General features: G+C 42.3%; 2 protein-coding genes and 1 pseudogene across 2 annotated transcripts; 1 reads left to right on the plus strand and 2 right to left on the minus strand.

Annotated features, from left to right (window-relative positions):
• Positions 1 to 5,590: 5,590 nt before the first annotated feature.
• On the minus strand, positions 5,591 to 11,772 carry LOC125389987 (lysozyme C-1-like). The gene is made up of 4 exons (XM_087901928.1): positions 11,637 to 11,772; positions 9,832 to 9,996; positions 6,693 to 6,768; positions 5,591 to 6,223 (listed from the first exon to the last, which is right to left on the minus strand). Exons 1-4 carry the CDS (start codon positions 11,770 to 11,772, stop codon positions 6,157 to 6,159), a joined length of 444 nt encoding a protein of 147 aa, XP_087758054.1. The 3' UTR covers positions 5,591 to 6,156.
• A 26,041-nt stretch (positions 11,773 to 37,813) lies between these two features.
• LOC125389830 (lysozyme C-1-like) lies at positions 37,814 to 45,774 on the minus strand. The gene is made up of 4 exons (XM_048418508.3): positions 45,639 to 45,774; positions 43,835 to 43,999; positions 38,741 to 38,816; positions 37,814 to 38,272 (listed from the first exon to the last, which is right to left on the minus strand). The coding sequence occupies exons 1-4, from the start codon at positions 45,772 to 45,774 to the stop codon at positions 38,206 to 38,208; spliced, it is 444 nt and encodes a 147-aa protein (XP_048274465.3). The 3' UTR covers positions 37,814 to 38,205.
• A 9,467-nt stretch (positions 45,775 to 55,241) lies between these two features.
• LOC148117760 (lysozyme C-2-like) overlaps positions 55,242 to 72,089 on the plus strand; it is a 44,421-nt pseudogene continuing 27,573 nt past the window's right edge.

Below are 72,089 nucleotides of genomic sequence, written 5' to 3' on the forward strand. Positions count from 1 at the left end.
ATCCCACCGATGGCCATACCACCCTGAACGCGCCCGATCGCGTCTGATCTCGGAAGCTAAGCAGGGTCGGGCCTGGTTAGTACTTGGATGGGAAATCAAAACAACTTTGAGATACCATCTTACTCCTGTCAGAATAGCTAAAATCAAAAACACCAATAATAGCCTATGCTGGAGAGGATGTGGAGTGAGGGGAACACTCATTCATTGTTGGTGGGAAGGCAAACTTGTGCAGCCACTGTGGAAATCAGTGTGGTGGTTTCTCAGGAAACTGGGAGACAACCTCCATCAGGACCCAGCAATTCCACTCTTGGGAATATACCCAAGAGATGCCCTATCATACTACAAAAGCATTGTTCAACTATGTTCATAGCTGAACTATTTGTAATAGCCAGAACCTGGAAACAACCTAGGTGCCCCTCAATAGAAGAATGGTTAAAGAAGGTGTGGAACATATACACACTAGAGTTTTACTCAGCGGTAAAAAAACATGACATCTTGAATTTTGCATGCAAATGGATGGAAATAGAAAACGCTTTACTGAGTGAGGTAAGCTAGACCCAAAAAGAGGAATATGGTATGTACTCACTCATAAGTGGATTCTAGCCTTAATTAAAGGTCTTTGAGCCTATAATTTGTGATGCTAGAGAAGATAAATAAGAAGGTGAACCTGAAGAAAATCGTATAGTTATCCTCCTAGATATTGGAATTAGACAAGATTGCCAGGCAAACTTGGGTGCACAGGGCATGGGGGTGGAAGTAAGGGGAGATGGTTGGAGAGAAGGGAGAGGGGAAGGATTGGGGTTGGCTTGGGGGAATGGAATGGGGGGAGGGAGGAAGGATGGATGTGGGAGCACGGAGGTGTGTATCTCAACTAAGGGAGCCATTTTGGGGTTTGCAAGAGACTTGATTCTGCAGGGGTTCCCAGGCCCAAGGAGAGATTATTCCCTGGGCAGCAGAGGAGAAGGTGCCTGAACCGGCCTTAGCCCATAACCATACTGATGAATATTTTGCATATCACCATAGAACTTTCATCTGGCGATGGATGGAGATAGAGACAGAGACACACATTGGAACACTGGACTTAACTCCCTAGGTCCAAATGAGAAGCAGATGGAGGGAGACTGTGAGCAAGGAAGGCAGGATCGGAGAAAACCTTCATCCAACGATGGATGGAGATGGAGACAGAGACCCACATTGGAGCACTGGACTGAGTCCCCAAGGTCCAAATGAGGAGCAGAAGGAGGGAGAACATGAAAAAGGAAGTCTGGACAGCAAGGGGTGCGTTCACCCACTGATACAAGGGGACTGGTCTGGTGGGAGCTCACCAGGGCCAACTGGACTGGGATTGAATGAGCGTGTGATCAAACTGGATTCTCTGAATGTCCCTGACATCGGGGCTGACTGGGAGGCCATTGACAATGGCGCTGGGTCTTGTTTCGTCTGCATGTGCTGGCTTTCTGGGATCCTGGTCTGTTTGGATACTCACCTTCCTGGACCTGGAGGGAGGGGGGAACTTGAACTTCCAGCAGGACAGGAGGTCCTGACTGCTCTTGGGACTGGAGAGGGAGGAGGGAAGGGAGTGGGGGGAGTGGGAGGGTATTGGGAGGAGGGAAAGAACTTGGACTTCCCACGAGGCAGGAAGCCCTGACTGCTCTTGGGACTGGAGAGGGAGGAGGCCAGGAAATGGGGGGAATGGGAGAGTATTGAGAGGAGGGGAGGAAGTGAAAATTTTTTATAAATAAATGAATAAATAAATTAAAAAAAACATTTAGCATATGTTCCTTGCTTAATATTCTTTATGCTGGATATACAATTATACTTGATATCTGTTCCCAGTATATACAGTTTTGTATTGGGTTTGGAACTCTCTTATTTAAACAAAAAGGGGAGGTACTGCGGGAGCACATTCTACTCCTTCAGCCAATAGCCTTAAGTTACCAGTCCACTGGGGTGTGGTCTCTTATTGTAAAAAGCAGCAGGAACCATGTGCTCTCTCTTACTTCCGGCTCTTGTTCCAGCAGCTAGACTCTCTGTTTCCTGTTTGTGACAAGAGCACTGTTGTTTGGGACAACGATCTGTAAGTTTTTCCCCTCAAATAAATAACCTTTTTATTATCCATGATTCTTAACTGATGTGGTATTGTTTTACAGCTTCAGTGAGTGGAATATACCATGATTGGCATGGACAAGGTGATCTTGAGAACTTTCTGAGTGAGTTCAGCTGCTGTTTGAGAGATCTCTAGAGACAGAGCTTGGCCAAAGAAATGGTGGCTGTCCCACAAACCCTGAGGGAGAACAGTCCATGTAAGCTGTCTGAAAGACAGGGAGTCAGGGACAAAAAGGAAGTAGGAGTCAGGGTGTAAAGGGACTGTAAAGAAGGCATCTTTTAGGTCTAGAACAGTAAAGTAGGAGGTGGTAGGAGGGATGTTAGACAGGAGAATATATGGGTTGTTAACCAGAGGGTGAACAGGAATAACTGCCTCATTTATGAGGCAGAGGTCTTGAACCAAGCAGTAAGTGCCAAAAGGCTTGTTCATGGAAAGAATTGGAGTGTTGCAGGGTGAGTAATAGGACTTAGAAGTCCTTGAGATAGGAGACAAGTGATAATAGGATGGATTAAAGGGAAGAATACAGGGAAGACACAGAAGCCCTAACATCTACAAGTTTCCCAAAGAAATAGATGTTCTAAGACACATGGCTTTACTCTCAGAAACGAGGCCATAACTCACTCATAATGGGTGGGCATTAGGGTTGTACCTGCTTGCAGAGGCAGAGAAGAGATGGACTATTTACTTTACACTGTTCTTACAGCTAAAGAGAGATGGAGATCCAATCTGCAGAGAAGGGTTACAGAGGCCACATTAAAAGCAGATAGTACAAGAGATTTATTGGGGGAGGGAAGACTCAAAGAGTGAAATGCCGTGTGGATAGGGGACATGAGAGGTGCAGACAGATAGACAGACAGAGAGAACAGGGGAAAGATAAGAGGAAAAACACAGAAAAGAAACAATGACAAGGTATGAGACACAACTGTGCCTGGTGTCCACTTTTAAAGAGCATACATGTCACATAGCTGACAGAGGAAAGGCACCTGGAGACAAGTGATGATGGAACTGCTCTGGTGGGAGAGGCAGGCTGCAGCCCAAATGGAAACTAACAGTCCCGTAGAGTCACATGTTTGAATGCATCTCCTAAAGGCAGTGGTACCATTAGGAGGTGTGTCCTTGTTAGAGGAGTGTGTCACTATGGGAATACACTTAGAGGTCTCCTATGCTCAAGCTACACTCAGTGTGAAACAGTTTACTTCCTATTGCCTGTGGATCAAGACATAGAGCTCTCAGCTCCTTCTCCAGCACCATGTCTGCCTGCATGCCACCACGTCCAGCCATGATGATAATGGAATAAACCTCTAAAACTGTAAGCCAGCCCCAATTAAGTTTTTTTCTGTATAGGAGGATCCTTGGTCTTGATGTCAGCAATAGAACACTAACTGAGACAGGAGGTGGGAATATAGCAGATGATCATGTAAAAGATCTTTCACACTCATGTCCTGTACTAGTAGGAACAGAAGATGAGCTTGTTGGAGGACTTTGTCTGTTTTTAGGATAACAGGTCCCTGGGGTATTAGGTACCATGATAGATGTGATATAGCAAAGAGAACAAACAGTTTAGAGAATGGAGTGAGCTGGAATTCCAAATGCGCATGGAGACATCACCTTTAACAGGAGCCAAAGCTCTTCAATAAAGCCAGAAAGAAAATAGCAGCAGCCCAGGGAGGATGTCAATAGTTTTGGTGACTTGGAGGAGAGAAATTTGTATGGCATTGCTTCTTTCATTTCAGTGTATGAGGTCCTAGGTTTCTTTAAACTTACTTAGCATTCCACAGTTTTATGCATACATACAATGTACTTTGTTCTTGTTCCTCCCCAAATTCTACTCCTATCCCTTTTCTCTTCCCACTGAGCTCCTTCTGAGCATGCCCTCTTCTCACTTAAGGACTTCTGAGTATGTGTGCTTGTAGCATAAGTGAGTGTTGCTTGCATTTCCTTGGGTGAGTGTTAATCTCTTGAGCAAGGGAGAGTGACTAAATCTCTGAGGAATGGAACTCATCTCTGCCTCTCACCCTCAGCAACCACTAACTGTTGATAGCTACTCTGGTGGCTGGAGGTGGCTGGGGGAGCTCATACACTCCTCCCTCACTTAGATTGAGATGCTAATGGGACCAGTCCTGGGCAGAAAGCCACTGCTGCTGTGAATTTATTGGTTCAACAGCCCTGTTATATCCAGAAGGAAGGATTTCTTAGCACCACTTCCCATCCTCTTTATAATACAAACACTTCAAATGCTTTGGAAAAACAAAGTATTTCATGGAATACAACATGGTCTGGAGTTAGACCCATATGGCTATTAACTGAATGGATATTAAATACCTTGGATAAGCTTAAAACAAGAACAAAGTAAAAGATAAGTTTCTAAAGAGATGCCATAAACAGTTTGTTAAAGGATGAAGTGATATACTATATGTAACTGCAACAAGGTAACTAATTTTCCTTCTTTACTTAAATCACATTTCTGGGTCCCTCACAACAGTCTGCACTGGCTATGGCATGAGAGGTGTCGTTTACAGTGAAGGTGAAAGACAAGAGTGGGGGACAAAAGGGACGGCCACAGAATTTTTCAGATCTAGCCAGCTTTATTCTGTGAGACCGAGGGGAAATTACTTAGAAAGTATTTCCTGAGAGTGCATGTAAGATGTCTGCTCTTGCACAGGTCCCAGGTTCCCTCTGAACACAGCACAGTTTACACTCATCTGTTCCACATTCAAAGGGGATCTGGTGCCCTCTTCTGGCTATCAGGGCACTGATGCATGTGGTGCATAAATAGGGGGGGAGACATTCAAACCCATAGAACAAAATGAAAAAAAAAAACCTGTACCTTTTGAGGCTTAAAATAAAGAATTTAAAAATAAACTATGATGTTTCTCATGCACTTTAAAATGCCTCCAAAATGCTAGAACAGCACACAGGGAATGGCTGTCACTATCAATGTCTTCATGTCTGCATGGCTGGAACATGTCATGTTGTGGGAATAACTGTGTCAAAAGTTTATTAGGGACAAGGGAGAGTGGTCTGTTTACTTTTGAATATTACACCAGCAATATTCAGCGGGTTGCATGTAGATTAGAGTGTAGGCACAGAATATGTATAGATGAGGTTTAGCCAATGGCTATGTGTAGGTTAGGATGTAGGGTCTGGTTAAATGTAGGTGAGTATGTACGCCGTATTAAGAATACCTAATTTATTTTTCCAAAAGGTAAATAATTTTTTCCCCAGAGACAACATATGGTAGTAAGCACAAACAAGATTTGCATCAAAAATCATTTAATGATATTTGAAGTTTTTCACAATGCATTTAGATATGCTGATACAACTCATCTGTCTCAGAGTTAGTTAATATGCATGAAGCGACATGAAGAAAGTTAAGAGTTAGCACAGTCACCCATCTCTCTGGAATATGTCCTGATCAGCGTGTGAGCATTCTCCTAAGGATTAAAACAGCCTGACTATGGGTTAAGGATTTATATTGTAAGTGGTATAAATTGAACAGTTCTCTACTTTTTGAAAAGGTCACACATTTCATGACAACATGTTTCTAAGCTGAGGCAGTCTCAGATCTACAAACTGCTCATTCTCTTCCCTTAAAACCAAACGTGCCCCACACAGCAGTGTTTTGTCTAAGTGCTGGAGCCACACACAAGGTCCTGTAGCTCACACAGCTGCCATTTTACCCAGTATCAAATTATCTCCTTAAGAACTTGTTGTCTGTATATCCAACAAGGGGGAGATGGAGAGTAATTGTGATAGAACGTAATGTGAATGATATCATAGGTGAAGAATTTACAGGTGTGTGTGATGACAAACTGTTTGGTCACTGTTACCAGCATCTGTTGCATCAGCAAACCAAAAAATGGAGGATTTTCATAAAACAATGAGCAGGTAAGGTAGCAGTCAGCCACTTAGGAAACAGTCTCCATTTTGCTTCTGGTTCTGGTTTACCCTGATTGTTTGAAGGGAAAACCAAGGAAGTGTGACCTTTCCCATGACTACTTCTAGAGCGAGAAAGAGACAGAATGAGCTGAACTGGAAACGCACAGCGGTTAGACTCCACAGCCCGCGACATACTGGCTGAGATCTCGGTTTTGACAGTGGGTTTTCCATGCCACCCTGTGAAGAAAATGAGTTGGGAGAAATGGTTAAGTTCCCCTCCTCTGTCACACAAGTACTCTAACCTTGAGGAGAAACAGCGTACCAGTGACACTAATGCTGATTGTTTCTGGGCCATGATCTAGTGCGAAACAAAGCTATAGCTGCAGGCAGAAGCGACTACTGATGATGGAGCTCTGTCTGCAGGGAGGTTTATTCCTCCTGAACTTGAGCAGAGCACAGGATGCTCACTGTCAATGGGACGTCTCAGGAACAGAACAGTTAGCTCACTCTACATATAGTCTGGATATTTGAAAAGGAAGTATTTATGCATGGAATTCTCAGAATTCAGAGAAATTCCCTAAAACTAACGATGTAGAGAAAGGCCCCAGCTGTGCCTGCAGAGATCAGAATGACACTTGAGCCTGAGAAAGACTCACTGCATAAAACAAAAGAACCAGCAGTTTCTTCTTCCTAAGTTCCGACATACCATGCTTTAACACCTTGTTGACTCGCAACTGTCTTTGCACATTTGATGGCTTGAGTGATGTCATCCTGGAGCAAAACTGAAAGACAGGGGTGAGGAATGACAAGGATGGTTAGAGAACCCATTTAGTTCCGATCCAGGCAGCTTTCTTCTGTGACAGTGAGCAGTGAATACAAGAAATTTCTTCACAACTGTCCATGCATCTGTGATTATTGGAAAGAGTCCACTTGACATGGTATAAGTCATTTTATTTCTCATTTATGATGAAAATGGGGTTGGTATATACTTGACTGGTAGAGTGTTTTTAGAATTACAGCAGTGATAAAAGGTAGAGAACACACTGAAGTAATGAGGAGTCCCTGGTGGCTGTGTGACTGTCAGCTACCATGAAGGAAGTTCCTCTTGCTTCTCACACTGGAAATTAGAACATGCTAATAACTGTCACCTGGGTCTACCATTGGAAAATTCATCCTAAGAAAACAGATACTGCACCGATGGCTCAGTGGCTAAGAACATTTAGATGGTCTTCCAGGTGACTTAATTCCCGGAACCCACATGGCAGCTCTTTAGTGTCCGTAATACCTGTTCCACAAGATGGAAAACCTCTTCTGACTTCCATAGGTACCAGGCACACAACTGGTGCACAATCCTATATGCTTGCAAAACACCCACACACATAAAGATAAATGAAAACTTTAAGAATGAAAACAATACACAAGTCTTGAATGGATAAAGCTCTTCCTAGCAATTTATAACAGTAAAATAAACAGAGCCAGGTGCTCTGACACTCAAGACCTGAGGCTGTAGAGATAACTCAGGCTCAAGAGCACTGGGTAAGCCCCAGGATCTTGAGTTCCATTCCCAGCAAACATATGGAGTCTCATAACCATCTATGATAAGATCCTCTGACCTCTTCTGGAATGCAGGGAGAACACTGTAACCATAATAAATAAACACTTTTTTTAAAAAAAAATTCTATACATGTGTGGTGTTTTCAACATAGAGAATATTGCTACTGCAAATTTATTCTCTTTTTAATATTCAGGTCAATACTTGTTACTATTAACATCTCTTGAACCTATGCAAGTATAATTTGTGTAAAAATAGGAATTCTTTACATGTTTCTCTGTGAGTACATATGTACGTTATATATCTCTACATGAATCCACAGAATAGATGTACAGTCTAGAAGAGTATTTTCCAATGGTTTCAACATATATAAACTCTCTAGGCAGTCAAACTGGGTGTGATATTCCTCTATCCTTGTATATTCTAAACCCTTTCAATGTCTGCAGATCTGCAAAATGCTTTTGCAGATAGGCTAAGGAGATAAAAAAAATATTCCACCATCTATTTCTCTTGAAATTTTAACAACCAAATTTAGCAGAGTAGAAATTAATAGTTCACTGTTTAGTGCTTGGCTAAAATGTGTCAAGTCTTGGGCTCACTTCCCACACTGAATAGATAGAACAACATTGACTGATTAAATTCTTGCACGGAAATTACATATTACTTTCACCATGGTATGAATTCAAGGTCTTCCATCCAAAACCTCCATTCTGATACGAACCCTGTGTGCTCCGTTTCTTGTTGAAAACAAGTTTCTTCTTAAATACATAAATCTGTTATTTTATTTGATGAGATGATGTCCATCTGGGAGTGAATAGTTTGAATATGCTAACTAAAGAGTTTTAAAACTAAACTTGAAATAAGTAATTCACTCTAAGATCTCTCAACATGAAGAGCACATCAATACATACACAGAGGAGCCAGCTGGACAAAATTCCAGGACTCCATAGTACCCTGTCTTATGATCTTTATTATAGTAATATATTCATTTCTATATGCAAGGAGTCCTTATAATAAAATCCATTAGGTAAAAAGGACCATACAACAATATCTGTAACTAGCCATAAATAAACTGTTAGAATGGAAATCTTCAGAACAGAACACAAATAAGGCCACTTACAATTACTTGATATATATATATATATATATATCAGAAACATTCATTCATGTTATAAAATGACAATTTGTTACAAATACTTACGTTTATTAATTTTAATTATGTTTATGAGTAAGTGCGTCTGAGTACATGTTTAATGAAATGTCAAGTTTTAATGATACCATCTCTTTATTTTTATATTTTCTACTACTTTAACATGTGTGTCTCTGTGTCTGTTGGTATGTGCACCCGTAAACCTGTACATGTGTCTATTATTATGTAGAATTCAGAGGACAGGTACAAGGCCTGTTCCTTAGAAGCAGTCCTCATTGTTTCTGAGATAAGGTCTACCATTGGAGCTGGCTTATAGATTAGGCTATGCTGGTTGACCAGTGAGGTCCATGGACTTGCCTGTCTCAGACTCTGCAGACATGGTCTAACAAATGCACGAAACTCAGAAAAAAAAAATGATATCTTGAAATTTGCAGACAAATGGGTGAATCTAGGAAACACCATATTGAGTGAGGTAACCAAGACCCAGAAAGGCAAATATCATATATACTTATTCGTAAGTGACTTATAGAAATAAAGCAAAAAAAAAACGCTACAATTCACAACCCCAGAGAACCTAGGTAATAAAGAGGACCCTGAGAGAGACATACATGAATCTACATGTATCTAATAAGAAGAAGAAAAAGCCAAGATCTCCTGAGTAAATTGGGAGCATGAGGATAATCGGAGATGGAAGAAGGAGAGTGGAGAGGGAGGGACAGATCGTAGAAAATTAATAGTTCAATAAAATCAATTAAAAATGAAAATACAATGATTTTATTACAAAAAAAAACAAACGCTTTCCACCAAATTTTTATGTGGATGCCTTGGATCAAACTTCGGCTTAGGGACTCCTGTCTAAGCTGCCTTCCCAGGCACTATTTGGTTTTTAATTTGGGGATTTTGGAAGTGGAACCCAGGACCCTCTGATTGGTAGGTAGGGCATTCTATCAGCACACTATGTCCTAAGCCTAATGTCTTCCTTGGCGTATTTTGATGTGGATGACAATGACTTTCTAACAGTCAAGACAGTCTGCCCAGGTTCTTGATGTTTGCTTCAGTGTTGTCTCCTGCACAGAATCTCTGCTCTCAAACCTAGGAGCAGGTGACTTGTTTGCTATCTGAACTAATCCTTCCATGTCTTACCGCTGCAGGATATTCCACAGGTGTTCACTGCATTCGGGGTTTTGCCATCATTGCACCAGTATTTGCTATTGATCTGAAATATCCCGTAGTCGGTGCTTTTGGGTCCAGAGTTGTAGTTTGTAGCCTTTGTGTTAAAGCTGCTCTCATGTTGAGCCAAACACACCCCTAGAAAAAAAAGAAGATTCATCAATAGCAGCAAGAGCAAATGATTTATACTGGATACCAAAATTAGTTTATTGTTCTTGCTGTCTTTTACAAATGATTTATTTGTAATTACAAACATACGATTAGAATATAAAATATGATGCAAGTTCAAGCCAGGCCTGGCTGTGTTCCTCAGAGTAGTCCCTGGTCTCAGTGATCCTCCTGCCTCTACCTTTCAACTAGGTAGAACTGCTGTCCCTACCAGCCAATGAAAATTTTCAAATGCTCCAAACAGAATCTATTTGAAAACAAATCGATTTGCACTGAGAATAAACAAGATAAGGTCATTTCAAAATATTCAAATATATGAAACAGACACAGTGGTACTCAATTATATTCTCAGCAGTGGTTAGGTAGAGGCTGGTGAATCAGTATGGGTTTGAGACAGCCTGGTTTATATAGCGAGTTCCAGGCCAAACAGTGCTATAGAATGAAATCATTCCCCCTGCTCTTCAAAATAAAATAGCTCTTTCTTCCACTGTTTCTCCCTCTTCCATCTATCCTCGAAACCCCTCTGCCTGAAATAGAATCATAGAGTAATTAGGCAAATTTGATAAATTAATCGCAAATACATATGGTAATAGAAGATTTCCTATGAGAAAACTAAGGATTTCCTAAGATAATGCTTTAATAACCAAAGGGAATTTGCATGTTAACTTAGAATTCTTTTTTTTCTTCTGTGGCACTAAGTATCCTACTTTTGCAGGAGATTGAACATGCAATCTCCTGTCTCAGCGTTCCATTGTTTGAATTCCATGAGTGTGTAGCACCACAAATGGCTGGTGAGAATATTGAAAGCAAGACCATTAGAATAGGAAAAGCTATTCTACAATCCAGTCAAGTTCATCAGTTAACCCATACATCTAACCACACATCCATCCAAACATTCATCCATACACCCATCCATTCATTCAATCAATCATCCGTAGGTCCACCCATTCATCCACACATGCGTCTCTCGGCTTATTTGTTCATGGACAATTAGTCATTGAGTAGTAATGGTCTTAATCTAATCTGAAAACCACACTAGTTATAATGTGATAGTAGGAGTAAGCCATGAGCAACTGTTATTCATCCATGTCTTCCACTGTGTAGAATGAAAGGCCATCGCAGAGTGAAGAAACACACTAAATCATTACACCCACAGTCTCAGATATCATTTAAGCAGCATCTAGGGGAAATCAGATCCCTCTGCCCTGCAGAGGAAGTTCAAAAAGCTTGAAAACATTTCTCTAAAACTCTCCATAGCATAGTGAAAGAAATGAAGACAGATGCCAGTCACTCCAGCTCTGAGAACTCAAGCTCTGAGCCCTCCTTGTTTTCTCAGCCCCCTGTGGACTTTCCAGTCTGAACCAACCTGAAAACCCAGTGACACTCTAAGGGCGCCTCTGGTTCTTTTGTCTTAGCCTGGCACAGATGTCCCTCCCATGCTCTCCTCACCCCAGTACCTGTGATGATAAAGAGAAATGCTGATGTTTTCAATCAAACCAAGTCAAACACACAGGAATCCCACAAGCTTATTGACTCTGGGTCCTGTTCTGCTCACTTATTGCTTTCTTATACCTGTTCTGTAAGGGCTGCTTGTCTAAGAAGAGACTTACAGTCTGCCAGGCTGATTCCCTTGTAGCCATCCAAGCCATTTTCTTTCAAAAGTTTGGCTAACTCGCAGCGTGTATAGACCTTCGCATGGACGGTAGCAGAGAGCAAGAGGAACCCTAGGGCTAGGAGAGCCTTCATTTTGCCTGGGAATCAACTCCGCAGCTGCCTGGAGCACACCAACACCAGTATTTAAGCACCTTTTAACTCCCATCATCCTCTAGTGGTTTGGGGGATCTTCCATGTGAACTTTGTACCAAGCAGGAAGTTCTTATTGATCCATAAACTTGAAAATATTTTTTTTATTTTCTCCCAGTGTTTGAACAGAGATGTTCTGTTCTATAGACAGTGATGAAATGAGACCGTGTAAAGACTTTGCTCACAGAGAACCAGATTGCAATCCTCCTAAACATGAAGCCCATATTATTTTATCTTGAATATGATCAATATAGAGAGAAAAGCGGTTATGTTTTACTGCTTAAAAAAGGTGTGGCTATAAATCATACGTATATTAAAATGTAATTGTTTTTTGTGTATTTACCATTTTGTATTGTCTTTTTCACCTCAAACTCTCTCACATAGACCTGCCCACATAAGTAATCTCTTAGTATTTTTGGTTATATGTCTTTGCTTAGTCAGTTTCCTTTTGTAGACTTCTAGATTGCATTATACATTTTATATTGTTGCAAACCAGTGTCCTGGTTTTTTTCGGTGAAAAGGTCTCACTGTGCAACCCTGACTGGTTTGTAAATTGTTATTAGAGTACAGTGTACTTGAACTGTTCTTCCTCCTGTGTGCTGGGGTTAAACATATGGGCAACCATGAAGAGCAATCAGATATTTTTTATTCGTTTTGAATAAAAGGATTTATTCAAGTCCTTTCTGAGCATAAGCAAAAGAATGGAAAACCAATATACTGGTCATCATTTGACATAAGAAACAGTGTCTTTAAAGCCCTGCAAACTTTCTGTCCACACCCTGAATGACAGTTTAATACAGAGCTGCGATCATCGAGCCTCGTTGTCACATTTCCTCGGACCTTCACATTCCAAATAAAGACACAATTTACAACATTGTGAAAGTGGATCAGGATGGGAACAGAACTCCGTGCAGTGAGGTGTATCAGCAGGAAGATGTTGAGGAAGATGTCTAAGGCAATGCAGGTGTCTGGGAAGAAAATGCAGTTGGAGAAAACTGCACCACAAACTGATGACCCAAACTAGAGTAGGATCTAGACTCTTACCCTAGAGATAATGGGGAAATATTCGTGAATATTTAACTGCACTTTTGGGCAGTAGAATACTTACCTAGTGTGCGCAAAACGTTGGAATGCATCCTTAACCCCATAAACCTAGGAATGGTGCTGCAAGCCTATAATTTCGGCACTCAAGAGGTAGAGAAGTAGGAGGACCAGAAGGTTCAAGGTCATTGTTGGATAAGTACCCAGTTTAAAATCTGCTGTCTGAGATTCCGTGTCCCTCTGCCTTCTCAGTTCAAAATTAGGGCTGGGCTGATGGCTCAGCAGGTAAACTGCTCTCTGTGCAAACATGGAGGATCACAGGTTATTACCCAGAACCCATGTACAATGCCTGGTGACACGGTGCTCAGCCTGAAATCCCAGCATATGGTGTGTGGAGACCTAGATTCCTAGAGTAAGCTGGCCAGTGGGACAATCCAAAATGGTGAGGTCCTTGATCAGTGAGAGACCCTGCCTCAAAGTGTAATGTGGAGAGCAACTAAGAAAGATACTGAATGTCAGCCTTGGCCTCCACAATAGAGCCTTTGTGAATGTGTGCAGATGACCTAGGTTAGGGTTGCTGCATTAGCGTGGGAGAGTGTTCCTCACTTGATCAAGAGCAATTTCTAGTGGTTACACCACTGAGGAAGGTTACTCCTTTCCCACTCTGTTCAGCAACCATTTCCTCTTGATAGCTCCTCTGGGAGGGATGAGGTCTCATACACCCCTCCCTCAGTGACTGGGTTCTGGGCCAAGATCTAGCGTGAAACACGGGCTGTTTATAATCTAAGGCTTGGGGGTACCTCCCTCACAGGATTATGACATGTTTGCCTCCCATAAATGCTTCCACTCATTCTGTAGAGCTCACCACACCATGAATTGTGTTCCAGTCAGCGTGATGAACTTTCCCATAACTGTTGTGAGGACAAGGAGGATGGCGTGTGCCTTGGTCCTCCCTCAACCCAGAGTCTGGTTAAAAGGCATGCCTAGCTCAGTGTAGCTGCTAGTTAAATACTTTAGACACTATATTTACCCCTAGCGGGCTGGGCATAGTCATACCAGTCCAATCAGGTAAGAGAATCAAAAGATAACTGTGCTTTAAGAATCAGAATCGGACAACAGGCATCAGCATCACTGGACAGGAGGCTTCAAAACTCTTACTGGATCTCCTGGCTTATACCTATGGCTGTTCCTTTAATATACATTTTGAGAAGGAAACAGCAGAAGTGCAGCCCCAGGGAGGATGGGTGCAGGCAGCCCCAGGAGCAGAGTTCCCTCAGGTGCCAGGGGCAAATGCACAGCAGAGGCCAACTAGGCTGTTGCTGCTTAGGCTGCATCATCAATCACGGCTTTGTTACAGTAACCTTTAGTTGGGTTCTGTTTGTTTTGTTTGTTAGAAACTGGCACAATGGTGGCAGTGTGGCAGAAATAGCACTGTTTACTCAGACCTCTGGAATATATTGAGCTGTCATTTCTGTCAGCGTTAAACTGTTTCCTGATGCAAGGGGCAACGGAGGTCAGACTGTAGCTTTGATTAAACGTAGGTGATGTCCAGAGATGGGATTGTGTCTGGAGACTTGGAAAGGAAATTTACTGCCTTCTTTTGCCTAATTTTCACTGAGCAGGAGTTTCAACTCAGAGGCATTGATTATTTAAAGGCCAGAAGTTGATCATCAATCTTCATATCAAATACACTGGTTTTGACTTTCACACACCCAAATTCTGGGCTAGTGTGGCAGATGTTCTACACCACGAAGTCTGCATCACCACCCAACCGGTATGGACCGTGACTCCATACCTTCCACGAGCTGGATAATGTCCTAGGGGTTAAAACACAAGACGCACACACAGATACAGAGTTCGAGTCATTCTTCAGGGAGAGAATACCCGTTTATTCAAACTTAATCCAGGGTTAAATACTTTGGCCCCAGAAGTGGAGAACCTCCTCCCAGCCAGGTGTGAGATCATGGTGTTGAGCACCTGGCGCCGAATGGCAGGAGCTTCCAGGCAGGGGGTACCGAGCTGGGAACCCTGACAGACAGATAGGTGGAGATTCAGGGTGCCTCTGAGAACCCTCCTTAGCAGGTGAAATTACCATACCAAAGACGGAAACAAGGTTCTGAACTAATCCCCTCCAGCTGGCAGAAGATGCTAGGCTGGTTAGCATAAACAGATCTCGCATCCTGTGCTTGGCCTCGAGGAACAGGGAAGACAGGGCCTTATATGTCCCCCTTTTATATAAAATATGATGAATAGGGCCTGTCTTAGGTGGCATGGCAACAGACAGACCCCTTATCTGTCATTGGAGGGTGCTCAGGTCCAACACAATCCTGTCTTAGGTTGGGGAAAGCCTGCCAGAAACCTTCCTCGTCATAGACTCACTAGTCAATATCATTGAGTTCAGCCAGATTTATGCTGAAAGATACTCCTAGGCGAATGCCAAAAGGACTTGATCTGAGTAGTCACTGACTCCGGCATCATGAAGGTCACGCTCCAGTGTGTATAAGCATTCCTAAAGGATATTGTGCCCGCACAATCCCTGAAAAGTCTGCTCAGAATAGAGCCCCTTGAGTAGGGCTACAGCGCTGGTGAATAGAGCCTCTGGAATAACTAGCCAGATTAAATGACAGGCAATTAGTAAATCTTGTATTATGGGGTTCAAGAAAAAACAGCAAAAGCATTTTTTGTGACCAGCAGGGAGGGGTCAAAAACCCATACCCAGTCCATAAAGATTAACTTCAGTATCCAATTGTAAATTTAGCTCAATTTGAAAGATCATGGTATTTTAGTCTGTGTTGAGAAGTTACTCATAGCACCCAGAATCAGCTGACAGGATAAGAAAAAAGAAAGGAAAAACTGGTAGTCGTCTTTGGCACCGCAGCAATGACAAACAGATCAAGGGTAGAGAGTTGGAAAGGGGAAAATCCAGGCACTGGATCGCTTCTCAGGAATTCGCCAGCTCCTCAGCAGACATCTCAGACAACTCCACAGCCGAGGCTTTGTCCTCAGGCCTCTGGACAGATGAATCCACAGCCATGTACAGCACAGCGCAGCAGCGGTCAGCATTCCTCGGAGAGACATAAACAAACTCCTCTCCCAAATTAATACTCAAGAGTAATAAAAAAAACTCAGGTTAAAATTTAATACAGCCAGCGCTGGTGTAGGCTGTTCTTGAACTTAGAGACCTGTAGGTCTCTGCTCCAGAAAGTAAATCTTACTTGCCTGTGCCACCGCAGCAGGCCTTTGAATTGGGCTGAATGGCCAACCCCAAAAATCAACTCCTAGAACCAGCTCCGCCTGGAACTTTTCCAGGGACAGAAAATAATTATCTGATCCAGTATGTGAGCACTCACACAACTGGATAGAATTATCCAAATTGTCATTTTTATGGGGGCACATCGTCTTCCGCCAAAATTTAGAGAAATAATTAATAGGATCTGTAGAACTGAGACGCTTCCATATAGCAAAGAACAGTCAACAAGACATATCAGGCTATAGAATTGGAAATTCTTCACCAGTCATCAATCCACTTTAAAAAACATAAGGACTCTAGAAATTAGTCCTCCAAAGAACAATTAATCAAATAAAAATATATGTAATAGACCTAAACTGAAAACTCTCAATAGATGAACTTAAAATGACTGAAAGACATTTAAAAAATGCTCAAATATAACATCCTTAACCGTTGGACAAAAGTAAATCAAAATAACACTTGAGACTCCATCTTATCCCTATAACATGACCAAGATCAAATACTGCTCATAACTTATACTTAAGAGAAGCTATACCTCTCTTGGCCTATATACAAGAGATGCTCAACCATGTCACAATGACATGTGTTTAACCAGGTTTATAGCAGAATTACTTTATTATATATAGAATCTGAAAACAGCTTAAATGTATTTTTATACATCTGATAAATGAGATAGCCATAAATATTATAAAATATCTTTGAGTAACTCTAATTATACAAATTGAAAAACCTGTATAATAAGAACTTTAAACCTTTTAAGAAATTTAAGCCATCAGACAATGGAAAGATCTCCTGTTCTTCTTGTAAAGACAGTATCAATACAGCCAAATTGACAATATTATTGAAAATAATCTATCAATTTAATGTAAGCACCCATTAAATTTATAACAAAAATTTTAGACGTTTTAAGAAAAACAATCCTCGACCTTATGAAAAAAGACAAAACTCAGGATAGCCTAAGCAATCTTAAAACCCTGTGTAAATTAAGAAACTTTTGAATCCATTATAATCTTTGACTTTAAACTTTACTACAGAGCTACAGTACTGAAATCAATTTATCAAAGATATGAATTTATCTGCCTATAAACAGCAGTCTTATGGCAAAGAAGCAAAATTGTGAAATGAGAAAAAAGAATTTTTAACCTGTTTATCTTTAGAGCTCTCTTAATCCAAAACTGTCCTTTCCCCTTCAGCTGAAGCCATGCTGCACAGCAGGGGGCAGGACACAGGCCCACTCCATCTGTAGACTGCCTCCTCAGCTCTGGAGGACAGATCTTTAACTATCCTTTTGTACCGCCAAGGCCTGGCCCTCGCCTCTGGGTCTCTGGGACTCCTTGAGTTGTCAGCCACGGTTGTGCAGCCTGCCAGAGCCCTGCTCTCTTGCTCCTATGCCTGGAGCACTCTTAAAAATGTGTGAACAACCTTTCTTTAAAAGGAAAAAGCACCAAATCTCAAAAATAGATGGTTGTGAGCCGGCCGTGTGGTTGTCAGGAATTGAACTCACGAGCAGGCAATGCTTTTAACCTCTGAGCCATCTCCTCAGCCTACTGTTAGGCAGAGATTTTTTGAGCTAGCAGTTGCAGCGCTGAAGGCCCTGCCTCCGCCGCCTGCTCAATAGCTTTAGAACAATTGCGGCCGCGCTTTTGTCTTTTGGAACTTGTTGCTAGCTGTAGGCTGTTGTGTTTGTCTCTGTTGCCCAGGATATGGGCAACTTCGCCACCGGCACTCCTGCCCAGCACGACGCGGCTCCCCAGCTATGGTGCGCCTGGGATGTGGTGCACGCCTTTTTCCTGTTGGCCTAGCCACTTGTTGTAGGCCACTTTGGGGCCTGCGCTCTCCTGTGTGAGTTCCCCGGGCCTGCATTACAGGATACTCATCTCCCTGTTCAGTACGTGGCCCCGCCCCAGGGGCCCTATGTGTTCCACAGCTGCGCCAGTTTCCCGGTCCCACGCTCTGCGCACCTTGAGGCCTGTTTGTAACTCTAGCTATGGCGAAAACTTTTGGCCCTGTCCCAGGGGCACTGCGTTCTTGCGGGTGGTCCCTGTGGCCCACCGCTAGCAGCTGCCTTAGGGCGTGGGATCCATCGCAGGACACGCGGCCCCACCTGCTGTGCTCCGGGCAGGCCTCCCGCCTGCACTCGCTCGCTCGTCTGCCTGCCTGCCCCCGTGGGGCTCTCCGTGTCTGTGCATCGTGGCCCATGGCTCCCGGAGGGGCAATTTTAGTTTGCACCCGGGCCTGTGTGCTCCGGCCATGCTGCTGCTATCTCAGCCACGGTGAGGACCCACTGGCGGTCCCGTAACCCGCACCCAAACATGCATGGGAGCTTTCTTAATCCCCACGAAAGACAGGCTCTGTGAAGCCGCTCTTTTGTTTCTTAAAAACTCTCAATAGAACTTATAAATATACTTTTTGAATCTCCTCTCAGGCCGAGGCCCGCACTTTCATGGTCCATCGGCCATTCACTAGCGCACCAGTATGCTGGGCCCTGTTGCCTTGGGAACAGACTCCCGTCGGGCGCTAGCTGAGCAGGGCCTGTTCTCTTTAGTAAAATTTAAAGTTCCCTGCATGTGAGAGCCAGGAACTGAGCTCTTAAAAAAATTAGGCAGTTGCTACCAACATAAAAGAAAACTGTCTAAGGAATTCTCGGGTGGTCTACAAACTTAATTATTGGTGCCCATTTCTCTCCAAAAGACCCAACCATATCCGTTTACCGGCCTTTACCCTGGAGCAGAAGTTTTTCGCACCCAAATGCGCCAAACCAGGCCAATTCACCCATTGTACTCATATAGCTGGCCAGCCTTTCCGTGGGTGACCCAATGGACTTTTTTTTTAAACCTTTCCAAAAACTCGGAGCTGGCTTTGCAGACAAGAGTTCTTCGGTTGTAGCTGCTTTCGATCCCAGCGGTGCCTGCATTTGTGGCAAATGTTCCACGCCACGGAGTCTGCATCACCACCCAACCGGTATGGACCACGACTCCATACCTTCCACGAGCTGGATAATGTCCTAGGGGTTAAAACACAAGACGCACACATAGATACAGAGTTCGAGTCATTCTCCAGGGAGAGAATGCCCGTTTATTCAAACTTAATCCAGTGTTAAATACCTGGCCCCAGAAGTGGAGAACCTCCTCCCAGCCAGGTGAGATCACGGTGTTGAGAGCCTGGCGCTGAGTGGCAGAAGCTTCCAGGCAAGGGGTACCAAGCTGGGAACCCTGACAGACAGATAGGTGGAGATTCAGGGTGCCTGTGAGAATGCTCCTTAGCAGGTGAAATTACCATACCAAAGACGGAAACAAGGTTCTGAACTAATCCCCTCAGGCTGGCAGAGAAAGCTAGGCTGGTTAGCATAAACAGTTCTCTCATCCTGTGCTTGGCCTCGAGGAACAGGGAAGACAGGGCCTTATAGCTAGCAACCCAGGCATTACAGGGACCACCAAAATACCACTTCTGGGTTAGAGGTAAGACGTCCTGCTTGCACTCACAAGAAGTCACCTGACCCAGGAGGCAACAAAAAGGGGAGGTGCTGCGGGAGCACATTCTACTCCTTCAGCCTAAAGATACCAGTCCACTGAGGTGTGGTCTCTTATATTTTAAAAAACAGCAGGAACCATGCGCTCTTTCTTGCTTCTGGCTCCAGTTCCAGCAGCTAGACTCTCTGTTTCCTGTTTGTGACAAGAGCACTGTTGTTTGGGACGGCGATCTGTAAGTTTTTCCCCTCAAATAAATGACCTTTTGTATTATCCATAATTCTTAACTGGTGTGGGATTGTTTTGCAGCTTCAGTGAGTGGAATATACCATGGTTGGCATGGACAAGGTGATCTTGAGAACTTTCTGAGTGAATTCAGCTGCTGTTTGAGAGATCTCTAGAGACAGAGCTTGGCCAAAGAAATGGTGGCTGTCCCACAAACCCTGAGGGAGAACAGTCCATGTAAGCTGTCTGAAAGACAGGGAGTCAGGGACAAAAAGGAAGTAGGAGTCAGGGTGTAAAGGGACTGTAAAGAAGGCATCTTTTAGGTCTAGAACAGTAAAGTAGGAGGTGGTAGGAGGGATGTTAGACAGGAGATTATATGGGTTGTTAACCAGAGGGTGAACAGGAATAACTGCCTCATTTATGAGGCAGAGGTCTTGAACCAAGCAGTAAGCGCCAGAAGGCTTGTTCATGGAAAGAATTGGAGTGTTGCAGGGTGAGTAATAGGACTTAGAAGTCCTTCAGATAGGAGACAGGTGATAAAAGGATGGATTAAAGGGACGAATAGAGGGAACACACGGAAGCCCTAACATCTACAAGTTTCCCAAGGAAATAGATGTTCTAAGACACATGGCTTTACTCTCAGAAACGAGGCCATAACTCACTCATAATGGGTGGGCATTAGGGTTGTACCTGCTTGCAGAGGCAGAGAAGAGATGGACTACTTACTTTACACTGTTCTTACAGCTAAAGAGAGATGGAGATCCAAACTGCAGAGAAGGGTTACAGAGGCCACATTAAAAGCAGATAGTATAAGATATTTATTGGGGGAGGGAAGACTCAAAGAGTGAAATGCTGTGTGGATAGGGGACATGAGAGGTGCAGACAGATAGACAGACAGAGAGAACAGGGGAAAGATAAGAGGAAAAACACAGAAAAGAAACAATGCAAGGTATGAGATACAACTGTGTCTGGTGGCCACTTTTAAAGAGCATACATGTCACATAGCTGACAGAGGAAAGGCACCTGGAGACAAGTGATGATGGAACTGCTCTGGTGGGAGAGGCAGGCAACAGCCCAAATGGAAACTAACAGTCCCGTAGAGTCACATGTTTGAATGCATCTCCTAAAGGCAGTGGTACCATTAGGAGGTGTGTCCTTGTTAGAGGATTATGTCACTATGGGGATAGACTTAGAGGTCTCCTATGCTCAAGCTACACCCAGTGTGCAACAGTTTACTTCCTGTTGCCTGTGGATCAAGACATAGAGCTCTCAGCTCCTTCTCCAGCACCATGTCTGCCTGCATGCCACCACGTCCAGCCATGATGATAAAGGAATAAACCTCTAAAATTGTAAGCCAGCCCCAATTAAGTTTTTTTCTGTATAAGAGGATCCCTGGGCTCTCCCGAATCCTGTCCCAGCCTGTAGAGGACCGTAACCACATTCGCCATTCCAAGATGGCGCTGACATCCGGTTCCCCCGCCCGGTGAACAGGATAATGCGCATGTGTTGGTAAATTTCCAACGCTGTAGTCCCTGCCTCTCCCGAGGCGTCATCTGGGATGATGGGCAGCTGACCAATCTGAGAGTGACACGTCCGAGGCGGGGACTGTTTCCTATAAAAGGGCTGGGTTCGCCTCGCTCTGGGTCTCCGCCATGTTGGCTTATGCCCTAGCTCTCAAGATGCATTAAAAAGCTGTTCTGCAGAAGGATCCTACGTGCCCCGCGTCGTTCTTGCTGGCGAGACAGTAGCGCGGGACATCTGGTGCCGAATCCCTCGGGACGCTGAGGGACCCTGACAACTGCTCGCACTGCCGGAGACCCCTTGGACACAAGGAGGATTCAGAACTGCAGGTCTGTATACTCAGAGAGATATGGCTTTTCCTGGATTTTTCGGTTTTGGGCTTTACTTGTTTCCGCATTGGGAAGGTTTCGTAGGGGCCTTGCTACCTCTTTTAGTAGTCCTCTTATTTTTCGCCAAAGACTGCTTAAAAGACGAATCCTGACAGGCGGTTGCTGCAACGGAGGAAGTCCAGGATAGCATTTCAGAAACTGAGTACAGTGGGAGGTTAGGTGCGCGCACAGTCTCAAATAAGGAAAAAGGACCCTCCAGTGGTTTTAAGAAAATAAGAATGGGGGAGAAGACTGATTTACAAGGTCGAAAGATTTCTGGAACCAACAATAAGAAAAAAGGAAAGGACAGTAGTTTATATCCTCTGCAGGAGCTTGAAGCTCCGCAAATTGAAAGTGACCATGAAAGTGAGCATGGAAGTTCTGGCTCAGGAGAAGAGGCAGAAGAACTAGGTACAGAGGAGGAGGCAGAATTAACCAGCGGTAGGGCCATGAGGTCATCCCAAAGGGCCCATCCGCCTCCTTACGAGCTGCGCCCTTGCCCGACTGCCCCTTCGGCGCCTCCTTATGAGGAACACCTTGGGCCAAAGACTTTTTCATTTATCCCTGACAAGGTCAAGAGAAAGCTGCACCTGGCCTTCCCCGTTTACGAAGGGGAAAATGGACGGGTGTATGCGCCTGTGGAGTACAACCAAATAAAAGAATTAGCAGAGTCAGTTAGAAAATATGGAGTGACCGCTAATTTCACATTAGCCCAATTGGACAGATTAGCCTTGAGTGCCATGACTCCGGCAGACTGGGAGACAGTTGCAAAAGCGTCGCTTGTCAGCATGGGTCAATATTTGGAGTGGAAAGCTCTGTGGCATGAGGCGGCCGAGGAACAGGCCAGAGCTAACGCTCAAGCCTTAACTCCAGAACAACAACAATGGACTTTTGACCTCCTGACTGGGCAAGGGCGCTTCACCGCTGCCCAGATAGACTACCCTTATGACGCCTACCGCCAGATAGCCAATACAGCTATAAGAGCATGGAAAGCTTTGTCTAAAAAGGGAGAAGGAAGCACCCCGCTCACCAAGATTATACAAGGGACTCAGGAGCCTTTTTCAGATTTTGTGGCTAGAATGACTGAGGCAGCAAGACGCATTTTTGGCGACACTGATATGGCCACGCCACTCATAGAGCAGCTCATTTTTGAGCAAGCTACGCAGGAGTGCCGTGCGGCCATAGCCCCCAGGAAAAATAAAGGGTTACAGGACTGGCTCAGGGTCTGTAGAGAACTAGGAGGACCCCTGACGAATGCGGGTTTGGCTGCAGCCATCATGCAGTCACAAAAACACCCTTTTAAAGGGCCAGACAGAAGAGTTTGCTTTAAATGTGGGAAGCCAGGACATTTAAAAAAGGATTGTAGGTCATCAGAAAAGGAGAGAGTGCCTCCTACCCTCTGCTCACGCTGTGGCAAAGGTTATCATAGGGCTGAGCTCTGTCACTCCGTTAGGGATGTCCATGGCAAGATCCTCCCACCATCAGGAAACCCACAGACTGATCCAAAAAACGGGGTGATGGGCCCTCGGTCCCAGGGCCCTCAGAAATATGGGAACAAGTTCGTCAGGGCAACGACCAAGGAACCCTCGGAGGCAGAACAAGAATGGACTTGTGTGCCTCCACCGACTTCCTGTTGATGCCCCAAATGGGGGTGCAGCCTGTCCCTGTGCAGCTGCCTGAGCCTCTACCCCCTGGAAGCGTGGGCCTGCTTTTAGGGCGTGGCTCGCTTACCCTGCAGGGACTGATTGTCCACCCAGGTCTTGTTGATAGTCAGCACACTGCTGAGATACAAGCCCTGTGCTCTTGTCCTAGTGGAGTTTTTTCCATCAGTAAAGGAGACAGGATAGCTCAGTTACTGTTTCTTCCGGCAGACACCAACCAGAGGCTGGGGAGTAAATTAATGGGGTCAACAGGACAGGATTCGGCCTACCTGGTTGTTAGCCTTCAAGATCGACCCAAACTGCCCCTTTGGGTGAATGGTAAATGCTTCGAAGGCATTTTGGACACTGGCGCGGACAAAAGTACTATCTCATCGCGCTGGTGGCCACAGTCCTGGCCTGTTACTGAGTCGTCTCATGCCCTACAGGGCTTGGGCTATAGTGCAAACCCCACCATTAGCTCCACCAGATTAACCTGGGAAACAGACGAAGGGCAGTCAGGATATTTTACACCATATGTCCTTCCCCTGCCAGTCAACTTATGGGGAAGAGATGTAATGCAGGGTATGGGATTGACCTTATCTAATGCATATTCATCTCAGGCCCAAGATATAATGTTAAGAATGGGCCATAGGCCAGGAAAGGGCTTGGGTCGCTCCAAGCAAGGAATACGGGAGTCAGTAAATCCTAAACCTAATATCAATAAACAGGGTCTGGGTTTTTCCTAGGCGCCACTGGGGCAGCACGGCCCATACCATGGAAAACAGAGACCCCAGTATGGGTTCCTCAGTGGCCACTTACCTCTGAAAAACTGGAAGCAGTGAATCAGCTAGTTAATGAGCAATTCGTTTTGGGGCACATAGAACCATCCACCTCTCCGTGGAATACACCCATTTTTGTCATTAAAAAAAATCAGGAAGATGGCGCTTGTTGCATGACTTGAGAGCCATTAATGAACAAATGCATCTTTTTGGGCCTGTGCAGCGAGGACTCCCAGTGCTTTCAGCTTTACCCAAAAATTGGAGTCTGGTAATAATAGATATTAAGGATTGTTTTTTTTCTATTCCATTGCATCCTGCTGATAGGCCTCGCTTTGCTTTTACTGTTCCTTCAATTAATCATATAGAGCCTGATAAACGCTTTCAATGGAGAGTTTTGCCTCAGGGTATGGCCAATAGTCCAACAATTTGTCAGATGTTTGTGCAGGAGGCTCTTGAACCGCTTCGTGAACGTTTCCCACGTTTGCTTGTGATTCATTATATGGATGATGTACTCATGTGTCATGAGGACTTACAGGTCCTAAGGGAAGCCTACCCATTGCTCATTAAGAGTTTACAGCTATGGGGTCTTCAAATAGCTGCTGAGAAGGTCCAGATTACAGACAATGGCCAATTCTTAGGTTCTGTTATTCTTCCTGAAAAGATTCTACCACAAAAAATAAAAATTTATAGGGACGATTTGCGAACATTAAATGATTTCCAAAAGTTGTTAGGAGATATTAATTGGCTGCGACCGTTTTTAAAAATCCCCTCTGCTGATTTGAAGCCATTGTTTGATATCTTGGAAGGGGATACTCATATTACCTCCCCTCGGGCCTTGACGCCGGCAGCAGAAGCAGCCTTATTACTAGTGGAGGAATCCATTAAGGAGGCACAGCTGTGCCGTATTGATGAAACTCAACCATTTGTTCTCTGTGTGTTTAAAACAAGAAAGCTACCCACTGCTGTGTTATGGCAGGATGGACCGTTACTGTGGATCCATCCGCATGCTTCTCCTAACAAAAGTATTGATTGGTATCCAGCTGCTATAGCTCAAATTGCCCTTAAAGGCCTTAAAATGTCTGTTAGTCATTTTGGTAAGCATCCAGCGGTTATGATAGTTCCCTATACCTCCTTTCAGATACAAACTTTGGCCGCCACCTCTGACGATTGGGCAATTTTGGTTACCACCTTTTCAGGAAAAATTGATAATCATTATCCCAAATACCCTCTGCTGCAGTTTGCTGCATGTCATCCCATTGTGTTTCCTCGAGTTACGTCTTCTGCCCCGCTAAAAGATGGGGTGATGGTGTATACAGATGGCTCCAAAAATGGTGTGGTAGCCTATGTTGTGGATTCTAAAATATATACAAAGAATTTTTCTGCCACCTCACCCCAGGTAGTGGAATGTATGGTGGTTTTAGAGGTTCTTCAAAAATTTCATTGTCCTCTTAATATTGTTTCTGATTCTGCCTATGTGGTTAATGCTGTTAAATTATTAGAGACCGCTGGAATTATAAAACCTACTAGTACAGTGGCAGCTCTTTTCCAGAGGATACAGGACTGTTTACTAAATAGGAGAGCTCCATTTTTTATCACACACATAAGAGCACATTCGGGGCTCCCGGGCCCCATGAGTTTAGGTAATGATCTGGCTGATCGTGCTACGCAGCTTGCTGCGGTAGCTCTTGCCTCCCCGTTACAGACCGCTAAAACCTTTCATGATAATTTTCATGTTACAGCTGAAACCCTGCGTAAACGTTTTTCTCTTACCAGAAAGGAGGCTCGTGATATTGTAACCCAATGTCACAATTGTTGCCAGTTTCTCCCTGTCAGACACACTGGCGTAAACCCCAGAGGGATTGCGCCTTTGCAAATATGGCAGATGGATGTGACTCATATCACTGCCTTTGGAAAACTTCAGTATGTGCATGTGTCAATTGACACATGCTCTGGCGTTATTCATGCCACACCACTTACAGGAGAAAAAACCTCTTATGTCATTCAACATTGTCTTGAGGCATGGAGTGCTTGGGGCAAGCCCACATCTTTAAAGACGGATAATGGGCCTGCCTATACTTCTCAAAAGTTTAAACAATTTTGTGCACAGATGCAAGTCACACACATGACAGGCCTGCCTTATAACCCCCAGGGGCAAGGTATTGTAGAGCGAGCACATCACACACTCAAATCTTATCTACTTAAACAAAAAGGGGGAATATTGAAGGAATTACCCCCGACACCATGAGTAGCCATTGCCATGGCTCTGTTCACTATAAATTTTTTAAATCTGGACGATAATGGCCAGAATGCTGCAACACGACATAGTTTGGATCCGCAGCGGCCTAAGGATTTGGTTATATGGAAAGATGTGTTTTCTAATGAATGGAAAGGCCCGGATCCCATCCTATTGAGATCCAGGGGAGCTGTTTGTGTGTTCCCGCAGGACCAGGAAAATCCATTCTGGGTGCCAGAAAGACTGACCCGAACGGTGAGGGGTGACCCACAACACGCGGACTTGCCTGAAGATTTGGCTTCTGTTCCTCCTACCATTTTGCGGATGGATGACAACGGTTACGAAGGAGCAGCGATGGGGGATACTCTCAGCCTTCCTGAAGCCGACACCAGTCAGCCATAGAGTGGCAGTGTTTCCTCGTTTTTTGTGTTTTTTTTATTTTACAACCAATAAGACTCTGGGGCTCCCCTACCTTCTATTTATAAGCTTATTGGGTGGGGGTGGGAATGTTTGGAACAGCCCTATGCTGAGGATCAGTGTTTCTCCTCTGGATGGTCTGCTGACTCAAATCCCAAAGTCATAGGGACAAAGTGTGGTTATTGCACAAGCGCTGGCTGCCCTGGAACAGGGAACCTCTACTGATGTGGTTATCTATGCTGAAGCAGTAAGGTTTATGCCAACCAGCTCCTGCACCCCTAGGACACCTCCATCCATTGCACAGGGTGGAGTGCTTGGCTTAGCTAGCCCTGAAGGTTGTCGAGCTAAAGAGCATCACACAGAGAATGGCCCTCTCTGAGAGATATGTCGCCCTGCATAAGGGTTTCCTGCCATATATTCCCTTTCCCAGAAAAATGGCAGAGGGCAGGCTGGATAAGTTCCAGGTGTCATGAACCTAGGGGCAGATTCCGTGCAAGCCCATTATAATGTTTCCACTTTGGGAAGTGCGACCTCTATCTTTGCCTTCTGAGGGAATTGCTTTTCTGCAAAGAAGTAAAAAAAAAAAGGGGGGGAGATGTAGAGGACCGTAATCACATTCGCCATTCCAAGATGGCGCTGACATCCGGTTCCCCCGCCCGGTGAACAGGATAATGCGCATGTGTTGGTAAATTTCCAACGCTGTAGTCCCTGCCTCTCCCGAGGCGTCATCTGGGATGATGGGCAGCTGACCAATCTGAGAGTGACACGTCCGAGGCGGGGACTGTTTCCTATAAAAGGGCTGGGTTCGCCTCGCTCTGGGTCTCCGCCATGTTGGCTTATGCCCTAGCTCTCAAGATGCATTAAAAAGCTGTTCTGCAGAAGGATCCTACGTGCCCCGCGTCGTTCTTGCTGGCGAGACAGTAGCGCGGGACACCAGCCTATATCCAGGTACACCTTCCTCTCTTCCCCCCTACCCTCTGGGGCCACAAGATCTCCCCAGAGCTGCTCCCTTGCACACTGGGCCTCGACTGTGGGCTCAGGCCGGCAGGGGCATTTCCTTTGCTTGGAGAGCCTGCCTGAGGACAGGTAAGCTCTGTCTCAGCTCAGCCACACTCCTGGCCAGCAAGAGACAATAATCTTCTAGCAGACATCCATTGGAGGAGGGGTGAGTTTTCTCCTGTCCCGAGGGCTTTGGCTAGGACGAATTTAGACTTTCCCCACCCCTATCGACTTTCTGGTCACCCGGCAGAGACGGGCCCTCCTTGCGGAGCTCTCCCAAATCCTGTCCCAGCCTATATCCAGGTACACCTTCCTCTCTTCCCCCCTCCCCTCTGGGGCCACAAGTTCTCCCCGGAGCTGCTCCCTTGCACGCTGGGCCTGGGAAGTGGGCTCAGGCCGGCAGGGGAAGTTCCTTTGCTTTGAGAGCCTCCTGAGGACAGGTAAGCTCTGTCTCAGATCAGCCACACTCCTGGCCAGCAAGAGACAGTGATCTTCTAGCAGACATCCATTGGAGGAGGGGTGAGTTTTCTCCTATCCCGAAGGCTTTGGCTAGGAGGAATTCAGACTTTCCCCGACCCCTCGACTTTCTGGTCACGAGGCAGAGGCGGGTCCTCCCTGCAGAGCTCTCCCAAATCCTGTCCCAGTCTTTATCCAGGCACACCTTCCTCTCTTCCCCCCTTCCCTCTGGGGCCACAAGATCTCCCCAGAGAAGCTCCCTTGCGCACTGGGCCGGGGCTGTGAGTGCAACCTGGCAGGAGGGAGTGCCTGTGTTTCAATAGACTACCTGCCGAAAGGTAGACCTTCTGTCAGTGAAGTCCCTGCCCAACAAGGGAACCTGACCTGGTACCAGAAGATCCAATAGAGAGCATTTGAAGGAAGAGATGGGCAGACGCTAAGGCAAGAACTCCTCCAAAAATTTAAAAAACAACTTGAAAACACCAGATACAAATGACCCTACAATAGAAGGTCTTGAACCTCTTAATTCAGAAGAAGCGGAAAAAATGCCATTATGAAAGCAATAGAGTCCCTTAAACAGGATATGAATAACTCACTTAAAGAACTGGATGAGAAGTACAACAAAAAGATTGAAGAAATGAGTAAAGAAATGGGTGAGAAATATAACAAAAAGTTCAAAGAAATGAGTAAATCCATGAATGATACACTGAGAAACCAAGAAAAAACAATCAAACAGGTAATGGAAACAGTTCAAGATTTGAAAACTGAAATGGAGTCAATGAAGAAAACACAAAACGAGGGCCGGCTGGATATGGAAAATCTAGGTAAACGAACAGAGACTACAGAATCAAGCATAACCAATAGGATACAAGAGATGGAAGAACGAATCTCAGAGTCTGAAGATATCATAGAGAAAATAAATGCTCTGATCAAAGAAAACAGCAAATCCAACAAATTCTCATCACAAAACATTCAAGAAATCTGGGACACAATAAAAAAACCAAATCTAAGAATAATAGGGATCGAAAAGGAGAAGAACTGCAAATCAAAGGACCAGAAAATATATTCAACAAAATTATAGAAGAAAACTTTCCCAACATAAAGAATGATATTCCTATGAAGGTTCAAGAAGCATACAGAACACTGAATAGACTTGATCAAAAAAAAATCCCCTCGCCACTAGAGAGAAGGGAGTAGGGGAGGAACGGGGAAAGCTTGGTGGCCGGGGATGGGGGGGGGAGGGAGGTAGGAAGAATATGGGATCAGGGAACAATATATTTCAACTAAGGGAGCCATTTTAGGGTTTACAGGAGACTTGATTATATATGGGATCCCAGGTCCAAGGAGAAATCCCCCAGATTGCTCTCTGTACAGAGGAGAGGGTGCCTGAATCGGCCGTGGCCCATGACCATACTGATGTATATTTTGCTTATCACCATAGATCCTTCCTCTGGCGAAGGACGGCTATGCAGTCGGAGGCCCACATTGGAGGACCGGATTGAGCCCCCCGAGGTCCGGAGGGGGAGCGGAAGGAGGAGGAACATGAAAAACGAAATCAGTACTGCGAGGGATGCTATCACCCACTGATACAAGGGAACGGATCTGATGAGAGTTTACCAGGGCCAGCCGGACTGGGACTGAACGAGGACGTGATCTAGACAGATTCTCGGAATTTGGCCGGATTCTCTGACTGTGGCTGGCCCGGGGTCTTTCTGAAAAGCCATTGACTATGACACTGGGACCTGTTTCCTCTGCATATGCTGGATTTTGGGGATCCAGTCTGTTTGGATGCTAGCCTTCCTGGACCTGGAGGGAGGGGGAGGGAGCTGGAGCTTCCCACAGGGCAGGAAACCCTGACTGCCCTGGGGGACGGAGGGGAAGGAGGGGGGGAGTGGGGGGAGTGGGAGGGTGTTGGGAGGGGGGGCGGAATTGGAAACTTTTATAATTTAATAAAATTTACTATAAAAAAAAAAATCCCCTCGCCATATAATAATCAAAACACAAAACATACAGATTAAAGAAAGAATATTAAGAGCTGCAAAGGAAAAAGGTCAAGTAACTTATAAAGGTAAACCTATCAGACTTACACCGAACTTCTCTATGGAAACCACGAAAGCCAGAAGGTCCTGGATAGAGGTACTGCAGAAACTAAGAGAGCATGGATGCAAACCCAGACTACTATACCACGCCAAGCTATCGTTCATTATCAATGGAGAAAACAAAATATTCCAAAATAAGAACAAATCTAAACAATTCATAGCCACAAACCCAGCCTTACTGAAAGTAATAGAAGGAAAATCGCAACCCAAGGAATCCAACATTGCCAACATAACCTACAATAACTCAGACATCTAGCGACACTTCACAAGCTTAACTCAAAAAAGGGACACAGACAATCTCTATTAAAAAAAAACAAAAAATAATAATAACCGGAGTCAACAACCACTGGTCATTAATATCACTTAATATTAATGGACTCAATTCACCTATAAAAAGGCACAGACTAAGAGATTGGATACGAAAACAGGATCCAACATTCTGCTGTTTACAAGAAACACACCTCAAACACAAAGATAGACATCTACTCAGAGTAAAGGGCTGGGAAAAGGTTTTTCAAGCAAACGGACCTAAGAAACAAGCAGGTGTGGCTATTTTAATTTCCAACAAAATTGACTTCAAACTAAAATCAATCAGAAGAGATGGAGATGGACATTTTGTACTCATAACAGGAACAATTCATCAGGAGGAAGTCTCAATCCTGAATATCTATGCCCCTAATATAAAGCCTCCTACTTATGTAAAAGAAACACTTCTAGAACTCAAGGCAGTCATCAAACCACACACACTAATAGTAGGAGACTTCAACACTCCTCTCTCACCAATGGACAGGTCAATCAGACAGAAACCTAACAGAGAAAGAAGAGAATTATTGGAGGTATTGAATCAAATGGACTTAACAGACATCTATAGAACGTTCCACCCAAATAGGAAAGAATATACCTTCTTCTCTGCAGCTCATGAAACCTTTTCGAAAATTGACCACATACTGGGTAACAAAGCAAACTTACACAGATACAAAAAAATATTAGTAACCACCTGTTTCTTGTCAGACCACCATGGATTAAAGTTAGAATTCGAGAACAGTGCTACCCCCAGGAAGCCAACAAATTCATGGAAGTTGAACAGTCAGCTACTGAATCACCCCTGGGTCAAGGAAGAAATAAAGAAAGAAATTAAAGTCTTCCTTGAATTTAATGAAAATAAAGACACAACATACTCAAACCTATGGGACACTATGAAAACAGTGCTAAGAGGAAAGTTCATAGCACTAAGTGCCCAATTAAAGAAAACGGAGAAAGCACACATTGGAGACTTAACAGCACACTTGAAAGCTCTAGAAAAAAAAGAAGCTGATTCACCCAGGAGGAGTAGAAGACTGGAAATAATCAAACTGAGGGCTGAAATCAACAAAATAGAAATAGAGAAAACAATCCAAAGAATCAATGAATCAAAAAGCTGGTTCTTGGAGAAAATCAACAAGATCGACAAGCCCCTTTCGAAATTAATCAAACGGCAGAGAGAGAACATGCAAATTAATAAGATCAGAAATGAAAAGGGGGACATAACCACAGACACAGAGGAAATTCAGAGAATCATTAGATCTTACTATGAAAGTTTATATGCCACAAAGTTGTAAAATGTAAAAGAAATGGACATTTTTTTAGATAAGTACCATATACCAAAGTTTAACCAAGAACAGGTGAACAATCTAAATAGACCTGTTAGTCGCGAAGAATTAGAAGCTGTTATCAAAAATCTCCCTACCAAAAAAAGCCCAGGACCAGATGGTTTCAATGCAGAATTCTACCAGAACTTCCAGGAAGAGCTAATACCTATACTCCTTAACGTATTCCACAATATAGAAACAGAAGAGTCATTGCCTAACTCCTTTTATGAAGCTACAGTTACCCTAATACCAAAACCACACAAAGACACAACCAAGAAAGAGAATTACAGACCAATCTCACTCATGAACATCAACGCGAAAATTCTCAATAAAATACTGGCAAACCGAATCCAAGAGCACATTAGAAAAATTATCCATTATGATCAAGTCGGCTTCATTCCAGAGATGCAGGGCTGGTTCAACATACGCAAATCTATCAATGTAATCCATCATATAAATAAACTGAAAGAAAAAAACCATATGATCATTTCATTGGATGCTGAAAAAGCATTTGACAAAATTCAACACCCATTTATGATAAAGGTGTTGGAGAGACTGGGAATACAAGGATCATACCTAAATATAATAAAAGCAATATACAGCAAGCCGTCAGCTAACATCAAATTGAATGGAGAGAAACTCAAAGCCTTTCCTCTAAAATCAGGAACACGACAAGGCTGTCCACTCTCACCATACCTCTTCAATATAGTGCTTGAAGTTCTAGCAATAGCAATAAGACAACATAAGGGGATCAAGGGGATACGAATTGGAAAGGATGAAGTTAAACTTTCGTTATTTGCAGACGATATGATAGTGTACATAAGCGACCCCAAAAACTCTACCAAAGAACTCCTACAGTTGATAAACACCTTTAGTAATGTGGCAGGATACAAGATCAACTCCAAAAAATCGGTAGCCCTCCTATACACAAAGGATAAAGAAGCAGAGAGGGAAATCAGAGAAACATCACCTTTCATGATAGCCACAAATAGCATAAAGTATCTTGGGGTAACTCTAACCATGGAAGTGAATGACCTATTTGATAAGAACTTTAAGTCTTTGAAGAAAGAAATTGAGGAGGATACCAGAAAATGGAATGACCTCCCCTGCTCTTGGATTGGGAGAATCAACATAGTAAAAATGGCAATTCTACCAAAAGCAATCTATAGATTCAATGCAATTCCCATCAAAATCCCATCAAACTTCTTCACAGACCTGGAGCGAACAATAATCAAGTTGATATGGAAAAACAAAATACCCAGGATAGCCAAAACAATCTTATACAATAAAGGAACTTCTGGAGGCATTACCATTTCTGACTTCAAACTCTATTACAGAGCAACAGTATTGAAAACAGCTTGGTATTGGCATAACAACAGAGAAGTCGACCTATGGAATCGAATAGAAGACCCGGGTATTAACTCACAAACGTATGAACACCTGATTTTTGACAAGGGAGCTAAAGCTATACAATGGAAGAAGGAAAGCATCTTTAACAAATGGTGCTGGCATAACTGGATGTCAACCTGTAGAAGAATGAAAATAGATCCATATCTATCACCATGCACAAAACTCAGGTCCAAATGGATTAAAGACATCAACATTAATCCGACCACTTTGAACCTGATAGAAGAGAAAGTAGGAAGTAGTCTACAAGACATAGGCACAGGAGACCACTTCCTAAGCAGAACCCCAGGAGCGCAGACAATAAGAGAAACAATAAATAAGTGGGACCTACTGAAACTGAGAAGCTTCTGTAAAGCAAAGGACACTGTCAGTAAGACAAAAAGGCTACCTTCTGACTGGGAGAAGATCTTCACAAACCCCTCAACAGACAAAGGTCTGATCTCCAAAATATAAATAGAACTCAAGAAACTAGACACTAAAACTCTAATTAACCCAATTATAAAGTGGGGTACTGAACTGAACAGAGAATTCACAACAGATGAACTTCGAATGGCTAAAAAGCACTTAAGGTCATGCTCAACATCCTTCGCGATCAGGGAAATGCAAACCAAAACAACTTTGAGATATCATCTTACACCTGTCAGAATAGCCAAACTCAAAAACACCAATGATAGCCTATGCTGGAGAGGATGTGGGGTGAGGGGAACACTCATCCATTGTTGGTGGGAATGCAAACTTGTGCAGCCACTGTGGAAATCAGTGTGGCGGTTTCTCAGGAAACTTGGAGTCAGCCTCCCTCAGGACCCAGCAATTCCACTCTTGGGAATATACTCAAGAGATGCCCTATCATACTACAAAAGCATTTGTTCACCTATATTCATAGCAGCACTATTTGTAATAGCCAGAACCTGGAAACAACCTAGGTGCCCCTCAATAGAAGAATGGTTAAAAAAGGTGTGGAACATATATACATTAGAGTTTTACTCAACGGTAAAAAACAATGACATCTTGACTTTTGCATGCAAATGGATGGAAATAGAAAACGCTTTACTGAGTGAGGTAACCCACACACAAAAAGAGGAATATGGTATGTATTCACTCATAAGTGGATTCTAACCGTAATTAAAGGTCTTTGAGCCTATTATTCGTGATCCTAGAGAAGCTAAATAAGAAGGTGAACCTGACGAAAATCATGTAGCTATCCTCCTGGAGATTGGAAATAGACAAGAGTGCCAAATAACCTCGGGTGCATGGGGGGGGGCTGTTGGAAGGGGAGAGGGTTAGAGAGAAGGGAGTAGGGGAGGAATGGGGAAAGATCGGGGGACTGCAATGGGGGGGAGGGAGAATGGATAGATATGGGATCAGGGAAGTATATACCTCAACTAAGGGAGTCATTTTAGGGTTTACAAGAGACTTGAGTATAAAGGGGATCCCAGGTCCAAGGAGAGATCCCCAGATTGTTCTCTGGACAGAGGAGAGGGTGCCTGAACCGGCCTTGGCCCACAACCATACTGATGAACATTTTGCATATCACCATAGAACCCTCATCTGGCGATGGAGGGAGATGGAGGCGGAGACCCACGTCGAAACACTGGACCTAGCTCCCTAGGTCCAAACGAGAGGCAGAAGGAAGGAGAACGTGAACAAAGAGGGCAAGAGCAGAGGAAACCTTCATCCGACGTTGGATGGCGATACAGACGGAGACCCATATTGGAGCACCGGACGGAACCCTCCACGGTCCAAATGAGGAGCAGAAGGATTAAGAAAATGAAAAAAGAAATCAGGACTGCAATGGGTGCCATCAACCACTGATACAAGGGGACTGATCTAATGAGAGTTCACCAAGGCCAGCTGGACTGGACCTGAACGAGCACGTGATCTAACCAGATTCTCTGAATGTGGCCGGATTCTCTGGATGTGGCTGGCCCGAAGTCTTTCTGAAAAGCCATTGACAATGACACTGGGACTTGTTTCCTCTGCATATACTGGATTTTTGGGATCCAGTCTGTTTGGATACTCACCTTCCTGGACCTGGAGGGAGGGGGGAGGAACTTGAACTTCCCACAGGGCAGGAAACCCTGACTACTCTTAGGGATGGAGAGGGAGGAGGAGAGGGAGTGGGGGAAGTGGAAGGGTGTTGGGAGGAGGGGCAGAAATGGAAACTTTTATAATTTAATAAACTTTAAAAAAAAAAAAAAAGAGGATCCCTGGTCTTGATGTCAGCAATTGAACACTAACTGAGACAGGAGGTGGGAATATAGCACATGATCATGTAAAAGATCTTTCACACTCATGTCCTGTACTAGTAGGAACAGAAGATGAGCTTGTTGGAGGACTTTGTCTGTTTTTAGGATAACAGGTCCCTGGGGTATTAGGTACCATGATAGATGTGATGTAGCAAAGAGAACAAACAGCTTAGAGAATGGAGTGAGCTGGAATTCCAAATGCGCGTGGAGACATCATCTTTAACACATGGAGACATCACCTTTAGCAGGAGCCAAAGCACTTCAATAAAGCCAGAAAGAAAATAGCAGCAGCCCAGGGAGGATGTCAATAGTTTTGGTGACTTGGAAGGGAGAAATTTGTGTGCCATTGCTTCCTTTCTTTCAGTGTATGAGGTCCTAGGTTTCTTTAAACTTACTTAGCCTTCCACAGTTTTATGCACACATGCAATGTACTTTGTTCTTATTCCTCCCCCAATATCTTCTCCTATCCCCTTCCTCTTCCCACTGAGCTCCTTCTGATCATGCCCTTTTCTCAATTAAGGACTTTAGTGAATGTGATCTTGCGGCATAAGTGAGTGTTGCTTGCATTTCCTTGGGTGAGTGTTAATCCCTTGAGCAAGGGAGAGTGACTAAATCTCTGAGGAATGGAACTCATCTCTGCCTCTCACCCTCAGCAACCACTAACTGTTGATAGCTACTCTGGGGGGGGGGAGCTCATACACTCCTCCCTCACCTAGATTGAGATGCTAATGGGACTAGTCTGAGCAGAAAGCCACTGCTGCTGTGTATTTATTGGTTCAGCAGCCCTGTTATATCCACAAGGTAGTGTTTCATAGCACCCCTTCCAATCCTTTTTATAGTACAAATACTTCATATGTCTATTAACTGAATGGATATTAAATACCTTGGATAAGCTTAAAACAAGGACGAAGTAAAAGATAAGTTTCTAAAGAGGTGCCATAAACAGTTTGTTAAAGGATGGAGTGGTATACTATATGTAACTGCAACAAGGTAACTAATTTTCCTTCTTTACTTAAATCACATTTCTGGGTCCCTTACAACAGTCTGCACTGGCTATGACTTGAGAGGTGTCCTTTACAGTGAAGGTGAAAGACAAGAGTGGGGGACAAAAGGGACAGCCACAGAATTTTTCAGATCTAGCCAGCTTTATTCTGTTAGACCGAGGGAAAATTACTTAGAAAGTATTTCCTGAGAGTGCATGTAAGATGTCTGCTCTTGCAGAGGACCCAGGTTCCCTCTGAACACAGCACAGTTTACACTTATCTGTTTCCCATTCAAAGGGGATCTGGTGCCCTCTTCTGGCTATCAGGGCACTGATGCATGTGGTGCATAAACAGGGGGGTGGGGGGGGAAGAGATTCAAACCCATAGAACAAAATGAAAAAAAAAAGCCTGTACCTTTTGAGGCTTAAAATAAAGAATTTAAAAATAAACTATGATGTTTCTCATGCACTTTAAAATGCCTCAAAAATGCTAGAACAGCACACAGGGAATGGCTGTCAGTAGCAATGTTTTCATGTCTGCATGGCTGGAACATGTCATGTTGTGGGAATAACTGTGTCAAAAGTTTATTAGGGACAAGGGAGATTGGTCTGTTTACTTTTGAATATTACACCAGCAATATTCAGCGGGTTGCATGTAGATTAGAGTGTAGGCACAGGATATGTATAGATGAGGTTGTAGCCAATGGCTATGTGTAGGTTAGGATGTAGGTTCTGGCTAAATGTAGGTGAGTATGTATGCAATATTAAGAATACCTAATTTATCTTCCAAAAGGTAAACAATTTTCCCCCCAGAGACAACATATGGTAGTAAGCACAAACAAGATTTGCATCAAAAATCATTTAATGATATTTGAAGTTTTTCACAATGCGTTTAGATTTGCTGATACAACTCATCTGTCTCAGAGTTAGTTAATATGCATGAAACTACTTGAAGAAAGTTAAGAGTTAGCATAGTCACCCGTCTCTCTGGAATACCTCCTGATCAGCATGTGAACATTCTCCTAAGGATTAAAACAGCCTGACTATGAGTGAAGGATTTATATTGTAAGTGGTATAAATTGAACAGTTCTCTACTTTTTGAAAAGGTCACACATTTCATGACAACATGTTCCTAAGCTGAGGCAGTCTCAGATCTACAAACTGCCCGTTCTCTTCCCTTAAAATCAAACGTGCCCCACACAGCAGTGTTTTGTCTAAGGCCCTGTAGCTCACACAGCTGTCATTTTACCCAGTATCAAATTATCTCCTTAAGAACTTGTTGTCTGTATATCCCACAAGGGGGAGATGGAGAGTAATTGTGATAGAACGTAATGTGAATGATATCATAGGTGAAGAATTTACAGACGTGTGTGATGACAAACTGTTTGACCACTGTTACCAGCATCTGCTGCATCAGCAAACCAAAAAATGGAGGATTTTCATAAAACAATGAGCAGGTAAGGTAGCAGTCAGCCACTTAGGAAACAGTCTCCATTTTGCTTCTGGTTCTGGTTCACCCTGATTGTTTGAAGGGAAAACCAAGGAAGTGTGACCTTTCCCATGACTACTTCTAGAGCGAGAAAGAGACAGAATGAGCTGAACTGGAATCGCACAGCGGTTAGACTCCACAGCCCGCGACATACTGGCTGAGATCTCGGTTTTGACAGTAGTTATTCCATGCCACCCTGTGAAGAAAAGGAGACGGGAGAAATTGTTAAGTTCCTCTCCTCTGTCACACAAGTACTCTAACCGTGAGGAGAAACAGTGTACCAGTGACACTAATGCTGATTGTTTCTGGACTAGGGTATAGTGCGAAACAAAGCTATAGCTGCAGGCAGAAGCGACTACTGATGATGGAACTGTGTCTGCAGGGCAGTTTATTCCTCCTGAACCTGAGCAGAGCACAGGATGCTCACTGTCAATGGGACGTCTCAGGAGCAAACAGTTAGCTCACTCTACAGATAGTCTGGATATTTGAAAAGGAAGTATTTATGTATGGGATTCTCAGAATTCAGAGAAATTCCCTAAAACTAACGATGTAGAGAAAGACCCCAGCTGTGCCTGCAGAGATCAGAATGACACTTGAGCCTGAGAAAGACTCACTGCATAAAACAAAAGAACCAGCAGTTTCTTCTTCTCCAGTTCCCACATACCATGCTGTAACGCCTTGTTGACTCGCAACCTTCTTTGCACATTTGATGTCTTGAGTGATGTCATCCTGGAGCAAAACTGAAAGACAGGGGTGAGGAATGACAAGGATGGTTAGAGAACCCATTTAGTTCCGCTCCAGGCAGCTATCTTCTGTGACACTGAGCAGTGAATACAAAAAATTTCTTCACAACTGTCCATGCATCTGTGATTATTGGAGAGATTCTCTTGATTCTCTCCTGTTGACATGGTATAAGTCACTTTATTTCTCATTTTTGATGAAAATGGGGTTGGTATATGCTTGACTGGTAGAGTGTTCTTAGAATTCCAGCACTGATAAAAAGTAGAGAACACACTGAAGTAATGAGAAGTCCCTGGTGGCTGTGTGACTGTCAGCTACCATGAGGGAAGTTACTCTTCCTACTCACACTGGAAATTAGAACATGCTAATAACTGTCACCTGGGTCTACCATTGGAAAATTCATCCTAAGAAAACAGATACTGCACCGATGGCTCAGTGGCTAAGAACATTTAGATGGTCTTCCAGGTGACTTAATTCCCGGAACCATCATGGCAGTTCTTTAGTGTCCGTAATACCTGTTCCACAAGATGGAAAACCTCTTCTGACTTCCATAGGTACCAGGCACACAAGTGGTGCACAATCCTATATGCTTGCAAAACACCCACACACATAAAGATAAATGAAAACTTTAAGAATGGAAACAATACACAAGTCTTGAATTTATAAAGCTCTTCCTAGCAATTTATACCAGTAAAATAAGCAGAGCCAGGTGCTCTGACACTCAAGACCTGAGGCTGTAGAGATAACTCAGGCTCAAGAGCACTGGGTGAGCCCCAGGATCTTGAGTTCCATTCCCAGCAAACATATGGAGTCTCATAACCATCTATGATAAGATCCTCTGACCTCTTCTGGAATGCAGGGAGAACACTGTAACCTTAATAAATAAACATTTTTTTAAAAAAAAGTTTCTATACTTGTGTGGTGTTTTCAACATAGAGAATATTGCTACTTCAAATTTATTCTCTTTTTAATATTCAGGTCAATACTTGTTACTATTAACATCTCTTGAACCTATGCAAGTATAATTTGTGTAAAAATAGGAATTCTTTACATGTTTCTTTGTGAGTACATATGTACGTTTTATATCTCTACATGAATCCACAGAATAGATGTACAGTCTAGAAGAGTATTTTCCAACGGTTACAACATATATAAACTCTCTAGGCAGTCAAACTGGGTGTGATATTCCTCTATCCTTGTATATTCTAAACCCTTTCAATGTCTGCAGATCTACAAAATGCTTTTGCAGATAGGCTAAGGAGATAAAAAAAATATTCCACCATCTATTTCTCTTGAAATTTTAACAACCAAATTTAGCAGAGTAGAAATTAATAGTTCACTGTTTAGTGCTTGGCTAAAATGTGTCAAGTCTTGGGCTCACTTCCCACACTGAATAGATAGAACAACATTGACTGATTAAATTCTTGCACGGAAATTACATATTACTTTCACCATGGTATGAATTCAAGGTCTTCCATCCAAAACCTCCATTCTGATATGAACCCTGTGTGCTCCGTTTCTTGTTGAAAACAAGTTTCTTCTTAAATACATAAATTTGTTATTTTATTTGATGAGATGATGTCCATCTGGGAGTGAATAGTTTGAATATGCTAACTAAAGAGTTTTAAAACTAAACTTGAAATAAGTAATTCACTCTAAGATCTCTCAACATGAAGAGCACATCAATACATACACAAAGGAGCCAGTTGGACAAAATTCCAGGACTCCATAGTACCCTGTCATATGATGTTTATTATAGTAATATATTCATTTCTATATGCAAGGAGTCCTTATAATAAAATCCATTAGGTAAAAAGGACCATACAACAATATCAATAACTAGCCATAAATAAACTGTTAGAATGGAAATCTTCAGAACAGAACACAAATAAGGCCACTTACAATTATTTGTTGCAAAAATCAAGTCCAAATGGATTAAAGACATCAACATTAATCCGTCCACTTTGAACCTGATAGAAGAGAAAGTGGGAAGTAGTCTACAAGATTTAGGCACAGGAGGCCTCTTCCTAAGCAGGACCCCAGCAGCACAGACAATAAGAGAAACAATGAATAAATGGGATCTACTGAAACTGGGAAGCTTCTGTAAAGCAAAGGACACTGTCAGTAGGACAAAAAGGCTGCCTTCTGACTGGGAGAAGATCTTCACCAACCCCTCATCAGACAAAGGTCTGATCTCCAAAATATACAAAGAACTCAAGAAACTAGGCACTAAAACTCTAATTAACCCAATTAAAAAATGGGGTACTGAACTTAACAGAGAATTCACAACAGATGAACTTCGAATGGCCAGAAGACACTTAAGGTCATGCTCAACCTCCTTAGCGATCAGGGAAATGCAAATCAAAACCACTTTGAGATACCATCTTACACCTGTCAGAATAGCTAAAGTCAAAAACACCAATGATATCCTATGCTGGAGAGGATGTGGGGTGAGGGGAACACTCATCCATTGTTGGTGGGAATGCAAACTCGTGCAGCCACTGTGGAAATCAGTGTGGCGGTTTCTCAGGAAACTGGGAGTCAACCTCCCTCAGGACCCAGCAATTCCACTCTTGGGAATATACCCTAAAGATTCCCGATCATACTACAAAAGCATTTGTTCTACTATGTTCATAGCAGCACTATTTGTAATAGCCAGAACCTGGAAACAGCCTAGGTGCCCCTCAATAGAAGAATGGTTAAAAAAGGTGTGGAACATATATACATTAGAGTTTTACTCAGCGGTAAAAAACAATGACATCTTGAATTTTGCATGCAAATGGATGGAAATAGAAAACGCTTTACTGAGTGAGGTAAGCCAGACCCAAAAAGAGGAACACGGTATGTATTCACTCATAAGTGGATTCTAACCATAATTAAAGGTCTTTGAGCCTATTATTCGTGATCCTAGAGAAGCTAAATAAGAAGATGAACCTGATGAAGATTATTTAGCTATCCACCAGGAGGTAGGAAATAGACCAGAGTCCCAGGTAACCTCGGGTGCATGGGGGGGAGGGAGGGTCGATGGAAGGGGAGAAGGTTAGAGAGAAGGGAGTAGGGGAAGAAAGGGGAAAGCTTGGTGGCCTGGGATGGGGGGGGAGGGAGGAAGGATGAATATGGGATCAGGGAAGATTATATTTCAACTAAGGGAGCCATTTTAGGGTTTACAGGAGACTTGATTATATATGGAATCCCAGGTCCAAGGAGAGATCCCCCAGATTGCTCTCTGGACAGAGGAGTGGGTGCCTGAATCGGCCGTGGCCCATGTCCATACTGATGTATATTTTGCTTATCACCATAGATCCTGCATCTGTCGAAGGACGGCGATACAGTCGGAGACCCACATGGCAGCACCGGACTGAGAGCCCCCCGAGGTCCAAATGAGGAGCAGAAGGAGGAAGAACATGAAAAACGAAATCAGTACTGCGAGGGATGCTATCACCCACTGATATAAGGGAACGGATCTGATGAGAGTTTACCAAGGCCAGTTCGACTGGGACTGAAAGAGGACGTGATCTAACCAGACTCTCCGAATTTGGTCGGATTCTCTGACTGTGGCTGACCCGAAGTCTTTCTGAAAAGCCATTGACTATGACACTGGGACCTGTTTCCTCTACATATAATGGATTTTGGGGATCCAGTCTGTTTGGACACTCACCTTCCTGGACCTGGAGGGAGGGGGAAGGAACTGGAACTTCCCACAGGGCAGGAAACCCTGACTGCCCTGGGGGACGAAGAGGGAGGAGGAGGGGGAGTAGGGGGAGTGGGAGGGTGTTGGGAGGGGGGGCGGAAATGGAAACTTTTATAATTTAATAAAATTTACTAAAAAAAAAAAAACAATTATTTGTTGCAATATAGAGATATGCATATATATATATATATCCCAGAAACATTCATTCATGTTATAAATGACAATTTGTTACAAATATTTATGTTTATTAATATTAATGATGGTTATGAGCAAGTGCATGTGAGTACATGTCTAATGAAACGTCAAGTTTTAAGGATACCATCTCTTTATTTTTATATTTTCTACTACTTTAACATGTGTGTCTCTGTGTCTGTTGGTATGTGCACCTGTAAACCTGTACATGTGTCTATTATTGTGTAGAATTTAGAGGACAGGTACAAGGCCTGTTCCTTAGAAGCAGTCCTCATTGTTTCTGAGCTAAGGTCTACCATTGGAACTGGCTTACAGATTAGGCTATGCTGGTTGGCCAGTGAGGTCCATGGACTTGCCTGTCTCAGACTCTGCAGACCTAGTCTAACAAATGCACGAAACTCAGGGAAAAAAAAGATATCTTGAATTTGCAGACAAATGGGTGAATCTAGGAACACAATATTGAGTGAGGTAACCAAGACCCAGAAAGACAAATGTCATATATACTAATTCATAAGTGACTTAGAGACATAAAGCAAAAAAACACCTACAATTCACAACCCCAGAGAACCTAGGTAATAAAGAGGACCCTGAAGAGTCATACATGAATCTACATGTATCTAATAAGAAGAATAAAAAGACAAGATCTCCTGAGTAAATTGAGAGCATGAGGATAATCGGAGATGGAAGAAGGAGAGTGGAGAGGGAGGGACAGATCGTAGAAAATTAATAGTTCAATAAAATCAATTAAAAATGAAAATACAATGATTTTATTACAAAAAAAAAAACAAATGCATTCCACCAAATTTTTCTGTGGATGCCTAGGGTCAAACTTCGGCTTAGGGACTCTTGTCTAAGGTGTCTTCCCAGGCACTATTTAGTTTGTAATTTGGGGATTTTGGAAGTGGAACCCAGGACCCTCTGATTGGTAGGTAGGGCATTCTATCAGCACACTATGTCCTAAGCCTAATGTCTTCCTTGGCGAATTTTGATGTGAATGACAATGACTTTCTAACAGTCAAGACAGTCTGCCCAGGTTCCTGATGTTTGCTTCAGTGTTGTCTCCTGCACAGAATCCCTGCTCTCACACCTAGGAGCAGGTGACTTGTTTGCTGTCTGAACTAATCCATGTCTTACCGCTGCAGGATATTCCACAGGTGTTCACTGCATTCGGGGTTTTGCCATCATTGCACCAGTATTGGCTATTGATCTGAAATATCCCGTAGTCAGTGCTTTGGGGTCCAGAGTTGTAGTGTGTAGCCTTTGTGTTAAAGCTGCTCTCATGTTCAGCCAAACACACCCCTAGAAAGAAAAAGAATATTCATCAATAAGCAGCAAGAGCAAATGATTTATACTGGATACCAAAATTAGTTTATTGTTCTTGCTGTCTTTTACAAATGATTTATTTGTAATTACAAACATACGATTAAAATATAAAATATGATACAAGTTCAAGCCAGGCCTGGCTGTGTTCCTCAGAGTAGTCCCTGGTCTCAATGATCCTCCTGCCTCTGCCTTTCAACTAGATAGAACTGTTGTCCCTACCAGCCAATGAAAATTTTCAAGTGCCCCAAACAGAATCTATTTGAAAACAAATCGATTTGCACTGAGAATAAACAGGATAAGGTCCTTTCAAAATATTCAAATATATGAAACAGACACAGTGGTACTCAATTATATTCTCAGCAGTGGTTAGGTAGAGGCTGGTGATTCTGTATGGGTTTGAGACAGCCTGGTTTACATAGCGAGTTCCAGGCCAGACAGCACTATAGAATGAAATCATTCCCCCTGCTCTTCAAAATAAAATAGCTCTTTCTTCCACTGTTTCTTCCTCTTCCATCTATCCTCGACACCCCTCTGCTAGAAATAGAATCATAGGCAAAATTGATAAATTAATCACAAATACATATGGTAATAGAAGATTTCCTATGGGAAAACTAAGGATTTCCTAAGATAATGCTCTAATAACCAAAGGGAATTTGCATGTTAAATTAGAATTCTTTTTTCTTCTCTGTGGCACTAAGTATCCTACTTTTGCAGGAGATTGAACATGCAATCTCCTGCCTCAGCGTTCCATTGTTTGAATTCCATGAGGGTGTAGCACCACAAATGGCTGGTGAGAATATTGAAAGCAAGACCATTAGAATAGGAAAAGCTATTCTGCAATCCAGTCAAGTTCATCAGTTAACCCGTACATCTAACCACACATCCATCCAAACATTCATCCATACACCCATCCATTCATTCAGTCAATCATCAATAGGTCCACCCATTCATCCACACATGCATCTCTCGGCTCATTTGTTCATGGACAATTAGTTATTGAGTAGTAACTGTCTTAATCTAATCTGAAAACCACACTAGTTATAATGTGATAGAAGGAGTAAGCCATGAACAACTGTTCTTCATCCATGTCTTTCTCTTCCACTGTGTAGAATGAAAGGCCATCGCAGAGTGAAGAAACACACTAAATCATTACACCCACAGTCTCAGACATCACTTCAGCAGCATCTAGGGGAAATCGGATCCGTCTGCCCTGCAGAAGAAGTTCAAAAAGCTTGAAAACATTTCTCTAAAACTCTCCATAGCATAGTGAAAGAAATGAAGACAGATGCCAGTCACTCCAGCTCTGAGAACTCAAGCTCTGAGCCCTCCTTGTTTTCTCAGCCTCCTGTGGACTTTCCAGTCTGAAGCAACCTGAAAACCAAGTGACACTCTAAGAGCGCCGCAGGTTCTGTTGTCTTAGCCTGGAACAGATGTCCCTCCCATGCTCTCCTCACCCCAGTACCTGTGATGATAAAGAGAAATACTGATGTTTTCAATCAAACCAAGCCAAACACACAGGAATCCCACAAGCTTATTAACTCTGGGACCTGCTCTGCTCACTTATTGCTTTCTTATACCTGTTCTGTAAGTGCTGCTTGTCTAAGAAGAGACTTACAGTCTGCCAGGCTGACTCCCATGTAGCCATCCATGCCATTTGCTTTCAAAAGTTTGGCTAACTCGCAGCGTGTATAGACCTTCGCATGGACGGTAGCAGAAAGCAAGAGGAACCCTAGGGCTAGGAGAGCCTTCATTTTGCCTGGGAATCAACTCAACAGCTGCCTGGAGCACACCAACACCAGTATTTAAGCATCTTTTAACTCCCATCATCCTCTAGTGGTTTGAGGGATCTTCCATGCAAACTTTGTACCAAGCAGGAAGATATTATTGATCCATAAACTTGAAAATATTTTTTATTTTCTCCCAGTGTTTGAACAGAGATGTTCTGTTCTATAGACAGTGATGAAATGAGACCGTGTAAAGACTTGGCTCACAGAGAACCAGATTGCAATCCTCCTAAACATGAAGCCCATATTATTTTATCTTGAATATGATCAATATAGAGAGAAAAGCGGTTATGTTTTACTGCTTAAAAAAGGTGTGGCTATAAATCATACGTATATTAAAATGTAATTGTTTTTTGTGTATTTACCATTTTGTATTGTCTTTTTCACCTCAAACTCTCTCACATAGACCTGCCCACATAAGTAATCTCTTAGTATTTATGGTTATATGTCTTTGCTTAGTCAGTTTCCTTTTGTAGACTTCTAGATTGCATTATACATTTTATATTGTTGCAAACCAGTGTACTGATTTTTTTCTCTGACAAGGTCTCACTGTGCAACCCTGACTGGTTTGTAAATTGTTATTAGAGTACAGTGTACTTGAACTGTTCTTCCTCCTGTGTGCTGGGGTTAAACATATGTGCAACCATGAAGAGCAATCAGTTATTCTTATTCGTTTTGAATAAAAGGATTTATTCAAGTCCTTTCTGAGCATAAACAAAGGAATAGAAAACCAATATACTGGTCATCATTTGAAATAAGAAACAATGTCTTTAAAGCCCTGCAAACTTTCTGTCCACACCCTGAATGACAGTTTAATACAGAGCTGCGTTCATTGAGTCTCGTCACATTTTCTCGGACCTTCACATTCCAAATAAAGACACAATTTACAACATTGTGAGAGTGGATCAGGATGGGAACAAAACTCCGTGCAGTGAGGTGTATCAGCAAGAAGATGTTGAGGAAGATGTGTAAGGCAATGCGGGTGTCTGAGAAGAAAATGCAGTTGGAGAAAACTGCACCACAAACTGATGACCCAAACTACAGTAGGATCTAGACTCTTACCCTAGAGATAATGGAGAAATATTCATGAATATTTAACTGCACTTTTGGGCAGTAGAATACTTACCTAGTGTGCACAAAACGTTGGAATGCATTCTTAACCCCATAAACCTAGGAATGGTGCTGCAAGCCTATAATTTCGGCACTCAAGAGGGAGAAGTAGAAGGATCAGAAGGTTCAAGGTCATCGTTGGGTAAGTATCCAGTTTAAAATCTGCTGCCTGAGACTCCGTGTCCCTCTGCCTTCTCAGTACAAAATTGGGGCTGGGCTGATGGCTCAGCGGGTAAACTGCTCTCTGTGCAAACATGGAGGATCACAGGTTATTACCCAGAACCCATGTACAATGCCTGGTGACACGGTGCTCAGCCTGAAATCCCAGCATATGGTGTGTGGAGACCTAGATTCCTAGAGTAAGCTGGCCAGTGGGACAATCCAAAATGGTGAGGTCCTTGATCAGTGAGAGACCCTGCCTCAAAGTGTAATGTGGAGAGCAACTAAGAAAGATACTGAATGTCAGCCTTGGCCTCCACAATAGTGCCTGTTGTGAATGTGTGCAGATGACCTAGGTTAGGGTTGCTGAATTAGCGTGGGAGAGTGTTACTCACTTGATCAAGAGCAATTTCTAGTGGCTACACCACTGAGGAAGGTTACTCCTTTCCCACTCTGTCCAGCAACCATTTCCTCTTGATAGCTCCTCTGGGAGGGATGAGGTCTCATACATCCCTCCCTCAGTGACTGGGTTCTGGGCCAAGATCTTGCGTGAAACACGGGCTGTTTATAATCTAAGGCTTGGGGGTACCTCCCTCACAGGATTATGACATGTTTGCCTCCCATAAATGCTTCCACTCATTCTGTAGAGCTCACCACACCATTAATTGTGTTCCAGTCAGCATGATGAACTTTCCCGTAACTGCTGTGAGGACGAGGAGGATGGTGTGTGCCTTGGTCCTCCCTCAACCCAGAGTCTGGTTAAAAGGCATGCCTAGCTCAGTGTAGCTGCTAGTTAAATACTTTAGATGCTATATTTACCCCTAGCGGGCTGGGATTAGTCATACCAGTCCAATCAGGTAAGAGAATCAAAAGATAACTGTGCTTTAAGAATCAGAATCGGACAACAGGCATCAGCATCACTGGACAGGATTCTTCAAAATTCTTACTGGATCTCCTGGCTTATATCTATGGCTGTTCCTTTAATATACATTTTGAGTCTTATATCTAAGGCCCCCGTCTAATCTACATGCTGATCCAGTTAATATAGAATACAGTTTATCATGCCATTTGGACTCTTGTGTATAACGTCTCCTAATGCTGGAGTACAGATTCCAGTCTCTGGTCCAAGTACCAGCATCCGATGTGCACAGGATGAAGGTGAGGAGGAAGATGATTCCCCACAGCACGGCAGTCCAACTGGAAGGAGTTAGATCAGGGAGAATGTCCCTATCTGTGGACCCCCACATCCCTTTGCCTCCTGTCCTATGGAATTCTTTCTTTTATATACTGTAACTAAATCAGGAAATACTAGGTCCTAGCCTGATGCTCTTCACATGGTCACTGTAAGACAAATCAGCCATACCTTCCACAATACAGGGGTCTCTATCTCTCTTTAGCTATAAGAACAGTGTAAAGTTAATATTCCTTCTTTATCTCTGCCTCTGCAAGCAGGCACAACCCTGATGCCCTCCCACACCCTTGATTTATGGCCTCATTTCTGATAGTAAAGTCACGTGTCTTAGAACACTGAGCCCCTAAAGAAACTTGTAAAAGTAAGGACTTCCGTGTGGACTTCCCTGTTTTCCCAATACTATTCCTTCTAATCCATCCTGAGATGGATTCCCTCTTGTGGTGACTGCCATTATCAAAAGTACCTGCTTACCTGGAATCCATCTCAGCACCTGTCTTATCTACCACCGTCCTTATCTAACAGTTATCGCTACAGCCCCTGCCTAGACTCCGTGGAGACAAGAACAGACACAAGAACCGGCTGACCTGGGTAAGAAAAAGGACAGAGAGAAGTAGATTAAAGAGCAGAGCACAGTTCATTCTGTGGCCCTTGGGTGAACTTGAGAGCATCAGTGCGGACCCCATGCATGGAGCAGGTGGAACAGAGCAAAAGGAGGAAGGAAACAGCGGAAGGGCATCCCCAGGGAGGATGGGTGCAGGCAGCCCCAGGAGCAGAGAGTTCTCTCAGGTGCCTGGGGCAAATGTACAGCAGAGGCCAACTAGGCTGTTGCTGCTTAGGCTGCATCATCAATCACGGCTTTGTTACAGTAACCTTTAGTTGGGTTCTGTTTGTTTTGTTTGTTAGAAACTGGCACAATGGTGGCAGTGTGGCAGAAATAGCACTGTTTACTCAGACCTCTGGAATATATTGAGCTGTCATTTTTGTCAGTGTTAAACTGTTTCCTGATGAAAGGGGCAACGGAGGTCAGACTGTAGCTTTGATTAAACATAGGTGATGTCCACAGATGGGATTGTGTCTGGAGACTTGGAAAGGAAATTCACTGCCTTCTTTTGCCTAATTTTCACTGAGCAGGAGTTTCAACTCAGAGGCATTGATTATTTAAAGGCCAGAAATTGATCATTAATCTTCAAACCAAATACACTCGTTTTGACTTTCACACACCCAAATTCTGGGCTAGCAACCCAGGCATTACAGGGACCACCAAAATACCACTTCTGGGTTAGAGGTAAGACCTCCTGCTTGCACTCACAAGAAGTCACCTGACCCAGGAAGCAAAAAGCAGCTGCTTAGGATAGTCTGTGTCTTTAGGGACACGACAGTTAGAACATTGCATTTTTATGCAATTTTTCATGCCATTTTAATATTAATACAAAAAGGAAAGCAATGGTTCAGATACAAGCTCAGAGAGTGGTCCTATTAATTCCAGTGCAATAAAACTGATTCTAGAGGACCATTGCAAACGGACCTCTGAAGATGACGTCACAGTTCCAAAGGGTTCTGAACTGCAGAAACCAGGAAGCTTGTTCAAAATAAAAAGGAAAAAAAAAAAGAGTACAGTGCCTGGGACACCAGCGGTCATCTCACTCCCGTTTTCATTCTCATTCAAGTCAGAAGAACGAAATCTGTTTCGACTATGAGTGGGAGTGAGCTTGTTATTCATAAATGGAAATTTCACCTTCTTTTTCTAATTTGTCATCTTGTTCTAAACCACAATTCTTACTGAGTGCAAAGGCAGTAATTCTCTTTCTGAATTAAAAACAAAATCAAAAACAAATTCCGTTTCCTGTGCAGGAATTTCCAAGTGTCTCAAGAAACAGCAGTCAAAAAGCAAATAAACAAACAATAAAAAAACCTCCAAAAAACTAAAACTAACAAAGAGGGGAGCTCTCAGAGCAAGTCCAGTCTCTGCCTGAGACAGACATTCAGTGGTTGTAGCTGAAGCTGAGGTCATCCTCCAGAAGCAGAAGGCTCCTCGCCTGAGCTTCCTGACCTCTGAGATGAGCAATGTGTGCTCTCTTTACCCAAAGCTATGTCCCCTTCAGGACGATTCTTGTCCTTGCCCTGGGCCTCATGTAGACGTGGGTTGTAGAACATGCCTTAGCACTCCCAGTAAATGTTCTTAATGCAACCGCATTTTTCTTTTATAATATAATTTATATTTTCTCTGTATAAAAATTCTATTTTATTATATCATTGAAATTAAGCATCCGACCTGTTCCATGCATGTGATTTTCTTCTTTTGTCTATGAGATACACATTATGGGTCATGTTTTATTGTATTTCCTGAGCGCCTTTTTTCTGAATTCTTGTTTCTAAATGATTGCTTTGACCTGTCTTTCATATTAATTTTGAATAGTGTGTGGTGATTTTTGGTTGGTTTTATACAGCCCTAAACACTAAGTGACTAACTGGAAAATTGGTAAACTCTGTAGGTGATATCAAAGGCAAATGAATTGAACTGGCCGTTTCAAAGGTAGTCACAAGTATTAGGATAAAAATGTCTTTTCTCCTTCTTGAGATGATTGCCACAGACAAAAATCATTTTGAGTCCTACCTGAGGTAATTATGTCAGGGGTAACCCAAGTTGCTCCAATGCGTCTGGCGGAAATGGGTCCTGGCTTATGGCTCAGAATGCAGGTTTTATTTTATCACCCAATTTGCATTATGACATTATAACTCTGATTGTAACCACCCTGTCCCTGGACTGGTGTTTCTATAACTTTTTAAAAGAATGAGAACAAATGTCCAAACGTTCATATAGGACACCAACAATAGATTAAAGTTACAATTCACCAAAGCTCAATGCAGTGAGGCAAAAAGCGCAGTGGGTTTGGGTACAGAACGTAAATAAGATATTCCTTAAAGAGCCAGAAGTAAGTTAACAGCTAGCTGCCTCACTGAGTTCCCACCCATCATGAATGACCACATCATGAAAGTTCATCATGGAGGTTCCCCTCCCAGCTAACGTGTATTATACTCAATAACGACCCAGGATCACTAGCAGTTGGGAAAGGCAGAAGGGTATAATGTCTGGAGTCCATGATGATAGAGTCATGGATTCTCTCTTCCTCTGCCTACTGGAGGTGTTGACATCCTATTATCATTGCCTACCCATTCCTTACTAGCTGACTCTGCTCATTGCCAAGGCCAGCAGGTGATCTCTCTACACCAAGATGAAGATTATTTTCTGCCTGTAAGAGAGCATCCTACTCCAGCAGCTGGGGATCTACATGTGCTAGAATGCACTCTACGGCTGAGCTACATCCCAGGCCATCTGCTGTGCCTTGAGTCTCAAATCCAGAGTGTCCAGTTCATCCTCTCCTAAGAGTAATTGTGCCGTTCTTCCTCTGAGCCTTCTCCCTCATGGGAAAGAAGAGTGAAACATTAAAATGACTTCTTTGACAACCTTCTAAGCTGTCCTGGTGTCTGTGGGCCACCATGGTGTCTGTGGGCCATCATGCAGTGTTTTCTCTTACTGTTTTCCACATTAAAGGGCAAAATCCAAACTGTCTTTCCTTGATCTCTCCTTCAGTGGACCCTTGGGGATTATTTCAGCACATCTCAAATTTCTATTCTTCATGTATGGGTTACATCTCCTCTGCTTCTTCATTGTTACTGCCTTTTCCCTGTATTTTTAGGTGAATTGAGAATGTTGGAGCCTTGTGTCCAGGGCACTTACTCAAACACAGATTCCAAGTGTATTTTATACATAACCGTCCATTGTGACAAAGCCTTGGCCTTTGAAACAGGTTTTCACTGAAGGCACAGTCAAATATCTGACATATCCACAGTCAACTTCCTTTTTCAGAAGTCTAAAGCCCACAATGCTCAACATAATTTTCCTTTATCTTTGGAAAGAAGATGAATAAAGTTTTAATTATGAAAACTTTGTGCATTCTCTTCCATTATAATACAACAAAACTTTCTGGGATCTCTAAACAACCAAAAAATGTCATAATGCATATTTTCTACAAAAGGAGAATGAAATCTCTGTCCCCAATCATGTCTGCTTGATGTTGCATTTTTAAGTCGCTTGCTGACTACTTCAAATGAAACAAAAATTATAATTAAATATTGTCACTGCCTCTAAAATACTGTACCAGAAAAAGTAACTTTTGAGATTGGAATCACTACTGGCCTTTGAAGTAGTCACACTGTATCATTGATAGTGGCTTGCCTATGGATGCTGAGTAAATATTTGCCAATTCAACCTACAAGAGAGCACAAGTTCCTAACTGTTCAAATGTTTATAATGAAAAAATCGATTTAATCAACAGAATGCACAAAGGTGTATAGAAACAGCTTTGTGTTCTGGAGCACTGGTTTAGGGCAGGCACAGAGGAGATAGTAATCTTCTTTTATTCAACAAATATTTATTGGCCTTCAGTACAATAGCTAAGAAAAATCAGTTGTTTCTCAAAATATCATTTCTTTGCATTCACCCTTCAAATACATTCTACAACAGCTAACTACAAAAAACATTATAAAAAAATCATATGACAGCTAGTGATACTTATCTGGTTTCTGTCATTTTGAATTCCCCAAATTCATGTCAGTACATATAAAAGAACCAAAATTATTGTGATAATAAAAGTAGCATTCTTCTTGATTTTGAATAGTAGCTCAAACTATGACTTGGAAACAAGCCTGCCACTCTCTAAGGCAAAACAAAGTAGGACTCCAATTAATGGAAATAGAGTTGACAATAAATTTGGAATTTTATGTGACTTTGGAGTTTCCTTCCTAAGGTTATTCTGGCTCTGTTGCTGTGTAGTTCTGGTCGTGTTGTGTTAAGGAATGTGCACAGGTTCATGAGCTGATGATTTCTGAAGGCAACACTCAGTTGGATGTGTTTGTTTGGGTCCATTTTATTTTTAAAGTCCCATTGCTTCCCAGTGACTTCTATGCTCTAACATCTAAATGAGTTGGGAGAGAGGAAGACAAGGCCCTGTGTGAAAGATAAGAGAGTTATTTGCACTAGATTTATTTATACTTAAAAATATTGGTTTATGGGTTGCCTTAGTTAGTGTTTCAGTGGCTGTGAAGAGACAGCATGACCATGGCAACTCTCATGAAGGAAAAACATTGGTTTTGGTGGGTGTGGGTTACATTTTCAGTTGTTCAGTCCATTACCATGATGGCGGGGAGCATGGCAGCATGCCAGCAGACATGGTGCTGGCTGCATCTTGACATGCAGGCAATAGGAAGTAGAGTGCACCACTGAGAGCACTTTGAGCATAGGGGACCTTCAAAGTCCACTCCAAAAGTGACACATTTCCTCCAAGAATGCCACACCTCCCAAAGGTGATACTCATTTGGGGGTCCATTTCCTTTTAAATCACCACATGGGTACAGATCCAAAGTGGCAGTGGTAGTACCTGGGTTTCTTGACTGTCTGGTTGGTCTTGAATGCCATCAAAAACAATGAGGGTTCAGATCTGATATGGAAGACCCTCAGTTATTTCCTCACACTGCCTGGGTGGTGAGCCTGCTGAATGTTTTCCTGTAGTCATATTCTTAGGACAAAAGGGATCCCAGTTCATCACTGCTTCCATCTCTGTGTCAGGACCAAGCCCTTTCCCTGGGGCAGAGATAACTCTCTTTACTCCCATAAATTTCATGTGACTCTGCTTCACTGGGCTATGAAGATGAATAAAGAAAATCCCAATTTGGTCCACAACTAATTAGGAATATTTGTTTACACTAATTAAACATGTGTCTGTGTTTTGTCTCACTTGCCTAGGGCACCTGCTTGGCTTAATAAAGAGCTAAATGGCCAATAGTTAGGCAGGAGAGAAGAGTAGAATTTATGGGCAGAGAGAAAAACTTGAGGTTAGCATCTGTCATGGGAGGAGAAGCCATCGAAACTTGGAGGGAGATGGACCTACAGAGGAGAGGTAAAGAGCCACATGGCAGAATGTAGACTAATAGAAGCAGGTTAATTTAAACTGTGAGAACAAGTTGTGAACAAGCCTAAGTTAAAAGTCAAGTTATCATGATTAATAATACGTCTCTGTGACATTATTTGGGGACTGGTGATCCAAAGAAACATGACAGAAAAGCATTGATACACAACACTGGTTTGAACTATTACTCTGGGAGTAGACCAGAAAGCTGACAGGCTTTTTAACTTACTGTTTTTTTATATCAAATGAGAGCTAGTATATTGATCTTCTATTACTTTGCTTGTGCTAGGACTTTAAAGAAATAACTTAAAAGGAAAAAACCTGGTTGTTGAGAATGGTGGCACCTGTCTTTACCCTAGCACTCAGGAGGCAGAAGAGTTCAAGTCCACCCTACTGTACATATGAATCTCCAGACCGGCCAGGAGTGCACGGTGAGATATTGTCTCAGAAAGAACCCAAACCACTGGTTTCCAACAGTAAAAAAGTTTATAATACTATGAAAAAGTCTAGAAAAGGAAACTGCCTAAGCAAAACAATAACATATGACAATAAATACTAAGAGACTCGTGTTGTGGGAAGGTCCATGTAAGATAATTTTAAGTGAAAAAGATGATAGAAAATGATAAAGACAAAACAATTAAATTTTAAGAGGCTGTAATTTTAATTTTAAGTTAGCTGTAAAATCTAATCACTTTTTCATATTGATCACATTGAAGATAAAATAATATGGGCTCCCTGAATATGAGGCATATTATCTCCTGGTTCTTTGTGAGCCAAGTCTTTAAACTGTATCATTTCATCATTCTTTATAGACCAGAAGTTCTCTGTTCAAACATTGAGTGAAAATAAAAAATGTTTTTACATTTTGGATCAATAAGAACGTCCTGCTTTGCACAAACCTCTGAAAGTAGCACCCCCAAACCACTTGCAGATAAAAGGAGTTTAAAGATGCTTAAATGTTGGGACCTGGGTGTTCTCAGCAGCTGGTGAGTTGATTCCCAGGCAACATGAAAGCTCTCCTCACCCTGTTTTCCTCTAGCTCTCTGTCACTACCCAGGCCAAGGTCTATGAACCTTGTGAGTTTTCAAGAACTCTGAAAAGAAATCGAATTGATGGTCATAAGGGAATGAGCCTAACAAACTGTAAACCTTGACCCATCCAGATAAGCACCCCATGTACAACAGGTACAAGGAAGCCAGGAGGGAGCAGAGAAGGAGCTTCAGTCAATAAGCGTTTAGGATTTCTGTGTGTCTGACTTAATTTGATTAAAAACATCAGCATTGTCTTTCCACCATATCGAGATAATGGGGAGCAGGCATAAAGGGACATCTGTGCCAGGCTAAGGCTGTAGGACCCGAGGTGCTCTTGGAGTGCCACTGGGTTTTCAGTTGCTTCAGGTTCAATAGTCCACAGGGTGTTGAGAAAATAATTCACAGAGGATGACTCACTTTTTCAGAATTTGAGTCCTGAGAGCCTGAGTGTATGGTATCTATCTTCATTTCTCTTATCATTGACCTTTTGAGAACAATTTATCCAAATTTTTGAACTTCCTATATGGGGCTGAGGGGAATCCCATTTTCCCCTTGTTGCTGTTGAAATGAGGTATCCTGAACCTGAGAATGAAATTATTTGGTACACTTCTTCACTTTGGGATGGCTTTTCATTCTGCACAGTAGAAGACATGGAGGGCATAAAGTTGTTCGTGGCTTACTCCTTCTATGTCATTGTAATTAGTGTGCTTTTCAGATTGATTAAGGCAGTTAAGACTCATAACTAATTGTCTACCAATGAGTAAGCAGATATTTGTATGTGTGGATGCATGGATGGTTGGATGTGTGGGTGTAGTAGGAGGCCGCTTTTTCTTTCCCAGCTGCCAGACAGCTCAGACTCAAAATAACCACACAGAAACTGTATTAATTAAATCACTGCTTGGCCTGTTAGCTCTACTTTCTTATTGGCTAGCTCTTACATATTAATTTAACCCATCCCCATTAATCTGTGCTTACCAGGTAAAGTTCTGGCAACTGTCTCTCATAGGGCTACATGGCTTCTCTCTGACTCTCCCTTCTTCTATCAGCATTCAGTATAGTTTTCCCTGCCTTGTTCTACTATGCCCTATCAACAGGCCAAGGCAGTTTTTTAAATTATTAATCAATAAAAACAACACATATTCAGAAGGACCTCCCACACCATGAATTCAATTAAAATGATTTCTAACTTATGTAAATAAAGATATTACCACTGAGTCAATGGCATTTGTCCAACTGACTTCTATGTGTATGTATTGATGTACTCTTTGTATTGACAGATTTTAGAGTGAATCACTAATATCATTTAGCTTTTTTAAAATCTTTAACTTACATGTTCAAACAATCTTATTTGTAGATAGACATATGTGATCCAAAATAACATAAATTTATGTATTTAAGATAAAACTTATTTTTAACAAGAATCAAACAAGGTTTATCAGGATTGAGGACTTAGATGGTAGAACTTGAATTCATGCCATGATGGAAGTAATATATAACTTTTAGTGTATGAATATAATTATCCAATGCTATTCTATTTTACAATATGGGAATTGAACCCAAGACTTGTGACATTTGAGTCAAGGGCTCTAAACAGTGAACTATTAATTCCTATGCTGTTAAAATTGGTTGTTAAAAGAGAGAGATTATGAAACATTTTGTAGCCTATTTACCCTGTTTTTAAAAGCTTTTTGTACACTCATCTACAGTCATGGATAGTTATTAGAAACTAGAAGCAAAGAGGAATATCACTTCTGATTAGGCGCTCAGAGAGGCGATGTGACGGAACACTGTGGACAACACTCCTCTAGAGTGTAATCTATGATGTAGGCCCATGTAGAACTATGTCATGCAATATATACTCACAAAGAAACATGTAAAGATTTTACAATTATACACAAATTAAATTATACTTGCCCAGCTTCACGAGATGGTCATTACTCAAAACTCCATCCATAGTAACGAGTACTGACCTGAATTCTATTTTAAAGAATTAAACTTGCAGTGGGAGTATTCTATATGCTGAAAACACCACACTGAAGTCTTGAGTCTTAGAGAACATGGATCCTTTTCTTTTACTGGCTATAAGTTACTAGGAAGAGTTTTATTCACACAAGAATAAAAGTTGTGCATTGTTTTCTTAAAGTATTCATTTATCTTTACGTGTGTGGGTGTTTTGCCTGCATATAAGACTGTGTACTGCTTGTGTACCTGATACCTGTGGAAGCCAGAAAAGGGCTTCCATCTCCTGGAACTGGAATTTTAGATAGTTAGAGCTTCTTGGGGGTACTGTATAAGAGCAGCCAGTGCTTTTAGATACTATCTAGTCCATGCCATTTTTTGTTCCCTTCTTAATTTCTTTCTTTTCTTTTTTCTTTCTTACCTTTTTCCTTTCTTTTTTCTTTCTTTTCTTCCTTCCTTCCTGCCTGCCTTTCTTTCTCTTTTATGTTTTTTTTTAATTTTGACAGGCTTTCTTTTTATCTTCAAAGTATGTCCTGGAACTCATTCATATATTGTAGTGAGCTGCTTTGTGCCACACCTTAAAGATGGCACTGGATTCTGCCTTCCACCCCCCAAATTGATGAGGGCTCTAGATTGTAAATAACTCCATATATGGCTAAAGTTAAGGATCTGGCTTGCTTCTGTGTGCCTGGCCCTATCCGCATTTCCCACGTGGCTTGCTGGAGTTGGCTACCCAGAGGCTATTATAACTGTGGGCTGGCTTCCCCCAGGGTCAGAAGATTATTCAAGGTTCCTGATTAAACTGCATTGGGAAGAGTCCAGTGTGGTGTTTTCTTTGTGGGACAAAGCAGACACTACAAGTGGTGGCCCGTACAGGGAGAATCCTCTTGTCAAGAACTCAGAACTCTTTGCAGCCAGGGCAGTGCACTGGGTAAGTCCCCAGGTTAAAAAAAGGGGGGGGGGAATCCTGCGATCAAAGCAGGGGTTAATTGCTCACCCTGTAAATAGAGGGAAAGCAACTGCGTCAAGAGCGGGGGTAATAACTACGTCAAAAGCAGGGTTAATGACTGCGACAAAAGCAGGGTTAATAACCACGTCAAGAGCGGTGATTAATTGTTCACTCCATAGATAAGGAATGAGCGAAGAGCCATTTTGCAAATTGACGAAACGAAAGTAAAAGAAAAATAAATCAATAAATCAATTATGGGTGCTACTCATTCACATCCAATTTTTTTGGCTCTTAACGAGCTACTACATTCAAAGAATTTAAAGATAAAACGAAGTATTTTAGAGAGGTTTCTGAATGAGTGCGATGCCATTGCACCCTGGTTCGCCGGTTCAGGGAGTCTCTCAATATCATCGTGGGAGAAGCTAGGGAGAGACCTAGATTTTGCATTTGAACAAGGGACGCTTAAGGGAGGGGTCAGGCTAATCTGGAAGCTTGTTAGGGGCTGTCTGGAGTACCAGCACTGTAGTAAAACAGTAAAAAATGGACAGACAGCACTGAAAATGTTACAAGAAAAAAGATCAAAAAAGTCAGAGAAGACAAACAGTAAAAGAAACCATCAGAAGCAAGAAAAGTTATACCCAAACCTTTCTGAGTTAGAAGAGTCAGATAAGAAACTACAGGCAATCGTAAAAATATTGAAAAAAGCAAAATTTAAAAAAAAAGGGAGAGGAAAAAGGAAAAAAGGAATTCAAAGACTCCAACACCTCATCCCATGACACCCTCCACCCCTCCACCTTATGTGGAAGGAGGTCAGGGCGGCTCTGGACACACATTCTGTCCAGATATCTGGAGAGAAGTGAGAACTGAGCTACGATTGGCATATCCAGTGTTTCAGGATCCACAAGGGAATGGATATGAGGAGCCTTTAGATTTTAAGAATATTAAATCTCTGGCTGAATCTGTAAGAACTTATGGAACTAGTGCTTCCTTCACGGTGGCACAGGTAAAAGCCCTGAACCGATATTGCATGACGCCCAGTGATTGAAGTGGGCTTGCTCATGTGTGTTTGAGCCCAGGACAGTATCTAGACTGGAGAGCCTTTTTGATAGAGTTTGCAAACAAGGAAACGGCTGCCAATCAAGCAACAGGAAACCATGCTTGGGACAGGGACATGCTACTTGGTCAGGGTTGCTTTGCCAATCAGCAGACCGGGTACCCAGTTCAAGTCTTTGAACAGATTAATAAAATTGACATTAAAGCCTGGAAGGCCCTGCCCAACCGGGGAGAAGTGAGTGGCAATCTTACTAAGATCCTGCAGGACTCCACCGAACCATTCTCAGACTTTGTTGCTCGAATGGTTGAAGCTACAGGCAGGCTATTCGGGGATCCAGATCAGGCTATGCCACTGATAAAACAACTGGCGTATAAACAATACACGAACAAATGCAAAAATGCTATAACCCCTTATAAAAGCTGAGGCCTTGAGGCGTGGATGAAGATTTGTAGAGAATTGGGAGGGCCACTTACAAATACAGGCTTAGCAGCAGCAGTAGTTCAGCTGACACAGGGGAAAAGAGCAACTTCAGGTGCCTGCTTTTAGTTAAATTACTTTTTAAAAAGGAATTATTTATAGCCCCTGATAAGGTACAAAAGGATAAAATTGTAAATTATCTAGGAGCAAAAATTAGTGAAAAGCAAATTATTCCACAAAGAGTAAAATTAAAAAAAGATAATTTAAAGACCTTAAATGATTTTCAAAAATTGTTAGGCGATATAAATTGGCTTAGATGTTATTTAAAGTTGCCAAATTATGAGTTAAAACCCTTATATAATGTTTTAAGTGGAGATTTCACTTTGAATTCTCCAAGACAACTGACTAATGAGACACGAGAGACATTGAGAAAGGTGAAAAGTAGATTACAAGATGCCTTTCTACAGAGGATTCAAGAGGGGCAAGATATTGTTTTGTGCATTCTTCCTTCATATCACCAGCCTACAGGATTGTTATGGCAAAATGGGCCATTACTTTGGATTTATCCCAAAATATCTCCAGCCAAATCTCTTGAGCATTATCCTACTGCTGTGGCAACTTTAGCCCTGACTGGGATTTAACAGTGTTTACAATATTTTGGGACTGCCCCCACCACCATTATAGTGCCTTATTCCAGCCATCAAGTTAAGATCTTGTCTGCTACAATAGATGATTGGGCTATTTTGCAGTGTGGTTTTGATGACAACATAGATAATCATTATCCCAAACATCCATTGTTGCGATTTCTAAGGAACATCTTGTAATATTTCCTAAAATAACATCATCACAGCCTATTTCCATGGCCCCAAATTTATTTACAGACAGATCTAAGACAGGCTGTGGGGTATATATGATAGATAAACAAAAACCTGTAATACATCAGTTTCAACTGGGCTCCCCTCAGATTGTAAAATACAAATTGTAGTTAAAGTCTTTAAAGCTTGCCCTTTTACATTTAATCTAATATCATATTCCGTCTGTGTTGTTAATGCCCTTAGAATTTTAGAAGTAGCTGGACCTATTAAAAGTTCCAGTACAGTGTGCCTTTTATTTCAACAATTGCAACATTTAATTTGGCAAAGAAAAAGTTGCTTTTACATCCAACATGTAAGAGCCCATACAGGTCTGCCAGGACCCTTGAGTAAAGAAAATAATATAGTTGATCAGTGGACTAAAATGGAATGTATATTCATGAGTTCTACCTTGGAAAAGGCGAGAGCTTTTCATAAAGCTTTTCATGTTAATGCTAAAGCATTACAACAAAAATTTCATCTCTCTCGAGCAGACCCTCAACAAGTGATTTTAGATTGCTCTCAATGTGTAACTCATCAACACCCACCCAGTATTGGAGTAAATCCACGGGGTCTACTCCCTCTAAAAATCTGGCAAATGGATGTGACACATATATCTGAGTTTAAAAATATAAAGTATGTACATGTGTCTGTGGACACCTGTTCAGGCGCAACACATGCCACGCCTCTAACTGTAGAAAAGGCGTGCAATGTCACTGCCCATTGCCTAAAAGCTTGGGCTTCTTGGGACAAACCTCAACAATTAAAGACTGACAACGGACCAGTTTACGCAGGTCAAATGTTTGCCTCCTTTTGTCTACAAATGGAGGTACAGCTTGTTCATGGCTTGCATTATAATCCTCAAGGACAAGGCATTGTGGAGCGTGCGCATTGCACACTAAAAGAATGTCTACAAAAACAAAAAGGGGGAATAGGCCATGGCTGGACCCTGAAAAAAAGACCATTAATTTTTTAAATTTGGATGCTCAAGGTTGTTCTGCAGCTGATAGACATCAGGACCCCCATGGCCCTGCTAAAGGGATGGTCAAGTGGAAAGATATCCTGACAGGGCTCTGGTATGGGCCTGATCTCGTGCTAACATGGGCGCGAGGCTCTGTTTGTGTTTTCCCACAGGACCAACAAGATCCGGTGTGGGTGCCAGAGCATTTGATTAGAAGAGTTCAACATGAGGAGCATCATGCCTGTGCCTGTGGATGCTTCCCATGCCATGACTTTACCCATGCTACAAATTTGTCTAAACAGTTGTCTAGTTATCTTTTAGGTAACTGGACTGGAGAATTTGGTGCCGTGATGGAGCAGCTGAGGGTGGCCATCGTTACCATGAATTCTACCCAAGTGGATGCTGGTATTGCTGAAGGACTCTCGTCCTGGATCTCCGCAGCCATGAATCATCTAAGGAGTGGGCGGGCTTGGGAGCGTTAGTTGGCCTTCTGGTGTTGGTCTCCCTGGTTTGCCTGTGGTGTATATGCAAGATCAGGTTTCCTAACAACGCAATGCAGCCATGATTATACAAGCTTTTACGGCCATAGAGGCTGGCCAATCCCCCCAAGCGTGGTTAACCACCATGAAAAGATAATTTGACGCATTCAGGGTGCAAGGCAAGGCACTGCACTCAAGGACGGATTTTTGCTGACTTTGAGAAGAGCACACCTGACTGCATGTGGGTTGATATCCAAGATCCCACCTCTGAAAAATGACATCAAGTCAGTCTGGCACTCTTTGTGTGGAAGATACCTAAGGAGGATCAGTACAAGGCTCCTGTTTTCACAGAGAGCAGGCCTCTACTTTTACCTGTGGCATCTAAAACAAAAAGGGGGAACTGTAGTGAGCTGCTTTGTGCCACACCTTAAAGATGGCGCTGACTTCTGCCTTCCACCCCCCAAATGGTGAGGGCTCTAGGTTGTAAATAACTCCATACATGGCTAAAGCTAAGGATCTGGCTTGCTTCTGTGTACCTGGGCCTATCCGCATTTTCCACATGGCTTGCTGGAGTTGGCTACCCAGAGGCTATTTTAGCTGTGGGCTGGCTTTCCCCAGGGTCAGAAGATTATTCAAGGTTCCTGATTAAACTGCATTGGGAAGAGTCTGGTGTGGTGTTTTCTTTGTGGGACAAAGCAGACACTACAATATACAAGGCTGGCCTCAAATCACAGAAATCCACCTGCCTCTGTCTCCCAAGTGCTGGGATTAAAGATGTGTGCCATCACTGTCTGGTCGCTGTTTCCTTTAGGATGAATTTCCATGACAGTCCCAGGTCCAGTATGTTCAACTTCCCAGTGTAAGAAGAAAGAGGAACTTCTCTCACGTTAGCTCACAGTGACACAGCCTCCAGTGCCTCCTCATTACTACAATGTGTTCTTTTTATTAGTGCTGGAATCCTAAGAACACTCAACCGCTCAGGTATATCCCAACCCCCAGGGACTTCATAAATGAGAAATTAAATGACTTATACTGTGTCATGTGGATAGAATAAAGAGAATATGTCTTTAATTACAATCTGTTCATAATCACAGATGCATAGATGCTAGGGAATTAATTTCTTGTGTGTATTGCTCAGTGTCACAGAAGAAAGCTGTCTGAGTCTGAACTGAAAACGGGTTCTAAAGCAATCCTGGTCATTCCTCACTCCTGTATCTCAGTTTTGCTCCAGGATGACATCACTGAAGCCATAGAATGTACAAAGAGGGTTGTGAGGGATCCATAAGGCATTAAATCATGGTATGTAGGAACTTTGGATGGGAAAACTGCTGATTCTGTTGATATATGAACTGAGTCTTTCTGAGGCCCAAGTGTCAGTCTGAGCCCTGCAGGTACAGCTGGGATCTTTCTCTACATCGTTAGTTTTAGGGAATTTCTCCAATTTCTGAGAAGCCCACACATGATTACTTCCTAGTCTGCCCTCCAGACTATCTGTAGATCAGTTAACTGTACAGTGCACGTGATGTCACATTGACACTGAGCATCCTGTGTTCTGCTTAGGGTTTGGAGAGGTTCAAACTGCCATGTAGACATACTCCACCGGTCAATAGCACTTTCTGGGTGCAACTGTAAGTGTGTTCCACACTAGATCTTAGAATCCAACCCAATCACCATAAGTAGAAATGTTATATCATATTTCCCCAAATGTTTGAGTATGTGTGTGGCAGAGGAGATACAGTTTTAACCATTTTTCTCCTGTCTCACGCTTCTTCATAGGGCGGCATAGAGAATCCACTGTCAAAACTGAGATCTCACCCCGTGTATTCGGAACTGTGATGTGTAGCCACTGTGTGTTTCCATTTCAGCTCATTCTGCATCTGTCTACCTCCAGTAGTTAGAGGAAAGATCACAGTTCCTTGGTTTCCTCTTCAAACAAGCAGGCTTTAAACAGAAACTGGAGAAAAATGAAGACATTTTCCTAAAAGGCGTAATTCTGACTAATGTGTTCATTGTTTTAAGCAAAGCCTCCATTTCTCGGTTAGCAATGCAGTTGATGCTGGTGACAGAATCTAACACTTAGATAATCACACACATCCCTGTGCATCAGTTCTTCCCCTATGAAGTCATTCACAGTAAGTCTCATTGGAATTAATCTCAGCTCTCCCTTGTTGGATACAAGGACAACAAATGTTTAGGGTGAAAAGTTGATTTGGGGTAAAATGACAGCTGTGTGAACTCCAAGGTCTTGTGTGTGGACCCAGCACCCAGACAGCTAGTGCCACAATGTGCAGCCTGTGCATTTAAGGGAACAGAACTCGAAGTGCGTAGAGTGGAGACTGCCTCAGCTCAGAAACTTGTTGTCATGAAATGTGTGACATTTCAAAAAAGTATTTTCTTAGAGCTGTCCCATTTATTCCACTTAAGATATAAATTCTTAATTCAAGTGTCAGGCTGTTTTAACCCTATGAGAATGCTTCCATGCCTCTTACTGATCATGAGGTCTTTCCGGACAGATTAGTGACTGTGTAAGCCCTTAACTTTCTTCACATAGCTTCATGCATATTAACTAACTCTGAGACAGATGAGTTGTATCAGTAAAACTAAGTGCATTGTGAAAAACTTCAAATACCATTAAATGATTTTCAATGTAAATCTTGTGTGTGTTTACTCTCATATGTTGTCTCTGGGGGGAAATGGTCTATATATTGGAAAAATCAACTAGATATTTTTAATAGGGCATACATCCTCACTCACACATAGCCATTGGCTACATTCTCATCTACACATATCCAGTGCCTGCACCCTCATCTACGCACAACCAGTGGAACATTGCTGGCATAATATTCAAAAGTAAGCTTGCCAACTTCCCTTTTCCCTGATGGATCCGTGACAAAGTAATTCCCACAATATAACATCCTCCAGTCATGCAGACATGAAGACATTGCCACAGTGACAGCCAGATCCCTGTGTGTTGTTCTAGCACGTTGATGTCATCACTTCCTTTCTATTTGTCCCTCTCACTCTCTGTATCTATAATGGTTTTCTGAGTCATTTTGAAATGCATTGGAAACATCATATTTTGTTTATAATTTTTTATATTTGAAATCAAAGGCTAAAACTATTTGTTTTGCATTTGTTTTCCTTTCTTTCTATGTGTAAGAATTACTTCTCCCCCCCCCCCATTTATGTACCACATGCATCAGTGCCCTTGAGAGCCAGAAGAGGGCACCAGATCCCCTGTGAATGAGGAACACATAAGTGTAAACTGTGGGGTGATCAAAAGGAACCTGGGTCCTCTGCAAGAGCAGGCATCTTATATGCATTCTCAGAAAATACTTTCTCAATAATTTTCCCCCGGTCTAACAGAATAAAGCTGGCTAGATCTGAGCAAATTTGTGGCCATTCCTCTTGTGACACCACTCAAATCATAGCCAGTGCAGACTGTTGTGAGGGACCCAGAAATGTGATTTAAGTTTAAAGAAGGAAAATTTGTTCCTTGTTGTAGTTGCATATAGCATATCACTTCATCTTTTAACAAACTGTTTATGGCAACTCTTGGAGAGCGTTTTTAATTTATCTTTGTTTAGACTTATCCAAAGCATTTAATATCCATTCAGCTAACAGCAATATGGGTCTAACTCCAGATCACGTTGCATTTTATGAAATACTTTGTTTTTCCAAAGCATTTGAGTGTTTGTATTATAATGAGGATGGGAAGGCGTCCTATGAAATGCTATAGTCTGTACATAACATGGCAGTTGGACACATAAATTCTCAGCAGCAGGGGCTTTCTGCTCAGGACTATTTCCATTAGCACCACAGTCTAAACCCAGATACTAGTACTATCATTTTGGACCAAGACCAATGTGGTAGTTTAAAAGGAAATGGACCTCAAAACGTGTCACTCTTGGCAGGTGTGGTATTCTTGAAGGAAGTGTGCCACTTTGAGAGTGGGCTTTGAGGTTTCCTATACTCAACCCAATCCCAGAGAGACACTCTACTTCCTGTTGCCTGAATATCAAGATGTAGCCAGCACCATGTCTGCCAGCATGCCACCATGCTTCCCGCCGTGATGATAATGGACTGAACAAGTGAAAACGTAAACTCCCCAAATTAAATGTTTTTTTTTTCTTGGAGAGTTGCCATGGTCATTATGTCTCTTCACAGTAATTGATATCCTAACTAAGACAACTCATAAATCAATATTTTTAGGGATAAATAAACTCATGTAAGCATATTTCCTAACATCTTTCACACAGAGCCTTGTCTTTCTCTCTCCCAACTCATTTCCATATAAGAGCATCAAAGATCACTAGGAAGCAACAGGACTTTAAAAATGAAATTGACTCAGACAAACACATCCTACTGAGTGTTGCCTTCAGAAGTCATCAGTTCAGAAAGCTGTGAACATTTCTTAACAAAACACCACCAAAACTATACAGTAGCATGACCAGGACTGGCCAAGGAAGAAGCCCCCAAGTCATGCAGAATGCCAACATTATCATCAACTCTATTACCATCAATAGGAATTCTACTCTGTTTAGTCTTAGAGAGTGCCTGCCATTTTTGTCTGCAACTCATTGTTTATACATTTTATTCAAAATCAAGAGCAATGCGACTTTTATGTCTGATTAACTTTGATTCTTTAGTAATACATACTAAGATGGATTGGGGGAATTCAAAATGACAGAACACAGATAAAAGTCACTATCTGTCTCCTCTGTGCTCGTTCTAACCCATTGTTCCAGAAAATACAGTTGTTATCAGTACAGCTTTGTGAATTTTGTTGCCTAAGCCAATTTTTCTTTGCAAACATTTGAACAGTCAGAACTCGTGCTCTCTCGCTGGTTGAATTGGCACTTAGTGTTTAAGGCTATATAAAACCAACCAAAAATCGTTAGACACTTTCCAAAAGCCATTAATATGAAAGACAGGTCAAAGTAATCCTTTAGAAAGAAGAACTCAGAAATTAGGAACTAAGAAAACATAATAAACAACAGCCGGTAATGTATATCTTATAAACAAAAGAAAAAAAACACATGCATGAAACAAGTTAGATGCTAAATTTTAATGCTATAATAAAATAGTATTTTTATAGAAAGAAAATCTGAAGTATATTATAAAAGAAAATTGTGATTGCATTGAGAACTGGGAGAGATAAGATATGTTCTACAAACCACATCTACATGGGGCCCAGGCAATGCAAGAAACCTCCTGAAGGGCAGATAGTTGTTGGGAAAAGTGAGGAGACATTGCCCTGTCTTGGAAATGAGTAAGTTCAGGGGAGAAGGCGACATCTTCTAAATGATGATCTCAGCTTCAGCTATAACCATTGAATGTCTGTCTCAGGAGGAGACTGGACCTACTATGGGAGCTCCCCTATTTGTTTGTTTGCTTGTTTGTTTTTCCACTGTAGTTTCTTGAGACACTTGGAATTTACTACACGGGAAATGTGGTTTGTTTTTATTTTTAATTCAGAAAGAGCCCATTGTCTTCCCATTGGATAAGAACTGTGACTCAGAGACAAGATGACAAATTAGAAAAATAGGAAAGTGAAATTTCCATTGATTATTAACAAGCTCATTCCCACACATTGTTGAATTGGATTTCCTTCGTCGGATTTGAATGAGAATGAAGATGGGGAGTGAGATGATCCCTGGGAGCCACAAGCAGTGCACTCCTTTTGTTCTGAGCAAGCTTTCTGGATTCTGCAGTCCAGAACCCTATGGAACTGTGAGGGCATCTTTGGAGTTCTATTTGCAATGGTCCTCTACAATCACAGTCTTGCTTCACTGGAATTTTTAGGACACTCATTGAGTTTGTTTCTGAAACATTGCTTTCTCTGTTTGTATTAGTATTGAAATGAATTTGGCATGAGAAACTACATAAAAAATGGCATTCTACTTTCTAGCTACAGTGTCCCCAAAGACACAGACCACAGTAGGAACAAGTAGAAGGTCTTACCCTTAACCAAGAAGTTGAATTTTGGTAGTCCTGTAATGCCTGGGTTGCTAGCACACACTTTGCATGTATTAAATCCAAAAGCGGTGTATTTGCCTTTGAAGATTAGTGATCAATTTCTGTCCTTTTAACAATCAATATCTCTGCAGTTCTAACTCCTGCTCAGTGAAAATTGGATAGAAGGAGGCAAGAATTTCCTTCCCAAGTTTTCAGACCCCAACTAGTATCTGAACATCACCTACATTTTTTTTTTCGAGCTATAGTCTGACTCCAGTTGCCCTTTGCAACAGGAAACAGCCTGATATTGGCAGAAATGATCTGTCAACATAAGCCGGAAACCTGAATAAACAGTGTTATTTCTGTCATACTGCCAATTCTATGCCAGCTTCTAGCAAAACACAGACACACAAAACTCAGCATCAGGTTGGTGTGTTGCAATCCTGTGACTGATGATTCAGCCTAAGCAGCAACAGCCAAGTTGGCCTCTGCTGTGCATTTGCCCCAGGCACCTGAGAGAACTCTCTGCTCCTGGGGCTGCCTGCACCCATCCTCCCTGGGGCTGCCCTTCTGCTGTTTCCTTCTTCCCTTTGCTCTGTTCCACCTGCTCCATGCATGGGAGCTCTCATGTTCGCACTGATGCTCTCAAGTTCATCAAGGGCTGCAGAAAGAACTGTTCTCTGCAGTTTATTCTGCTCCTCTCTGACCTCTTTCTTCCTCTAGCCCAGCAGGTTCTTGTGTCTGTCCATGTCTTCCTGGCCCCGCAGCCACGGGCTGTAGTGATAACTGCTAGATAAGGACGGTGGTTGATATGACAGGGGCTGAGATGGATTTCAGATAAACATGCATTTTTGATAAGGGCGGCCACCACAACAGGGAATCCATCTCAGGATGGATTAGAAGTACGAGTACAAGGATCACACAGAAGTTCTTACTTTTACAAGTTTCCCAAGGGGTTCGGTGTTCTAAAATACATGACCTTACTATCAGATATGAGGTTGTAACTCAAGGGTGTGCCTGGGCATCAAGGCTGTGCCTGCTTGCAGAAGCAGAGATAAAGAAGGAGTATTTATTTACTTTACACTGTTATTATATCTAGAGAGATAGAGACCCAAGCATTGGGGAGAGCATGGCTACCTTGTCTTGACCACATGAAGAGCAGCAGGCCATGACCTAATAGGCCTAATAATCCATGCTTTGGTGACAGTATATGAAGGAAAGAGCTCCACAGGACGGAAGACAAAGATATGTAGGCTTCCACAGACTGGGACACTCCTCCTGATCTAGTTTCTTCCAGCTGTACTGCCATGCTGTGGGGACCTGTCTCCCTCCTCACCTTCATCTTGTGCTCTCAGATGCTGGTGCTTGTGACAGAGGCTGGAACCTGTACTCCGGCATTAAAAAACATTATACACAAGAGTCCAAATAACATGTTAAACAGTATTCTAGATTAATTGGATCAGCATGTAGATTAGACCGGGGTCTTAGATATAAGAATCAAAGCGTTTATTAAAGAAAGAACCATAGATATATGCCAGGAAATTCACTTAGAGTTTTGAAGTCTCCTGTCCAATGATGCTGATGCCTGTTGTCTGATTTTGATTCTTTGCTTTTATAGATTTTTGTTGAGCTCTGTATTTTTCTCTGCTCCCCTTCCTGCCTCTTCCCTCCCCTTTAACCCTCCCCCAAAGCCCCCATGCTCCCAATTTACTCAGGAGATCTTGTCTTTTTCTACTTCCCATGTAGATTAGATCTATATAAGTCTCTCTTAATGTCCTCATTGTTGTCTAAGTTCTCTGAGATTGTGGTTTGTAGGCTGATTTTCTTTGCTTTATGTTTAAAAACCATCTGTGAGTGAGTACATGTGATAATTGTATTTCTGTGTCTGGGTTACCTCGCTCAAAGTAATGTTTTCTAGCTCCATCCATTTTCCTGCAAAATTCAAGCTGTTGTTATTTTTCTGTTGTGTAGTACTCCATTGTGTAAATGTACCACATTTTCCTTATCCATTTTCGGTCGGGGGACATTTAGGTTGTTTCCAGGTTCTGGCTATGACAAACAATGCTACTATGAACATAGTTGAACACATGTCCTTGAGGTTCGATTGAGCATCCTTGGGATATATAACCAAAAGTGGGTTTTGAGGAAGGATGTTTCCTAGTTTTCTGAAAAATCGCCACACTGACATCCAAAGGGGTTGTTCCAGCTTGCATTCCCATCAGCAGTGCAGAAGTGTTTCCTTTACCCCACAACCTCTCCAGCATAATTTGTCATCAATGCTTTTGATATTGGCCATTCTTACAGGGGTAAGATGGAATCTCAGAGTTGTTTTGACTTACATTTCTCTGATAACTTAATGATGAACATTTCCTTAAGTGTCTTTCAGCTATTTTAGATTTCTCTGTTGAGAGTTCTCTGTTTAGGTCTGTACTCCATTTTTTATTGGATTATGTGATCTTTTGGTGTTCAATTTCTTGAGTTCTTCATATATTTTGGAGATCAGACCTCTGTCTAATGTGGGGTTAGTGAAGATCTTATCCCATTCTGTAGGCTGTCGTTTTATCTTGTTGACCGTGTCCTTTGCTTTACAGAAGCTTTTCAGTTTCAGGAGGTCTCATTTATTAATTGTTTCTCTCAGCATCTGTGTTTCTGGGATTATGTTTAGGAAGTGGTCTCCTGTGCCAATACACCCAAGTGTACTTCCCACTTTCTCTTCTACAAGGTTTAGTGGTGTGACTGGCTTTATGTTGAGATCTTTGATCCATTTGAACTTCAGTTTTATGCATGATGATAGATATGGGTCTATCTTCATTCTTCTACATGTTGATAACCAGTTTTACCAGCACAATTTGTTAAATATGCTTTCTGTTTTCCATTTGATATATTTTGCTTTTTTGTCAAAAATCAGGTTTTTGAAGGAGTGTGGATTAATATCTGGGTCTTCTATTCAGTTTCATTGGTCCTCCTGTCTGTTCTTATGCCAATACCAGGATGTTTTTAATTCTGTAGCTCTGTAATAGAGTTTGAATTCAGGGATTGTGATGCCTCCAGAAGTTCTTTTATTGTACAGGATTGTTTTGGCTATCCTGGGCTTTTTTTTTTTTTTTTTTTTTTTTTTTTTGCTTTCCCATGTGAAGTTGAGTACTGTTCATTCGAGGTCTGTGAAAAATTTTGCTGGGATTTTGATGGGCATTGCATTGAATCTGTAGATTGCTTTTGGTAAGATTGTCATTTTTACTATGTTAATTCTGCCTACCTTCAAGCATGGGAGATCTTTCCATTTTCTGATGTCTTTTTCAATTTCTTTCTTCAAAGATGTAAAGTTCTTGTCATAGAAGTCTTCCACTTGTTTGGTTAGAGTTACTCCGAGATATTTTATGCTATTTGTGGTTATTGTGAAGGGTGTTTTTTTTCTCTGATTTCCTTCCCAGTCCTTTTATCATCTGTGTACAGGAAGGCTACTGATTTTTTTGAGTTAATCTTGTATCCTGCTATATTACTGAAAGTGTTTATGAGTTGTAGAAGTTCCTTGGTGGAATTTTTGGGATCGCTTATGTAAACTATCATATCATCAGCAAACAGTGAGAGTTTGACTCATTTTCCAATTTGTATTCCCTATTTGTGTCCCCTATTTGTATCTTATTTCTCTAGCTAGGACCTCAAGAACTATATTGAATAGGTATGGAGAGAGTGGAAAACCTTATCTTGTTCCTGATTTCAGTGGAATCGCTGGGAGTTTCTCTCCATTTAGTTTGATGTTAACTTTTGACTTGCTGTATATTGCCTTTATTATGTTTAGTATGTTCTTTGTATCCTTGCTCTCTCCAAGATATTTGTCATGAAGGGATGTTGCATTTTTTTAAAGCTTTTTTGGCATCTTGAGATGATCGTGTGGTTTTTGTTTTTCAGTTTGTTTATATGGTGGACTACGTTGACAGATTTTCATATGTTGAACTATCCCTGCGTCTCTGGGATGAAGCCAACCTGATTATGGTGGACGATGGTTCTGATGTGTTCTTGGATTCAATTTGCCAGTATTTTATTTAATATTTTTACATCAATGTTCATGAGTGATATTGGTCTGTAATTCTCTTTCTTAGTAATGTCTTTTTTGGTTTTGGGTTTCAGGGTAATTGTAGTAATTATAGTAAAATTGTAGTAATTTTATGAGTAAAACTCATAAAAAGTGTTTGGCA

This window comes from Myodes glareolus, chromosome 26 (assembly GCF_982192425.1).
Source record: "Myodes glareolus chromosome 26, mMyoGla1.1, whole genome shotgun sequence".
Lineage (NCBI taxonomy): Eukaryota > Metazoa > Chordata > Mammalia > Rodentia > Cricetidae > Myodes > Myodes glareolus.

What these genes read in the sequence shown, in the direction of transcription:
- LOC125389987 (XM_087901928.1), bottom strand. Translation starts at nt 11,772, where the DNA reads ATGAAGGCTCTCCTAGCCCTAGGGTTCCTCTTGCTCTCTGCTACCGTC. An exon ending in GGGAATCAGCCTGGCAGACT is followed by an intron (nt 9,997 to 11,636) that starts GTAAGTCTCTTC and finishes TTTTTTTTCTAG; the next exon opens with GGGTGTGTTTGGCTCAACAT. An exon ending in CAACAAGGTGTTAAAGCATG is followed by an intron (nt 6,224 to 6,692) that starts GTATGTCGGAAC and finishes TTTTCTTCACAG; the next exon opens with GGTGGCATGGAAAACCCACT.
- LOC125389830 (XM_048418508.3), bottom strand. Translation starts at nt 45,774, where the DNA reads ATGAAGGCTCTCCTAGCCCTAGGGTTCCTCTTGCTTTCTGCTACCGTC. An exon ending in CTGTGGAATATCCTGCAGCG is followed by an intron (nt 38,817 to 43,834) that starts GTAAGACATGGA and finishes CCTGTCTTTCAG; the next exon opens with TTTTGCTCCAGGATGACATC. An exon ending in CAACAAGGCGTTACAGCATG is followed by an intron (nt 38,273 to 38,740) that starts GTATGTGGGAAC and finishes TTTTCTTCACAG; the next exon opens with GGTGGCATGGAATAACTACT.